Raw genomic sequence first — 68,787 nt, forward strand, 5'->3', positions numbered from 1 at the left:
TAATGATTAACCTGGGGCCAGCAGTCGAAGGTGCTTCACGGTTGTGCTGCCGGAGCCCCACACTCCTGGAGGAGCTGGAGCTGGGGGACCCCCATTGCCCCCATGGGCTGCAGCCACGGTGGGGTATGGTGAGGAGGACGGGGAAAGCCATCAGTGGTCCTGCAGGAGAAAGGAAGGACACAGCCATTCGGAAATGGGCTCAGCATCCCTGGAGAAGAGGAGGTGAGCAGGCAGGAGGACAAGGTGTAGGAGCCAATCCTACACTCTAATTATTGCAAAGGCAATAATTAAATCTCGTATACTGTAGGGAAGGAGGAAAGCTGCAGCCTCCTGACAGAATTCACCCTGGATGCTCAGGCCACAGTGCTGGGCCCAGTGCACCAGGAGCACATCCACAATCCAGACATAGACTCTAATTTTTCTCTTTGTCCTACAATTTTGTCTTTTACCAGGACAAAGATTTACAATTAAACCCAGGAGGAGCTGTGCCCCTCTAGATGTGCATGGGAAGCTCATCTAGATGTGCCTTTCTTCCATGCTGAAGACCCCTCAATTAACCCAGGCAGGGGCTGTGTCACACAGCACTGTTACTGGTGAGCTGATGGCACGTGGCAGAAGGCACACATGACACTGTGATGATGGGGACTGGCAGCATTAGGTCCAAACAGCCCCATCCAGGAGGTCACCAAGACCCCCAGGCCATCAGTGTCAGCAGGAGGTGGAACATGGGCAGATCTACCCCAAAATCACACACAGACACTGAAACCCAGCCCTTCTCCTTTCACTGGGAAAAGCAGCACTCAGGGCTGGGGCAGCACCTTGGAACTCCCTTGGCAATAGACACATCCTCCTTGGACACTGAGTCCACCTGAAACCTGTCCCTGACCTCCTGCACACATGAGGGACAGGTTACACCATCTCTTCCCTTCCTTCAAGTCACCCCAACCCTGCCAGGTACCACAGGGAAGAGCCACCCTGACCCACTAAGGTCCTTGGGGGATCTACAGCCTGGTTTATTCATAAAACCTTTTCTTTTATTCTTCTACTTGTTTTTAACTACTCATTTATTAGGTCAAATTGCTTTAGGAGGACACTGATTTGTGCTGGTTTTGCTGGAATACCTCCATGGCACAAACTGTCCTCGGGGCATGGAGGCTGTTACAGATTCTCTCACATGTATTTATGGGTTATTGGAGTCAAATACAGACAAAGAGAGAACAGATCAATGCACAGGAGCTCCTTCTCTTCCTCCCCACCTCCCGCAGCCTAGACATCCCTCCACCCTGGACATCCCTGAGTGGGGACAGCAGGGCTGGGGCTGCGGGTGGGAGTGGGACAGCTCTGACACTTCAACCAGACACTGTCACACAAACACACGGACTTGTCACACAGTTTGTCACACTGAACAGAAACACATCGGGGGGGGCAGGGCCAGGGTGGTGATGAGGAACCTGGCAGGGTCAGCAGCTCCTGACTACTCCTTGAAAGATCCCCCCAAGCTGTCCTGAAGTGCTGCAGTGCAACCTGTGCAAAATGGGAGGTGAGCTCCCACCCATGGGACCCTGAGTCCCCTCAGATCATGGACTCCTCCTCGTCGTCCTCCTCCATCTCCCGGTCCACCTGGATGGCCGTGTTTTCGTAGCTGGTGATGCCCCCGTATTTCCGCATGTGGACCATCAGGGGTTTGGGGGACTGGCTGCCAGCCAGGCTCGCCACGTACATGCCGGTGCGGTTCTCCTCCAGGGACGGGCCCCAGTCCATGGCCGGCCGGCTGGCTTGCTGGACTCGCTGTGAGGGACAGGCAGAGGGAGCACAAGCACACTGCATCCTCCCCTCCCCGGGCAGCACCCCACCCTGCAGCTCACCCAGTGCCCTACTGGCTCCCAGGAACTGAAGGAACCCCCAGTAAGGATGGGATGGGGTGAAAAGCTGTCTTTGGGAAGGTGGTTATGTCTAAGTGTCTTGCTGTGGGCTGGGGAGGTGTCATGGGTGGTGGGTGCTGGAGGTGAGAGTTTGCAGGAGCAAGGGGGTTTTGTAGGGCTACAGCCCTGTGCTGTGGGGTTAGAGCCACTCAGACAAGGGGTTGGCCTTGGCCAAGGTGGCTCCTGGCCATGCCACATTGCCCATGGCTGTGTCAAGCAGGGGATTGCTTCCTGGGGAGGGCATCAAGCTCTGTTCCTCTGCTTTTAACAGCCTGGCGAGAGCAGTGAAGGAGTGAAGGGCTGGGAAAGCTGTGAGCAGCCAGCAGCTCTGTAACCTGCTCCTGGGAGAAGCCTTTCAGAGCAGGGATCCCATCTGGGCCGCCTGCACAGTCTGGCAGCTGCCTGCCTTGCTGTGTCATTGCTCTTGCCAAGTGGGTACAAAGTCCCAGGTGCCCATGGCCACTCCACGCTGTGCTTCCTCAAAGGGCACAGCAGGCTTGTTTTGGACTTGGAATGCACACTGGGCTGCCCCTTGGGCAGCAGTTTTGCTCAGTACCTGCCTGGCATCATGGGAGGCAGCACTGTTGGAAATGTTTTGGGATGTGCCAACTCTCACACTCCATGGCCGGCAAGGGGGTATGGGGACACACACTTCCAGGAGAGAGGATACAGAAAATTCCAGAGGATACTGATTGGCAGGGGCTTGTGCTCACTGCTGCATATTTCTGGGGTGCTCCCCAGCAATGTCAGGCCCCAGTTCCTCCTACCTCCCACAGCGTCCCTTCTTCCTGGAGCACTGCCACCACCATGCCCATGGGAATCATCAGGCAGGAGAGGACTCCCATGAGGATGCCCAAGACCTCTGCCCAGGTGGGGAAGCGGTAGTTGCCATACTCAGAAGGCTGGTACTTGACAATGTTATACACCAGCAGAGCCTGTGGGATGGGAAGAAAATGAGGTCATCCCAGAGGTGTCATGCTCAAAAAAGGCCTGGAGATGATGGACACCTCCCAGCAGAAGGATGGTCTCCGGGGCAGGAGATGCCAGCAGAGTAACTTATCACACAGGGAACTTATCCCTGGGAGGCCACCCAGGGATACTGGCACCACCATGGTTTTCCAACACCATCCAGTAGCTCAAGCTCAGCAGTTACCATCATTGTTGCAGGAGAAAGGACCATCCAGCAAGCTCTGAAATAGGGCCCAGGTTTGAATCCCAGCATCATGTGGATATCTCGGCAGAACCTCTTCATGCCTGCAGGAAGGAGAGGGACTCAGAAGCTTTGATCTCTCCCCCAGAGCCTTGTGCCTGTAACAGGCTGCCCTGCACTGATCACAAGCAGTGGTTTGTTTCCTCTGCAGCAATCTTCCCCCTCCCATTTGGGAGATGCAGGCATGGGGCCCAGCTGGTGCTGCCTGAAGGACCAGGCTCAGCACCACATGTATCTTTGGAGAGGTGAATCAAGTGATAGCCAAGAAGAAACAAGTGGTGGGAATGGAGTCTCATACTCCACTGTGAGGCTTTTGGTTTCCCTACTGCTCCCTCTAAATCCCTCTTTTCATGCAGACAGCACATGCTTCCCTGTGCCCCTGTGGGGATGGCATCCTTACCATAGACACGTGTCACCACAAGGCAGGTAGTGATCACCACCACCATGAGCCCAAAGCCAGCACTGTAGTCATCCAGTAGGACCAGCCAATACATCCCACCCTGTGGAGACAAAGCACAGAGCCCAGCATCTCCAGGACCATCATCCCAGTAAACATTCACCCACGTCCTCTGGCTGTTGGGGACCTTGGGGAGGACAGCAGTCAGCAGCCTCAAGAGACATCAGTCTCCTTATGGAGCTGGTGTAGGGATGGGAATAACACTGTGTCACTCCCCTTGGCCCTCACTCCTTCCAGAAGCTCAGGCTCGTCTCTCTTTCACCTGGTTATCTGATCATGCATCTGAAAACTTGGCTGCTGCCCTAAGTTCTCCCTAAAATGAGTTCCTAGTTGGTCCCCACAATGGATCCGTCCTCACACCCATACCTCTGTTGTGAGGATGAGCCCCATTAGGAAGAGGGCGATGCAGATGACAGCTGAGAACGAAGCTTTCTTTGGCCGCAGGTAGTAGGGGAATTCATCTGTCACTGCCGTAACAATGGTCTCCATAAATGCAAACTGCAGGCACAGGAGGAGGGAGTCCCTGAGTCCTCAGGCTGCCTGGAGTCCACGGCTGTCTCCGTGGGCTCTGTCCTTACCTGGCTGTCCAGGCCCAAGGTTAACAGCATGAAGAAGAACAGGAATGACCAGAATGGAGAAAGGGGGAGCATTGTCATGGCCTGGGGGTACACCACAAATGCCAGACCAGGACCTAGGGGAGGCAAAGGACAGCAGGGTGAAAAGGTAGTGACAGAGCTGGGCATGGGGGGATGGAGGAGAGGAGAGCTCAGCAGAGCAGCACTGTGACAGAGACTTGCCAGGGCTCTGGCAAGACGGGCAGGAAGGGTCTTATATCAGAGGGTGGAGAAACAGTCTGCTCCTTGCTCAGACCTTCATTAGACATCATTTGTTACTCAATATTTATACCACAAGAACTTGTCTGCCCCCTTCCCTCCCCCTGGCCAGCTGAGCATCCACCTTCACCCCTCATGCTGACACCCTCAGGTGTGTTCTGTCCTGGAAGGAATGCTCCTCAGCACACCCAGGCAGAGCGGGAAGGGGAAAACATCTTTGGCCTCACCTGCTTTTGCTACCTGGTTAACAGGGACCCCAAGTTCCTGGGACATGTATCCCAAAACAGAGAAGATGGCAAACCCTGCCAGGATGCTGGTGATGGCATTGCCCAGGGTCACTATGAAGGTGTCCCTACAGAAAAGGAAGAAGATTCTCTGAACATGTTCACTCCTTCCTGCCCCACACCAGTGCATGGTGGCATTGCTTATCCTCAGCTTTCAGCACCTACAGCCCAAAACTTCTGAGCTGGGTGCTCTGCCTTGGTGCTTAGGAGAATTTTTTTCCCACAGATTCCTCTGTTCCTCTCAGGCCTGTACAAACTGCCAGGTATCCCCTTAGTGCAAGGAGCAGAGCAAGGTGTCTGTGCTGCACCACGTGCCTCTGCTGGCTTTGAACACACCAGCTCAGGCTTTCACGGCTCCCCCTAACCCATAATTTTTACAAGACAGCAGCTGACTCCCACCTGTAGATATTCTGATGGAAGGTGTTGTACGAGGCGAAGGTGAGGAGGCCCCCAAAGCCTACCCCAAGGGAGTAGAAAATCTGTAGGGCTGCCTCGATCCACACCTGGGGGAAGGAAGCAGTTCTGAGGAGAGCAGGAGTTTGGAAACCTCCACATAAGGAAGATGGCATTAGAAATCTGCTTCCCCAGAGCCCTGGCACATCTTTCCCAGCACTCCAAGCATGCACAGCCTTTGGGATATTTGTCTTTCCTTGTTAATACTCACCACTCATAGTGGATCAGCTGGCCAATGGAAGGGCTAATAAGAATGTTTTAGGGCCATCCCAGAGTGGCATTAAATGCCCTTGTAAAACTGGGTGGTCTCTTGATGGCCACAACTGCTGACCTCCACTCCACATGCTGGCATTTCTTGAGAACAACAAACAGTCAAATCCACCAAGGGCACCCATCAGCCCATCACAGGGGCTAGGATGATCCCGCCTATGGTCCTGATACCCAGGGAAGTCTTGGTACCATCCCATCCATGCAGAGCCATGCATGAGGTGGGGACACATGGCAATAGTGGCCCAGGCAAGGTGTGGGACAAAGACTTTTGGTCTTGGAGCAACCAAGCTTTAAGTTAGGATGTGGCCAGAAGACACCTGAGTAAGGGAACTGCCTCTGTTGCATTCAGGAGGTATCAGGAGAAGGGTAATTTTTGTGTCTTAGACAAATTGCACAACATCCTACTCACCTTGGAAGACAGCAAGTGATCAAACTGGGGTGTGAGGTAAAACTGGATCCCTTTCCAGGCCCCCTCCAGGGTCACACCACGAATGAGCAGCATCACCAGGATGAGGTAAGGGAAGGTGGCAGTGAAGTACACGACCTGTGGGAGAGCAGAGCCAGCTGGGAGAGCTGGGAATGGGCGTGAGTGCTGCCCCCATGCCCCGTCCCTAGGGTGGGACACACCACCCTGGGGTCCTTGGGCTTCAGCAAGGCCAGTGTGTCAGCCCTTCTGTGTCTGCATATGCAAGGCATCCCCGAAATATCTTATACCCAGGGGATGCTAGTTGTGGGTCTCACTTTCCCAGAGGTGCAGTTGCACACACTGGTGAGCATTGCTGCAGGACCCCCAGAGGAGCCCAGCCAGCCCTTACCTTGCCAGAGGATTTGACTCCCTTAAGGATGCAGAGATAAACAATAGTCCAAGAAAGGAGCAGACACAGACACAAGTTCCAGCGGATCCTCCCAGGATCCCCAATCCCCGAGCTTCCTTGGATGTGCAGGACATACCGGCTAGGGAGGAAGGAGAGCTGCTAGTGAGCAGCCATGGGCTGCCTTCTTCCAGAGGCCCTCTGACCCTAGAAATGCCTCTGCTGCCAAATAGCCTTGTCAACAATCATAGGCACTGCCAGCTCCTTGCCAAGTAAACAGGAACAGTTGGAGTGATTTCTCCACCATGTATTAGAGCCCAGAAGGGATGCCCGGCATCTTGAGAGCAAATTCCCAGCCATTCCAGACGTGGGATGCTTTTTAGTCTAGCATATCTCCAGGCCAACAAAGCAGCACTAGAACATGGACACCTCCCACATCCCAGGGGCTAAACTGAGTTGTCACCCACAGCTGAGCACACGAGCCCATCGCTCCACCCACACCACCCGCCAAGAGTCAGACCTGCAGCATCTGTGCTGTGAGATGTGCAGATCCTTCATCCCTCATCCCATCCCCATCCTCTCCCTGACGAGACACCAACCACACCCCACACGCGGGTCGGGCTGACCTCGTTACCTCCAGTACTCCTCGCTGGGGCTGACGGTGTTGCTGATATTGACGGGGAGGGAGTTGTTCCCTGCCTTGATGACGTGATGGTCCAGGCACAGCTCGGTGTTCCACCAGTTGCCACAGTGCTGCCAGGGCAAGTCGCTTGTGAGGGATGCAAAGAGGTAGAAGAGAACGTAAGCAATGATCATATTGTAGTAAATGGCCACCAAGGAGACGATGAGGATCGTGCCCATGCCAACGCCTGAAGGAAGGAGAGGGTAAAGAAGGAGTGAGCTGGAGCAGAGCAAAGCACATCCAAAAGCAGGATCAGACACTGCACCTCAGCAGCCAAATGATCAACCAAGTCCAAGGTTCACCTGCTGGGGGAGCCTCTTATTGCCATTATAACATCTGGACATGCCTTCTTTGAATTAATGATCTATTGCCTCATACAAAAAACTTTACACCAGCTTAATGTTGAGAATAAAAGTATTTGATTTGAACTTCTTTTTTTTAATGCTTTATTCTTGCCTTTGTTTTTAACAGGCATTGCTTAGCCTTCATGCTCTATTTTGTACAACAGATGGCTTTATAATCGTCATGCCATTTCTTGAGCTGGTCATGCCATCCAGAGCCCTCAAAGACTGAACAATCCCATGCATATCCTGCAGCTACTAAAACAGCTGTCTCAAAATCCCAGCCCCAGATTCTTTTGATTCTAACAAGAGCTTTGAGGATCATGGGATGCTGCTGCTGGTGCATTTCGTCATCAAAGAGCTCTTGCAGAGATCTCTCAGAGGCTCTGGACTTCACTCACGCACCTTTAAAGAGAGGGCTTATCTTCCAGACTGCAAGTGGCCCTAGGCTGGAGAACTGGCCAAGTGACAGCTCCATGAAGAAGATGGGGATCCCACAGATGGCCAGCATGATGAAGTAGGGAACCAAGAAAGCTCCTGAAAAAAAAAAAAATCCTGAAAGTAATACAGAACAAATAACCAAAACCCAACTGTGACAGGGAATAATGCTCATTCAATATGTATGGCTCTGAGGGATCTACATCAAAATCAGGAAGACAGGGAGGAGGAGCAAGAGCTCACTGTTAGGGCAGGAGAAAGGGGCTGTGATTCATCTGGTGCTGTGCTTCCCCTCTGGTCCCAGTTCTCTTTTCTCTTTGACTCAATCACAACCACCATTACATTCTCTAGTTATTATTATTGCTCTGGGAGGAATTGAACCAACATTTTGCACTGTCACCTGTGGCTCTTGCATTGCAAAAGGTTTACTCCCTCCTTTGATAGCTGGGAAGTGTTTGCTGGCACTTCTGAGTCCTGGAGGACACCAGACCGAGAAGCTACTGCACACCAGGAGAGCTGGTGTTTGGTTCAGCATGGAGACAGGGGTTTGTCCAAGGCCAGGAACACAGAGATGGGCTTGCAATTCCCTTCCACACATGGATACAGGTGGTTAAAGCCCCAAACGAGCATGGGGAGGGCAGGAAGAGGCTGTTCATGTTAGTACACACAACATGTGCTACTTTCCAGCCCCAGGAAGGGGTGTTCAGGGATATTCTACCAGCCCAGATCAGTGAGTGGGAGGCTGACCACTGCAAAGGATGCCCAAGTACCTCCTCCATTGGTGTAAGCCCTGTAGGGAAACCTCCAGACGTTTCCAAGGCCCACGCAGTATCCGATGCAGGAGAGGAGGAAATCCAGGCGCCCTGTCCAGTTCCCTCTGTCTTCTGGGCACTCGGAGCCCAGGTCCCCATCCTGGCTGCTGGGGCTTACCAGGAGATCTGGTGTCACTGGCTGAGTGAGGGACTGGGATATGGGAGAGTGCAGACAGGAGTTCAGCAAGGAATAAAAACAGAGAATGAAGAATGGGAGAGAGGGAAGAAGTGCCAAGAACTCGTGAATGAATTTGTGACCCCAAGCCACAGCATTGACACTTGTCCCCTGGGAACACCCTGTCCCAGCAGCTCTCTGCTCCCCACCTCAGCCAATGCCCTGCTCTGCTACCAAGCAATCAAAAGGGATAAATGTAAGCCCACAGGGCCAGAGCTCCCCTAGGAAAAGTAGGATTGTCCCAGTTCATTCTGGGAAGCTTCACCAGGACCCAACTCACAACCCCAGCTTCCAAAACATCCTTTCAGAGGGCCACAATAAACTTTCTGGATCTCCTGCAGAATATGGGCATGAGGACAGCAAGAGAACCACTGTGGCATGCCAGGGAGCGTGACACCCAGACCCCACGTGTGCTGCCATGCCAGGCACTCAGCTGGCTGCCATTAATTGCTCCGTGCATTTTTCACACTTTCCCAACTGCCAAGAGCCTGCACTGTGGGAATTTTGTGATACTCCCAGTTGTCCCCTGCTGAGAGATCTCCTTCCAGAATTCCTAATGTGCTCTGAATCAATGCAGCACAGGCAGGGCATTAACCCATTCCCTTCCTCTCCACTGACTCCGCTCTGCAAGTGGAAGTGCAAGTCCTGCAATCCACTTGGGTTGGGGTAATGCACCAGGAGGGCACCTCCGTGTTTGTCTGGGTGTACATCAGGTTTGCAGTGAAGGGCTCAGTCTGAATTTCCCCCATTTCCTGACCTCATGAGAGCAGGGAAAGCATCCCCAGTGACTCCAGAGCTGAAAGCTTGAGCCAGCAGCTGCCAGATGAGATCCCATCACAAATACACCCACAGCAAAACCAGGCAGCACAAAGGGGTGGAATGAGGATCCTATGCCACCATATGTTGCTGTGTCCTGGCATGGGAGTTTATCATGCACACATTGAAGCACGGGAGGATTCTGGTGTCCCTGCTGACAAGGTACCAGGAGCAGGCAGGAGGAGCCCATTTGGGAACTCTCTTCTTGGGCTCTCTGAAGAAAAAAAGCAGCCATCTCCCTGTCCTTGCTCATAATCGTAGGGAACAAACCCATGGCATGTGGTTGAGGAAGAGGGACGTGGGTTTGGAGGGATCAGCCAGAAGGAGCTGTGGGTCTCTTGTACCAGTGTGCACTGGTGCTCAGAGCCTGCAGCAGACCCCAGTCCCCAGGAGGCCAGAGCTGGCTGGTGATCAGAGCTCAGTACTGCCTGGTCATGGCCTCAGGGAAGGTGGCAGCCACCTCCTCTCCTCTCCTCCCCCTCCTCCTCTCCAGCTGGACTGGACTGGAGGATGCTCCTGGTGCTGGTTCCCATGGAGACACAGAGCCACGATGCTGAAGGAGAGGGCTGCCAGCTCCCACCCTGCATAGGGTGTACCCCAAACCCCCAGCTGCTGGCACTGTAGACAAGCTGCTTGCAGCCCAAAGGCACCAAAGACAGAGGCAAACTCCTCCCCATCCCCATCTGGGGCACAAACACCTCGAGAGACAGGACAAGGGCAAATTCTTCCCAGAGCCAACCTGAAAGGTACAGCTCCAGCAAAGCTGTTACACCAAAATCCTCTGTGAAAAGCCCATCCCTGCTGGATGCCACCATCACAACGCAAGGGCCAGAAGAAAAAGTTGCAAAAACACAGGCTGAAAAGTCAAAATATGACCAAAATGTAATACTGTTCTATAAAACCATCACCACCTGACAGCCCTCCTGCAACTGTTCGACACAGCTCTGTGGTTTAGCAACACCTCCGAGCCATGGCCATGCCTGCTAATTAGCCCAGCACACACAGTGTGTGACCCACAGCTGTCTGTGCTTGCAGGGGATGGATAGGCTGCTCTGAACTCCTTCCCAAAGATTTCAGCAGCTAAAACCTGTATTCACAAAGATCCCTGTCAGGTAGGGGCCATTACAGTTGGGTTTTCCCACTGCAAAATTATACTTCCCAGTCCACCACACTGGCTGGGGTGCTCTTGTTTTCCAGATTTGAATCGCAGAAAACCAGCAAGCAGGGATGCTGGGAGATCATTAAATCCTGTTGTCTAATTCCTGCATCCGTGTCTGAATCCTAAACACCTGCAGGAGGCACAGGTAGAGCTGCAAGATCTCATTACATGCAGGTGCCTGTCCATGAGATGTTGCACAGAAATCAACACAGAAGCAACAACAGGAAATGAAAGGAACCAATGGGACCTTTTTCAAAATGTAAATAGCCTGCTCCCCACCTCAGTCACCATTTCAAGGGCCATGGGATGTAGTTTGTCACTTGTGTCTCAGTAATGACTGCCTCTCTTGTTAATATCTTTATCTGGAGTTCTACAGGTCAAATTTAGGACCCCAGAGCAGAAAGCAGAGACCACTCAAGTGTCAGATAAACCTGAAGGACAATGACAGTTGTCCCTATTGGGCAAGCTGAGGAGATACAGGTCAGGGATGCTGCTTTAAAACACACACAAAGGCGGCTCCCTGACTGCAATGCTCAAAATTCTCCCAAATCCCAGCCTTTCCATAGAAATCACAGAAAAACTGGCCTATTTGCCTGACTTGAAATGAATTACAAAGCACAATATTTAAGGCTTCCAGCCTATCTTTGTCCCAAATCACAGAGGGAAGCACACCTCCCTTCTTCTGACTGCTGGAGATCTCACACACCAGCTTGACTCTAGAGCTTTTTTTAGGATTAATGCTCTTTTTCAGCCTCTGTCATCACAGAAATTCTCTTTTTCAGCAGCAGCTGAGGTGCTCCAGTGCTACAGTATTGCTCTAGTCCTTTCCACCATCAGCTGCCATCCTTCAAGCCGGGCTCCTGTCTCGCAGTTATAAACAGATGGGGACTAACAGCTCCCTTGGCAACCACGGCCTCTTTGAACACAGCATCACTTTCCATTATTCACCAAAAGATGCTCCCAAAGAAGTCAGCAAAGCAAAGGTCACCGAGAAGAAAAAGCACTTTAGTCTCTGCCAAGATAAGAGCTCAGGTCTGTAAGGAAATGGCTCTGTGGTAATTATTTTCTCTAAACCAATTTACTAAAACCAAAACTCAGCTGTATCTGACTGGAAAAACTCCAGCCAGATCAAAGGTATGTTTTCATCCTATTTTGTCTCCATTCAAGCTGCATTATGGGGTTATTTTGTCAGTGTTTTGTGCGTGGATCACAGCCTTTAAGCAAGAGAAATGCCACCCGGCACCAGATTTCTCCCCTGCGGATCTGAGCACAGTGAGTCTCTACAGTGTGAGTCACTTCAGATTAGTTTGAATTGCTTGTTAATCTCTGAGAGAAAAAATCTTAAAAAGGCATAAAAATTAATTCACATGTAATATCACTTAGAAAGCAAAGTAAACAAAGCACTGCTATGGTGAGGAAGAGCCCCTCAAAGGGCTGAGCTGACCCTGGGTGACCCCAGCCTGGGGTCACAGCTGATGCCATGAGAGGGAGCAAGCGATGGTGGAGCCAGCACAGGGAGGTGGGAGATGGCTGAGGCAAACTCATTACAGCAATGTCCAAAGTGTAGGGAGTATCCACGGATGCAAATGCTTGTGTTTTTTTATCTGAAAACCCTGGGGAAGTTTCAAGACAGTTTGTGGCAGGCAGAGGAGTGCAGTGGCTCAGGTAGGAAGATGCTGCTCAGCAGCCTGGCCAGGTATGGGAAGGGAAAGCAGGAACCATGACTCCCACCACTGGCTCCAGTGGGATTTAGTCCATTTCTACCCAATAAACCCCAAAGAAAATAATCAAATAAATGAAAACAACCACTCAGCTCGTCTGAAAGTACTATTACCCAAAACCCAATCTGAAATCCTTACAGTCTGAAAAATGTCTTCTCTAATCAAAAGGTATTTCCATATGTCTAAAATATGTCTGGTAAGAAGGTTTAAAACTCCAGCTCACCAATGGGAAGTGGATCACAATGAGAGGAAGAAGAGGCTGTCAGGGTCCTGAGTGGGTGCTGCAGTGGGGATGGGCACATCTCTTCACATCTCTTCACCAGCTGCAGGCAAGCCCAATGCCAGCACTGGCACAGTGGTCCCAAGGTGGCTATGAGCACCAGATCCTCCATCTGGAGCTCAGCTATAGTATTTTTGGGTAATGAAGGACAGAGGGCTCTGAGCAGCACTGGGAATGGGGAATATAATGCCAGAGACATTTGCTTTCCATCCCAACTGATCACCATGGGACTAAATGCATTCCTGAATAAATGCTTAAAAGGGTCACCAGCATCAAGTAACTCAGAAAGGCATTGGAAGGGGCAAAGACCACTTTTAATGGATCTTCCAGTCACAAAGCCATCTGGAAAAGCAATTTGTAGGAAAGAGGAAGAAAGAGAAGAGCCAAACAATGCCTCCAAACAAGAGTAGAGAAATAGGCTGTCAGGGCCTGCTGGCTGTCACCAGGATACTGCTGGGTTTTTTACGTCATTTCCCAATATCCTAGGAATTTCCTGGCAGGGATGAAACTCTCCTGGGTTTTCATTCATCTCAACAGAGTCAACCTGCCCTGTGTTCAATGGGTATGGTTTGGCACAGGGTGTAACTGAAAAGGTTCTGGTCACTGCCTGGGATGCTCCAGGAAGGGCTGACCCATTCAGCAGCAGCACATCCCCATCATGGAATTGTGGCTGCCACCATCTCTGTCACTCTGCTCCACCGTGTCCCCAGAGAAAGGACCCAGTCCCCAATCTGCCACTCTGCTCCACCGTGTCCCCAGGGAAAGGACTCAGTCCCCAATCTGCCACTCTGCTCCACCGTGTCCCCAGGGAAAGGACTCAGTCCTCAATGTGGGGGGAAATGGGAACTCAGACTGGAAAGAGCAAATTGGCAATGGAGTGGCGCCTAGGATGGGAAAGCCTGACAATTGGGTTTAAAAAGGGTTTTCGGCAGGATGTAAAAAGGATTTGTAACTCTGCCAGCTCTGCCCTGAACCCAGAGTTCAGCATCCAGCAGACCCCCCATCACCCACACCCCTTTAAATCCTGCGGAGGAGGAAGAGGAGGCAATCCGAGCTGCAGGTGGGAGAGGCTCTGCCAGCCCACTGTGCTCATCCCCGGGAGGGACCCTGAGCCCGGGCAGTCTCCGGAGCAGTGTCCCCGAGCTGCCAGGCTGCGGGGACCCAGCTCTGTCCCCGGTGCCACCCACGGCGCCCGGCCAGACACAACATGAGTCACCCACCGCCGGCAGCATCTGCGGGTAGGGGCGGGCTGGGGAGACACGAAATGCCCCATCCCGCTGCCCACGACCTCGCTTTGGCCCCGCGCAAGGACACTATTCCCTAATATCCCTCTAATCCCTGCCGGCTGCCCACCAAGGCTCCCGAGGACGGGATGCAGGGCGATGGGCATGACTCCCCCGCTCCCAGCCCGGGATATCCTTGCTACCTCTCCCAGCTCTGAGCTACCCTCGCTCCTGGCTGTCACCTGCCAGAGGTACCCCTGGTCCCCTGCTCCTGTCCCTGGGGCATCCCCGCTGCCGGCTCTCACCTTCCGGAGATGCTGCTGCCGAACCTGCTTCATCCCAGACCCTGTTGCTATGCGCTCCCCGCTCCGACACTTTTCTTCTCGCTCTCTCCGGCGCTGGGGAGGGCGAAGGGGGAGCGGGGAGACGATGGCCGGCACGGAGGCGTGGGCACCCACCTGCTGCCGGGGGAGCTGGGGACGCGAGGAGCGAGGCTGAAAGAAAGGTTTGCCTTGAGTGGAGGATGGCTGCGTGCGGAGCAGGAAGAGAGGAGGGAGGTCTGTCTGTCAAAAGCACTCCTGATGGGGAAAGGGGGGCTCCAGGACCTCAGCTCCCCACCCGGGCAGCGAGGGGGAACGGCTGCTGCCTCACTCATACCACAAATGCATCAGGTGTCCCTGGAGAAGGACCTGACTTTGGGGTCACTCTGTCACTGAGCACCCCATGTAGTGAGGCAGCAGATGCCAGAAGCTCACAGCACCTTCCTATTAGGCTCTGAGATGATTTTCCTGTGGCAGGACACAGCTGGAGCTTGAGCAGATCAGAGGTGACTGTTCCCCATACTGCCTGAGCCCAGCCCTCAGTCCAGGGGAGGGGAATGCTCCACAGCCATCAGCCCCTTAGGGCAGGACCAACACATCCCACCACACTGAGGGCAAGAGCAATCCTTGGGCAGTCCCCAGGGTGAGCATCTGAGTCCAGCATATGATGGTCCCAATGCTGGAGCACAGGTCACATCTCCAGGGTCCAGGTTCTCTGTTTGAGTCAGCAGTGGGATACTGGAGCCCCAAATCAAGGGAGATGCCAGCTTTTCACCCTCATACTAAAGTCAAATTCCCAACGAGGTGGCAGAGCCTTCTCCTCCCACTCTCATGGTGCAAATGGGAGAAAGGACAACCCCACATGCTCCAGGGCCAGTGTGGGACCAGGACAGCTCCAGACTCACAGTGGTACCTCTTTCCCATGATAATATCCACTTGTCCATCACTTCATCCCTGCATTGTGCCCAGTGTTCTGACACTGAATGTGTCCCTTATCTTTGCAAGTGCCCTACAGGCTCCAACCAGAGCCAGACCTCTGCTCAGATGCTTTGCTGAGGTTCAAGGTGAGTGGGAAGCACTGGGGATGAGGAGGACAACGACAGGGCTGGAAAAAAGAGAACCCAGCCTGCCTGAGGTAAAAGCAAATCTCCAGGACATCTAATAGCAGTTGTGCTCCTACAGCCCTCTAAGCACTTCTGAAAATTTTCACTCAAAGGAAATGTATCCTCAGCATAAAGTCACATTTCTGTAGGAGTCCAACACGATGAAGTGGCTCAGCATTTGCACAATGGGTCATTCACAGCTAATATTTACCTGGATTTCCCAGGTAAAGGAGGAAAGAGCAAAACTGCATAACCCAACAAACATCTCTTTTCACATACTCACAGCTTCCTCAAAGTATCTTTGGGAATTCACTCAGGCTGGTTTTACCTGCCTTGGATTTGCCCACCACTTCTTCCTCTCCCAGATGCTGGCTGGGAACGATGACCCTGGAGCTGGCCAGGCTGATGGCCAGGGGCTGCATCAAGCACTGTTCCTCCCTCAGCCTTCATGCAGGGCAGGGACGGTTTGTTTGCCTTTCATGCCAGTGCAAACTGAATCAGCCTTTTTAGACTTTTTCCCTTGGGATCCATCTGAAGAGAGATGTCCCATGTCCCCCTCCATGTCATGGGAGGGGAGAGCCTGGTGCCACCTCATTACAACTGTCCCAGCCCCATGTCACCAGCATGGACTGATCACTACACAAACCATTCAGCACTCCTGGGCAGCCTTTATGGCCTCATCTTCTTGTGTCCAGGGCAGTATTTTTCATTAGAGTGCCCTGAAATGTCCATGTTGACACCACTTCCTCTGGGATGCTCTGTACCTGGAACTCACTTTTCTGGTTTGTCTGGTGCTGCTCTGGTAGCACCAGCAGCTCTTCATTGCCTGGGATCACCAGGGAGTAGATGTCCCACCCCAGGCACCTGGGATGATTCAGCTTAGCACTGCAGGGCTGGACCAAGTCTTGCACTGTCCTGGAGCTGGCAAGAAATGCACTCCATGGAACAGCACACACCAGAGGCAGTAATAGCTAGAAAGAGCAGGGCAATCTAGGGACCTCAAAAACACCAGGAGAAGACAGGGATGTGCACAACTGTCCCTGTGCCCTGATCCCCAAGGAGCTGGCACTAGGTAGCACACACAAGCATTTGCAAGCATTTTCTAGCAAGTTTTGTTTTCTCCAACTCCACCTCTCAGCCATCCCATGGGACACCAAGTAAGCCTTTCCCTTCTCACAGGCCAAAGCACAACACACATCTCCAGCCCAGTGCAGCACTGGCAGACACTGGCACTGCCTGCTCTTTCTGACACTGGAGGGCAAGGAGAGGGCAGAACACAGGCTAGGGAAACACCCTTGCCCACCCTGCCTGGGCAGCCCACACACATCCGGGTGGCAGCCGCCTGGGAAGAGGTGAGAAGGTGGCTGGCAGCAGGATGGGACCGTGCCCAGATCTGCGCTGCAGACACGAGGAAGGCGACACGGCAGCGGTGCTCTGGTTAGTCACTGCTGGGAAGTGTGCCATGCTGGAGGCTGCTGGCAGGACATGCTGGGTGTGCTCACCCACCTGCTGTGCGTGGCCTTATTTTGATGATGGTTTCAAGATTTCTTCAAGGAGGGGTAAAGCTGAGCAGCGGGAACTGATGGAAAGTGCAGCGGGAGGAGCAGGGAGGAACTGTGGGATCTTGTAGAGGACAGCCCCCAGGGTCCCCTGGCTATGAGGGCAGGCTGTCCCCACATGGGCCAGGTTCCATGTGGGACATGTGACTCGGGAGGCAGCTGCTGCAGGTGCTAAAACCAGGTGTTCGTCACCTGCCAGGGGTGAAACCGTCAAGGTGACACGTGGCCAGGAGGTTTGAACCAAAGGTTCCAAAGCTGGTGGGGACATGGCATCCACCAGCCCCTTTCCTGGCACAGGGAGGGCCCTGCAGGGTTCACCCGTCCCTGCCCAAACGGCAGATGCAGGGCGCAGGGGAGGACATGGGAGGGGGAACAGAGCAGATGCATTTCGTCACCCGGTCAAGGGGCGTGTGTGTGTGTAGGGGGAAGGGGTGGCTGGGTGTGTGGGTGCATTTATTGCCTCTTCCCGCCAGCACCGGCTCCCTGTGCACACACGGGTGGCAGGGACCCAAGGGCACAGCCCACGGCTCCCTGGACTTTTACCCTGCTGTGCAAACAGGCAGGCGCCAGATTAGGGTATCAGTTGGAATTTCATCCTGTCAACAGCACCCGCAGCCTCTCTGGGCGGGCAGTGGAGCATCTTCCCTCTGTCTCAGCCCCTTGTGTCCCTGCAGGCCATCCAACACTGCAGGTGAATTTGGGAGAAGCACATTTCAACCCCACCAGGACTCTGTTCCCCTCCCTACTGTTGTTTGTGGGCTCCCCACTTGCAGACCACAGTGATGCCCAGTGCTGGGCTGCCATCACCCCATCCCCTGCAGGAGCAGGATCTCGCTGCTGGTCTCCACATAGCAATGGCAAAATTGGACATTCAAGGGAGGCAAAGCCCAGTGAGGGAGGATGAGTGTGGGGGAGCAGTCCCCACCATGGGGACCATGCTGGAGTCTGCACACAGAAGCAGCTCCATTTTCCCCATTTCCAGTGCAGCTCTTCAGGTAGGTGGATTTAGACTGATTCAGTCTCACTCCCTTTCCATCACTGTTTTAGTTCCCGATTCCCCGCGTTTCCTTGCAGGAGTGCATGAGGTGGTTCTCCTGTGCCATGGGCAGCCTGGCACCATGCTGGTGAAAGCAGGGTTACCAGGGTGCAGCAGTAGGTGCAGCAGTAGGTGCAGCCTCTGTTGCAATTACAAGAACACTTTGCTCTGTCCCTCTCTCAGCAATGCCACCTCATCCTGTTCCCACTTCTCTGTCTCCTCCACCCAGGAGGACTTTATCCTGCTTCAGGTGTCCCTCCACAGCCAGCTGCTGCCCTGCCCTGGCAGCTCAACACACCCCATGCAATGCTTGGCATTGGGAAGAGTTTTGGGTTTGGAGGAACCATTTGGGGCAAGGATTCAAGGGCAGCCCCCTGCTCACTGTCCTGTTGGACGAGGGGAGCACTGATGGGATGGAGAGGGGAGAGTGTGAGACACCGATGCCAGCTGTCCCAGGCACTATCTCACATCCTCATTCTCTGTTTATTCATCTTGGACAAGGAGGATATTCAGCCCATCAACAGCCATAAAATGAGATTAGAGACCAGGAGGCACCAATGGGAGGCGGCCACATCCGTGGGCAGCTGGCCTTGTTCTTTGGCCTCTGCCAGCCCAACAATGGCCTCACCCTCTCCCCTCTGTCTCCGGTGCTGGGAGTTTGCAGACATCATGTCACCCAGCACTGCCATCCCTCTTGGTGCCAAAGGAATGAGATGTGGCAGTGCCATGCCATGATACGAGCCATGCCGCTGCCAGCAGTGCCCCTGTGGGACAGGCACACCATGTGCTACAGGGACAAGGCTGCTGCCTCAAGACACCCTTCCCAACCCTGGCTGTGCCCAGGAGCATTGACACCACATCCTCCCCTGCCACAGCACCACGGGCCAGGAATGACAGCAACAAACCTGTGTCACACAGGATCCCTGCTTGTTTTTATTTTCATTGATGCCTAAAAAATAAAAAGGAAAACCAGTTCTGCCTTATATACACAAAAACTGAGCTGAAGTCCTGAGTTGATGCAAACATTTCTCCTCATCACCGAGCGCACCTGGTAACAGTGGCCATGGGAAGTGTCACTGGCAGGAGGGAGACCCAAAGCCTTTGAGGGCTGGAGAGAGCGGTGGACACAGTGGGATAACAGGGACCCACCTGTAAAAGCCACAGCACACCTGGGGACTTTGTGTTCTAGGGGCTGGGAGTGGTGCGGGCTGGCAGTGGACAGTGTGGCCAAGGGATGCTGTTTTGGTTTAGGGTAAATTTGGGTGGAAAATTTTGAACGGAGTTTTTTTAGGAAATAGATTTAACCAGTTCCTCCCCCAGATGGGGAAAATATAGAACTGCAGAACTTAATATTCAACACTAACAGAACAGATTGGGGATAGGAGTATTATAAAGTTACTCTAAGACAAAAAGTAAAAGCAGTGTCAGGTGGGATATGAGGGTTTGATTGGGTGGTCTTCGGGGAGCAGGGACACGTCTGCTGCTCCATCTTCCCAGAGCTTGGAGAGAAAATGCTGAGAAACGTCACACAAGCCACCAGGCAAGGCTCATGCTCCCTCATCCCTGTCTTGGCATTCAGAACTGCAGCTGAGGAGCCGTGGTGCAGCCCTGAGGAGTCACAGACCCTCCTGTGTCCCAGCTGTGCCCCAGCTGTGCCCCACTGGCCTTTGGGGTTGCTGAAACTGGGCTGTACATTAACCTGGGTCTATACAGTGGTCAAGACTCAGCAGGATAAAGGGACTTCTCAGCTGCAGTTCACCAGTAGTAATGGATGGGGTTTAGCTAACTGGCCTAGGGAACACAGTGGGTGAGAGGGAGTGCAGTGCATGGAGGAGCAGGGAGACAGGGAGGACAAAATCTATAGTCCTGCAATCTGTAGTTTTAAAGAAAATAGGAAAAGAAATGCTTCTCTGTCTTTCTGAAAACCACCTCTCCATCACCTAACACCAGGGCGCATGCAAGTCATTTCTTGCATGCCTGAGGAGGCTCCTGCCCACCTGGCAGCAGCTCCTGGTGCTTTGAGTTACTGTGCTCCCTTGGACCATCACCCAAAGCTCTCCCAGTATTGCCCTTCTGGAAAGCCTGGGGCTGGTTCTTGGACCCTGTTCTGACGGCAAACCTTCCATTCTCCTTCCCTTCCCCATGGAAGGGCTCAGCAGGGTGATCTGCCCCAAATGTGCCAGTCAGGCTCCTTTCTACCCTCTCCCCGTGCTCCAGGTGGAGGATGGCTGCAGTGCCACCTTGCCATGGCACAGCCAGGGGAACCAGGACTGCCAGAGATGCCTCCTCTGTGTGGCTGCTGGGGCAGGGCTGGGGATGCAGGTTTGGGCACTGCCAGGGTCACTGGGGGCAAGGGTGGGGATGTTCAGGTACTCTTGTAAAGGATGTGCTCCAGCTCGCCACGATCACCGTGGTTTGAAGGGCTCCCATGTCACGTCCTTCAGCAGAGGGTCTTGCCTGGTTCCCAGAGTCCAACTTCCTCTGCCCTCCTCCCTTCCTGGGAGACCAGCTCAGCAGAAATTAATTTTGCCTTGAGTCCAGCCAGGTCTTTTTTCTATTTCAGTCTTGTTCGAACTGCCAAAAGCACCAGGCAGCTGGATTGCCAGGAACACCAAAGGAAGCACCTGGAGCACCATAGGAAAGCCCTCCTCCACTGTCACCCCCTTCCTTCTGCTGACATCAGGACCTTGCTGTGGGCTACAAAGACCAGAGACCAAACCAGTGTGTGGTTCCTATGGGAGAGCAGTACCTAACCCATGTTTTTTACACAGGGGAGAGACCACCAGTCCCTTGGGAAGGCCCCAGTGGCACCTGGCCCAGCCTCGCTGTCTGCCCTATTGGTTCAGCCAGGGACAGTCATGTCTTTGGGAAGGGGCTGTCACCCTTCAGAGCACATGGGCTGGCAGGGCTCTGCTGCATAGTGCTTTTCTCTTGGGGTCTGTAGCTGGTGAAGAGGGTTAAGGCATGAATTCTTCCTTGATCGTCAGTGGAGATGAGGAGACGAGGTTGGGGGCGTTGCTGCTGCAGAGGCCTCCGATGGGTCCCAGGGTGCTGACAGCTGGTGGGGTCGGCGTGGTGGTGCTGGTGGGCTGGCTCTGCTGCTGCAGCTTCTTCTTGTTCACCTTCCTCTCCTTTGCCCTCCGATTCTGAAACCAGATTTTCACCTGCAGAAAGGAAAAGACGGCAATGAAGAGATGAGGATGGATGCTGGCAAGGACGGCAACCCCCAGTCCCCACGGGGCAGGGAGGGCATCCCAAAGTTTGGAAAGGAAGGGATGTCTGTGGAGCAAGGTGGGGCCTCTCTAACTGCACCATGGCCCTTCCCCATCCCCATCTCCACGCAGGACAGGGTTTTCCCGGGACACTGCAGCACTGACCTGCCGTTCAGTGAGCCCCAGGGCTGCAGCCAGCTCAGCCTTGCGGCGGATGGTGATGTAGCGGCTGTAGTGGAACTCCTTCTCCAGCTCCAGGCGCTGGTGGTCCGTGTATACCACCCGGTACTTGTCTTTTGTCCTGGTCTTGCCTGGCAGAGAGAGCAGAGTGGGGGGTGAGCCTAGAGGGGAAGGAGGGGAGCAGTGGGATGGAAGGAGCATCCCCAAGGGCACGTAGGAGACACACAACCACCTGTGGAGAGCTCAGGAGAAACATGGCAATGCCCTGGGGACCAGTGGGAAAGAGAATGAGGAGGCTCCTACTGGCATTAACATCCTTCCTGTTCTGCACAAGAGTGTTTCTTCTTGTTGGGAAGCACCTAGGCTTTGGTGGAATTGCTTGGTGGAAAGAGCAGGAGGGATTCAGAGGTGCCCCAGGAAGATGGACCATAAATCCCCAGTATCATAACACAGGGTCCCTTAGAAGAACAGAGCTGCAAGTCTTGTGATGGGCTGAGGAGAGGCTGCCTGGCAGGGCTAAGGAAAGCCCAGTTCTTTTTCTAGGAAGCCCCAGATCAAGGTGCCATCACTTGAATGTGCATGGATTAGAAGAGGAGAAGGACAGAAAATCCTGTAATGGCCACATTTCTCTGCCACCTAGAGGGTCACTCTCCTTCTCCCTGTACAGAGCTAAGACAGAGGGCAGTGCTTTAGGTGCAGTCTTTAAAGATGCACTGGAGAAAGCTCACATGATGCCTAAGCACTTCTGGCTCCATGGGCCAGGGGTGTTTGGCCAAAGCCAGCCTGAATCTCTCCTTGGTCCTCCCAGATATGGAGTGAGCTTGAGGCCATCAGGCCCCATCATGTCTGTGCACACAGATGCACATCCCATGGGTCTGCAAACAGCTCCTGCTGCTTTCTTGCAGAAAAATACAGTCAAATGTTGTCTCTTCCTAAGTTCCCTTGTTATTCCACAGACACAGGATGAGCTGTGGAAATCTGCCTGGGCTGTGGGGGGGCAGGTGGCACTCAGAGGGAGGATGCCCATGCCTGGCAGTTTGCTGACAAGTTCCTGGTGTTTTCCTCTGCAGAAGAGCCCATAGGCAGGGAATAAACACAGCTGTGAACATTTGCTTCTCCACCCGAAATTACAAAATCCTGTTCCAGGGAGTCGAGAGGGATGATGCCTGGCCATTTGTTTGTATGGCAGACGTGTTTCCCTATCTTCTCCTGAATTTCTGATGCTGAGAGCAGTGCTGCTATGGGGAGGAGTGGGAGCAAGCTCAGAACAGCTCCATGGATTTCCCTGGGGCTGCCCTGGGTATATCAGCATGGACAAGATACTGCACACCACTGCTGCAGATGTGCAGAAAGGGATTTCTAGTGACCCAGCAACCTACATAACCGTGCTTGCAGCCTGGTTCTGCCAGGAAAGGGGATCTTTGTTCGCCTGCCATCCTGTTCATCAGTTCTCCCTAACGAGTCCTTTGCACATCCAGCTCTTTGGACCAAATCAGTTGGACACTGGGCAGTCTCAGCAATACAATTAAATTCTGACACCATCTGAGTGAAAGCAGGAGTTTAGGTGGTGCAGAGGAAAACTGGGCTCTAGACACTCTAATAAGACATCAGAGAACATCCACAGAGCAAAACCCCAACTTCCAGGCTGTAAATCAGTTTGTCAACCAGCTCAGTTTTATTTTTGCTTTCCCATTGCAAGGAGATGGAGACATTCCTAAGCCACCTCTTATGCTGAAACTTAAATGCAAAAGAGTTCAAGATAGGACAAAACATGGCCACAGAGTAGTGCAGGTGGGAGAGGGGTTCCTTTGCAGCATCACATGGGATGGAAGAAAGCAGCTGGTTTTCTCCTGAATAAGCAGGAGCCACAAGGATCCAGCTCATGGCATTGACCACTGAGCAAACCAAGTGTGGGAGCAGGAGTGGGAGCAAGCAAGACCTGGGATGGGCATGGAAGGCATCTCACCCTGCTGGGACTTGATGCTGGCACTCCCAGGCACACAAGCAGTAGTCACTCAAGTTAGCACTCAGTTTCCATGACTATGCCACTGTCTGTGTCCTCCTGCCATTGCTGCTGGCACAGGCTCAGCACAGTGTGAGCAGACTGATGGCTGAGGGTCTCAGCACAGTGCCCAAGTAGCACTGAAGCTCTCCAGTGATCCATGGAAGAGGGAAGGAGCTCAGCAAGGCTGCAATATGACCAGGAATAGAACCAGAGCTCCAGCACCAGGGCAGGACTTCAGCCACTAACTCATATTTGAGGGATGTGGTGAATTCAGTGAATGTTTCAGAGTGGGGAGCCCAGCTTGTCCCAGGGCTGGTCAGAAGCAAACACCTAATCCATCCTCACCATCATCAGGTCAAACCTGAGCATACCACACAGGATGAAAAAAGGGTAAAAAAGGTTAGTTTGATTGAGCAAGCTGTTTGTGGAATATCTGCAGAGACAGGGCTGAAATGCAGAGATTCTGTGTGCAAGGGGTGTAGGGCAGCTTTGCCTGGCACTTGTCTCCTATCTGGCACACATCAGCTGTGACAGCTCCAAACAAAACTCCCCACGGGGGACTCTGCTGGGATGGAGTGATGCTGGGGACACCCAGCCCACTCAGGATCTGCACCCTGCCCTCACCCTTCCTCAGGGCCCCTGTCTGTCTCTGGGGTCACTGCTGCCTCTCGCCGCCCTGCAGGGGAAGGGTTCACCGGCACCAAAAGAACTTCTGCACCCCAGCCCAGGAGGGACCTGTGCTGAATCTGCAAACACAGCAATTCCCAAGAAGCTACAGAATAAACCAGATGCTCCAGTAGAGATTTATGCGAGGTTTAGCAGCTCCATGAGAAATTGGGCTCCCTCTGGCTGCTCCAGGCTCAGGGGATCCTGCAAGATTTTTTGTTTCTCATAGATTTCTCTCTTTTTATTTTTTTCATTTGAAAGAAAAAGAGTTATTATCTCTAAAGAGATAATAACTTTAAAATAGTCTTACTTGCAATGTTTTTATTTGAATACCAGTGTTTGGACAAAAGGAACACCTGGAAAGTGAAGGAGTTGACAGATAGAGTAAAAAAAATAAAGACAAGAAATAAGGCAGTTTGTGAATATCACATATGCCATGAATTTCAGTAGGAATTATTATTTCCTGCTGCAGCTGTAAATAGATCCATCACAGCCAGTTCTTTGTTATTCCTTTTTCATCCTTCATCCTGGATGGAGGCTGGGCTTTGCCTCTGGGCTGGCATAGCCATCACTGGGTGAGCTGGGCACCAGGCTCAATATCAGTATCAATATCATCACTTGCTGCTCAATATCAGGTATGAAAGACTCAAAACAGGAGGCTGACAACCAAGCCAGAGATGGAAAGTTATTCACCTCCACTAATTGCTGGTTTCGGATGTTTGCTGAATTCAGGGATGTACTGTGGGTGATTCACAAGGAAAAGAAAAGGATTTGCAAGAAATACTATTGACAATGAATAATTCAACTACCTTGAATATGAATGCTGGGTTACACTTAACTCTCTCCTGGAGACTTTTTATGGCTCTGTGAAAAGAAAGAGGAAATTCGGGACAAGCCAATCCGGTTCCTTTATGGGGGACCCCTCGTGCCTATGGCCAAACAGGAATGGAACTGCTCCTGCATTTCCAGCCAAGCCTGGCAAAGCTGAAACAGGCTGTCCCATGGCTGCTGCCCCAGGAGGAAGTGTGGATGTGGTGCAGAGGGGGTGCCAGCACAGCTGTTAGCCCCTTCCAACCCTGCTATGCATTTACAGCCCCTCCCGCTTGTCCCCGAAGGACCAGGCAAAGGACCTGCTTGGACAGGCAAATGCAGCCATCCATGGGGCCAGTGGGAATGGCTTCGGCTTTGGGATCAAGGCAGGGCCAATGACAGCGTGGGGAGAGGGTATCGTTACCACGGTTAATGTATAACCCTAATAGCACTCACCTGAGCCATGATTAGATAAGGGAATAGCTTTAATGTGCTGTGCAAACCCCAAGGGACGCGCTCCCCAGTGTGCACGCACACACACGGGGGGATGGAGTCCTGACCCCAGCCTGGATTCACTCCCCACAGCCCTGCCCCATAACAGGGATACCAGAGCTCCTGCTCTGGGCTGGATCGGGAGCCTGGCAGGGTAAGGGAAAACCAAAGTGGATCCTGTGCCCACCATCCCAAGCTCTCTCCCCTCATAGCCACAGTGGAGGCTGCCAGGAAGGGGGTATTTCACCATCCTTTGGCCTGCCCAAAGGATGGCTTTAAGTAAAAAACTATGCCCTGAAAACCCTAACAGACTGAGAATATGGACATCGTGAGACTGGTGCTGAGCTGCTCTAAGAACAGCTGGGAAGGGGCTGGTTCAAACCAGGGAGGAAAGAGACTGTGGGGTGGCAGTGGCACCCAGGGTGGAGGTGGAGCAAAAGCTGGCATGTTATGGGGGGATCAGCCCAGCTCCAAATGGAGGCTCCCCATCCGTGGGACACATTCCTCCCAGCCACAGCAGGAGCATCACAGCTGCCAGGAGCATAAACTGCAGTGCTTTTCTAAAAGTCTCTTTTTCACAGGTCAAAGCAGCTCAAAATTACCACAACCACAAACTCTGGCTCTGTGAGAAGCTGCTGTGCAGCCATCAGGGCTCTGGCCAGGGAAGCTGGGGTACGGCAGCCCTGACCCACTGGCTGGAGTCACTGACATGAGAGTCCATGGTAGTGACAGCTGTTGCACTCCACAGCAGAGACCCCAAGGCCTGGGACACACTGGATGCTGCTTTGTAGAGGAGGTGCTGGCCGTGGGGATGGAGACATTGCTGCCAGGTTGCCTCAGCAGCTCTCATGCCTTGCTCTGTGCTGGCTCCTTGTGCTCCCAGAGCCATCCTGCCTGATCCCATCTTCCTGGCTGTGCTCTAGCCCCACACTGGCTCCATCTGTACAGCCTTGTCTGCCCATCTGTCTGTACGGGGAGCCTGGTCCCACACTATCTGATGGCATTACAGTATTAAATGCTGAAAAACATCAGGTGTAAAGTCCTGTCACCACAGAGCACCTGGGAAGGAACTGGTCCATACTGGAGGTAAAGTGCAGCAAGACAAGACATAAGGCTGTCCCCTTCATGTGGGTGCTTCATCTCCATAATAAAGCTGCTTCATTCTGAATGAGCAGCATCTACTTGCAAAGAGGACAAAATCCTACCATCCCAGAGGAATCAGTGCTCTATCAGGATCTAGCATTTCTCTGCAGGGAAAGGACCAAGGAAAACTTCCCTCATCCCCAACAGAGCTAAGGCAATGCAATAGCTGGAAAAACTGGGGCATACAGTCCAGAGTCAGAGCCATGAGATTCCCTGGACAGCTTAACCCCCAGTCCTTCTGCAGCTCCATGGGGGTAAATCCCCCTCACAACTCCACAAAACTGAGGACAGCCAGCAGAGAAACGCCCCATGACAGAGACCCCAGCCCCAGGAAAGGTCTGAGGTCGGCTCCTAAAGCTCAGGAACCTCCAGGCTGACTGGAGCCACCCTCATCTGGCAGCCAGATGTGCTCCAGCTGCCTGCGTGCAGAGGGGTCCCTCTGCCGAGCAGCATGGATGGGAGCCGCCCTGCCCAGAACTGATGCTGAGACTCGGGACAGACAGCCCAGCCCATGTCACCATCCCTAAACCGACTGGAAACGGGAACCCCAAAGTCGGCACTGCTGGTGGCAAGGGCTGAGCCTCTGATGCCCTCTCTGTTCAGCCGCTCCCCACACTCATTTTTCCCCCTTCTTTCCCCTCCATCTCCAGCCGCTCCAAAACACCCACGCTTCTCTGTGGCCTGGGGAGGGGGGGATAAACCCGAGCCCCTCACATTCCCTGAGTGCTGGGAACCAGCAGCTCACGGTTTTCACAAGCCTTCCCCTTCCCTGCATACTTCAACATCCTCAGCTATTTTTCCTTTGCCGCAGGAAGCAGAGGAGTGATGGATGGGACGCCCGACACACCGGAGCCATGTGGCTTGTTTCATCACAGCCAGGGAGAAACGACCCCCTCTGTAGGGCAATCCTTAGGAAATCCCTGCCTGACATCATTCCTCTGCCAGAATGCATTGCATTTAGACAACGACTGGGTGTCAAAATCTGGGTGAGAGGAGCCACACATCCTCTCTGCACATATTTAATGTCTCAGTGGTGTGGAAGGAGGGAATGCTGGATGAATCCTCACTGAATGGACTCTGCCAAAGCTCCCCCATCTCTACTCAGCATTGGAAAAATGGGCACTTGAGACATCAGGGTTGAGGCAGGACTCATCTTGGAGTCTGAGGGCCCTGCCAAGAAGGCCAGCAATGTTCCTACATCCAGGGTAGCTCTCTCCATGGTGGTTCACCTCACACAACCTGAATATTTCTTCCTGGTGCCAAAGGCTTCAGAGTAAGCTGCAATTCTCCCACGTGCACCAGGTAGCAATAAAACCTGGTTCAATTTGGTATGGTGAGCACTGGAAGCATTTCATTTGCCAAACTGCACCTCTTGACCCAATGGCTCTCTGGTCTCCTGCTCACTGAGGATCAAGCTCTGTGTTCCCTAAAAACTTTGCTCTAAGTGTGAGTGTGTGGCTGTGGAATGCATGCTTGGGGTTGTGGCCCCAGCAGAGCTCAAGGCAGAGCCCAGGCTTGGTGCACGGCACAGTCAGGCAGGGCAGTCCTGCTGCCAGGAAAAGGCAGAAACACCTGGTCAAAGAGCTGGATTTGGAGAGTGCAGACTGGTGCACAGGAGCACAGGCTGGCCCTGGCTGAGTTTTACACAGCCAGCACAGTGGGACAAGAACAGAGCTGCACCCACATCCACACCCATTGGTGAGGACACCCCTCCTGGTAGCCTCATCCTCCTCCCAGGAGGTGCAGACCCCAAGGGGATGCAGAGCAGATGCCTGGTGCTGCAGCAAGCTGGTGATTCCCCATCCCAACCCCATGTTCTTGGACATGAACAACACAACCAGAGGCCCTTCATCCCCAGGGGCAGTAGCCTGTAGTTGGGTGTTGGGGCAAGTCTTTCCCAGCCCCGCAGTGATTCAATCCTTTATTTTGGCAAATGGCAAATTCCTTCAGTTGTTCCCGTGTTTTATGAGTGCTGAGCTGAGCGCCAGCCTGGCTCCTGTGCTGGGTCAAAGAGCGCAGCAGCGCGGGAGGACGGGGAGCGCCGGGTGACACACGGGCTGCTGCACACGTGGGGAGAACACAGCCCCGTCCAGAACGTCACCTCACTCCCTGATCCAGCCCTGATCCAGCTCATCCCAGCCTGCCATCTGGCTCGATGTGGCTCATCTGCAGCAGGAGGAGGAGGGCAGCAAGGCAGTGGGGGTCCTATATGGACACCAGGGTTCCTCTCCCCCTTTGCAGCCCCATCCTTGCCATGGGGCAGTGTGGGGGAAGGATCTAGCCCCTTATCCAAGCAATCACAGAGCTAACAGGACTGGAGTGAGTGTCCTTGAAAGGTCCCCTATGGGAAACATCTGTCATTGGCCAGAGGTTTAAAGTGTCCCTCTGCTAATCCCGGGGTATTAGCCAGCCAAGCCCATCACGTAGGTACTGCCAGTGCTCCAGGGAAGCCCTTTTTGTTCAAGGAAAGTCAATTCTAGGAAAGTTTGAGAGGCCTGTACCTTGGCCAGCAGGCTAAGCAGTCAACAAACCCAGCTGGGGCCAGGAGCAGGTTGTGGGTTAATAATTCAAAGGAAGAAGACTGATGGGGCCCAACACAACCCTGAGTGTCCCAGTGAGGGAAAGGGGCTCACAGGGAATGAGCACGTCCTAAAGAGAGGCTCCCCATGCAGGGACTAACCAGGGAAATGCACTGTCCTCCAGCCAGCACCATCATCCCAAAACATACCAAGCATGGCATGAATCCCAGCAGTCCAGGGAAAATATTTCTGTCTCATTATTGGGATTTTCCCTCTTTCCCCCAGTGTTCATGGGCCCCACTAGGAAAATAAACAGAGCTGGAGAACTGACCTAGAAAAAATAAAACTGAGATGGAAAACTGCATGCCCAGCCAATCACCACATGCTCAGAGCATCACTGTTTGCTTTCCATCACCCCAAAACCTGTGTGGGCACCACGGGCCTTGGTACCACACGAAGTCCTGAGCACATTTGCCTCTGCAAGGGATGCTCCAATTGCACTTTCACTTGCAATATTTAGCACTGCAGCCCCTGTTCAATTAGTGACCTAAAAGCCAGACCCGAGGCAGTATCTGAGGATTTGCATGACTAACAAGCAGAGGGTGAATTTCAAAGTTCAGCCAGCCCAGCTTCCAGCCACCTTCCTGAGCTTTTTACAAACCTTGGGTGCAATTCACAGGGAAGTTTGCAAATAATTGTGAATAAGGAGGAAGCATGAGGCTCTGACATGCTGCTAGTGAAAATTTTATGAGCAGAAAAGGAGGTGACATTGGAGAGAGAAATGAGGCCTGGGGACATCTTCCAGCTCGGTTCCCTCTAACTCCCAATTCCCAGTGACTGGCATTGCAATCCCTCGTGCTGCTGGGTTACCTCAGCCCAGCCAGGAGAAACACACATGAATGTAGCAACAGGTACAGAAAATCACCCCACTGTAATGCCTGACTCTGCAGTGAGTCACTGGGAGATTTCTCATTGATTTTTCTTAAGCTCTGGATCACATTTTTCAGAAGTGCCCAACACACTCATATTCCCTGCACAACACTTTATTTTACTACCACACAGCTCTTCCCCAAAAGCTTTCAAACTATGGCCAGGAGCTGTTCATATGAGCCAAGACAGAAAGGGAACATTCATTTACAACCCTCTGAAGTATTATGATTTATAGCATTCACAATGAGACTGTTGATATTTATAGCAGAAAACTCCATGTATTCATTTCCTATTCTCACTGCAGTGAGATGAGAGTTTATCAATCCAGACTGATTAAAGTCAAGTTCATTGATTTCAATAAAATGATTCATCTAAGAACTTCACCCTTATCTATGTCAAATCCATCTCTGCCCTACTCTCTTTCAAGCTTAATGAAGACTTTTATTTAAAGGGCAGCCCTGGAAAACACCAACTGCATCTCCCAGCTCATGGTCCCACCATGGCCAAATCCTGTAGTGCCTTGGCAGCAGCACTGGGCTTGGACCCAGCAGAGGTGCAAGGACAGGTCTTTAATCTGTGGGTAACTTAGAAAAGGAGCTTACTGGTCATCCATCCTAAGGAAACCATCCCAAGAAAGGGCCTTTCACCCCTGCATCACTCTGGTGGGGCTGGGACAGCTCCTGTGTGTGAGAGGAACAGGGCTGGTTTATTTGCTCCTTTGTATGTATTTGATCTAAGAGATACAAACTAAGCAACTAATGATATTTTTCCAGAATTCAATCAACTCAATTGTCGTTTAACTCAATCAGAGGCACTTTCAAGCTCCTGTTTTATCTTGGCCTCACTGCTGGGTGTAAACTCATGACCTTGATTCAGAGGAGAGGTGTGCTGATGGCTTTCCTTCCCCATTCATTTTCCCTCCCACCTTTCTTCTCAGAAGAAACCAAGATATTCAGACCTACAAAACCAGCAGAAGTGGAAGGGTCCCCGCTGCAGGGGAGGGCTGCACATCACATTTCCCCTTCGACCCTGGGCAGAGGAAAGCCCTCAGGCCTGGCATGCCTGTGGGTCTCCATCGCTGCATCTGGAGGGAAGCATTTTTCCTAAATAGTTACATTCAGTGCTTAAAACGGGACAGGAAATACCAGCCTGCCTCTCCCTCCTCTTTCCAGTCTGGGGCTGGGTTTTTTTCCATTTATCGGGATGTTCTGCCTGCTTCACTGCAGACACTGGTCCCCATCCCTGTCACACAGATTCTGGGAATACAAGTAGGTATTTTCCGTGCTGGAAGACCCCCGACACCTCTGCAGAAGACCCTTACATGGCTCTTGGCCACTGAGAATAGTTCAGAGCCAAAAACAAGCCAAAAACTGGAGGCACTTTGCAAACAGAGAGCTCAGGCTCTGATTCCAGGTATATAGGGCAGCAGGAACTTAAAGCAAACTCGCCCTAGAGAGATGCCCACAGCCACTCCTGTAGTGAGTTTGGCCCCAGCAGTGCTCTGAGGAGCTCATGGCCAGCATGGAGAGGGAGAAGGGTGGCAGGTTCAGGCAAGCCCCATGGGTCCTGCTGGGAAGGGTCCAGGCTGGGAAGATGAAAGGGTGAGGGTAGGTCAGGACAAAGGGCCCGCACCTCACCTCACTGCCAAAGGAGCCGGCCACCATCTCCATGACAAAGAGAAGTCCTTGTCAATTTGGGCTGGCCCCAAGGGGGATCTGCCCACCGCCTTTGAAGTGGGCAGCAGGGCGGAGAGGGGGCTGGGGTGACCCAGACGCTTCCCCCAGGTCAGGAGTTCAGCGGGGACAGGACCCTGGGGACAGCCTATGACCACTCGGTGCCCAGGCCAGAGGTAATCACAGGAACCAGGGCACCCTTTCCTCCAGAGCCGGGCACGCACTGACCGTGCACCTGCAGCACCCAGAGCCACCCTCCATGTGGCACTGTCCCCAGGGCACACACAGTGCCCCTCACACACACACACCACGCACCACACCGTCCTCCTCACAGCACCCTGCACACACACACCAAGCACATCACCTCCCCAGACACACCTGGTGGCACTGCCTGTACACACACACTCCTCATGGTGCCCTGCACACTCACACGGAGCCTGCAGCACCTCGCTGAATCCACCTTGCCCATGCACACAGCATGGATGTACACAAGCTCCTTCCCTGCACACGCACACATCTTTGGGCACCTTGCACACACACACAGACCATACACAGGCTCTCACACAGCCAGCCCACACTCTCATGTACAGCCACAGCCCCATACTCTCACCCTTGCACTTTTGAGACCCCTCATCCAACACTCCCCCAGTCTTGGGGGTCTCTGGCTCTGTCCATCCTACCCCAGTGACCAGTTGGGGAAAAGGATTTTCCAGCGATACAAGCCCATGTGCCAGTGTGGAAGGACAGCACCCTCCCTGCCCATCCTCAGCCCCTGCCACCTCAGATCTCCCCTGCTCTTTGAGGACTGGGTGTCTTGCCAAGGGCAGGCCAAGCTTGCTGTCCCTCTGGCAGTCCCCACAGAGCAGGATCCGGCCCTGCAGGACTCCAAGGCCAGGGATCCTCTGCTCTGGGGGTTTCCTTACCGTTGTTGCTGGTGCTGGGAATGCTGCGCCTCATCCACTCATACGGGGTGCGTCTCTGGGCATTAGGGGAGAGCTGGGGGACTGAGCTGCTGATGGGTGGAGGCAGGAGTCCAGAGCCCGGAGGCTGAATGGGATTAAAATCTGGGGGGCTGAATCCAAACTGCCCCGGGCTGGCGGTGGAAGGCGTCGCAGCGGTGCCGTAGGAATGCCAGTCCTCCTTGGCAGGGGTGTAGGGAGAGCCCCAGGCGGCTGCCGGCTGTCCGTGGTGCAGGTCGTTGTTGATCCCCGGCACATGGTGGTAGCTGGCGAAGTCCGAGTACTGCGGTGGCCCCGGCACGTAGTTCTGGGGGTTGAGGTTGAGGCTGGGGTGCCGGACCGGGCTGGGATACATGTTGGTGTCCTTATCCACAAGATATCCCACATACATCTTCCCGGGCGGTCCCCGCGCTCATGCTGCGCTGCCGAGCCGCGGCTGCGGCCGCTTGGGTTTGGCGGGGAGGCGGCCGCCCCTCCTTCGCCACCACTCACCTGGGCGCCTTGGGGAGCCTGTCCTGGGGCCAGGCACCTCCCTGCCCACGGGCTTTTATTGGGCCCAACCTCTCGCAGCATTTGCATTGAAAGGCAGGTTTGCATTTCAAAGTGCAGAAACCCCAGCGGGTGAGGGGGACGAGTTCAAACTTCCCACTCCGACTGCAAGGAGGATGGGGTAGGGGGTGACCCCACGGAGCACCGAGGTCCCTCCAGCCCTTCTGTCACTGTCCCACAGCTGTGCCCTTGCCACCGGACCTGGTCCCTCTGTAGCAGCTGGCTTTGGGGACATTAGGGTGCCGCAGGAGTCCCATGAGGATGCCCCAAGGGACCCCACCACCATCCGTACCCCAGGAACAGGGTGCCTTGGGATGAACCTCTGTATTAAAAGCATACAGGGGACAAGCTGGCCTGTGTGTGTCTGTCATCTGCCCCTTCCCCACGTTGGTGGACACCAAACTCTTGCTCTGAATGGCATTTTCCTGTGCCCAGTGCCAGCATCCGTCTCTTTGGAAAAGAGGGGCTGGTGGAGCGTCTTGATCTGCATTTCCTTCATCCCAGGGCAAACCCACCCCTCCAATCCTGACAGCAAAGCTCAGCCCAGCCTCAGAGAGCAGGACAGATGGGCAGACTCCATGTGCAGGGAGAATGCCCCCACCATGGACACTGCTGGGAGTACCTGGGCTCACACATCTTCAAGGGGCTCACGGCCCTGCAGCATGGAGGAGTTTCTCACCCATTTTGTCTCTTAAGAAAGCAAATCCATCCCCATATGTTGGGGATAGGGCAAATCAAGCAGAAAGGGGACACTTGTGAAGCCCTGTCTGCCTGCAAGGTGAGAAGTGCCGCCACAAAGACCTCAGCAGCGATCACCCACTCATCACCTGTCAGGTCAGACACACCTGCACTCCAGACGGGGATGAGGGACTGACACAGCCCAGAAGCCCCCACCACTGGCAGCTGGGAATCTCGGCCCCACTGATGTCCCCCTCCCCGCCAGGGTCACACTCCAGCTGCACTGGCCACCACTGCAGCCACAGTTGTCATTTGCAGACTGGCTTTTTCCCCCTCAATCAGAAGCAGAGCCCACAGATGCCCCAGGAGGGTGTTCTGCCTCTGCCTATGTCCTTTTCTCTGCACCAGCCCCTTCCCCTGCTAGAAATGTGAGCAGGGCAAGGATGATCCTCAAGCTCTTGGGACCAAAACAGCCCGGAATTCCACCATACGAAATAAAAAAAAATAAAAAAAAAAAAAATAAATAAAAAAAAAAAAAAAAAAAAAAAAAAAAAAAAAAAAAAAGAGAGCGAGAGAGAGATTAAGGATAACATTGAGGGGAGAGGATAAAATCTCTGTCATGGAGTCTGGACCCTCAGCGGTCTGTGTCAGTCCCAAGAACCTCATCCCATTGGTCTAGCCCCACTTCTACCTGAAACTGGTTGCACATATTCCCCTGTGCTACATCCACTTCCTGCAAGGAGGTGGGTGCCAGGATGAGATGGAGGGGAGATGAGTGGGAGGTGAGGGATCTGGTTTACGAGGACAGAGAAGGGTAAACCCCCAGCAACGGGAAATCACCCCCAGAGCTGGCATCACTTGCGTTCTGCCTCCCCAGACTTGGCATGGCTGGAGGCACCAGGAGAGGAGAGCACTTTGCAGCATCCCCTCTGGGCCCCCAGGGTCCCCAACCCCTTGCTCAGCCTTGTCCCAGGTCCCTCCCTTGTGACAAAGGTGACTGTCATGACCGTCTCACCCAGTGATGATCCCAGCTCACCACTCAGCTCAGATTGCTTGATGTACCCTATAACCCCATCTATCCTGGATTTTTCCCAAGCTCTCAGTACAGCCATGGCTTTGTGTAAAGTACAGAGTCAAGGCCACCCTACTCCTCCTCTTCCTCTCATCAGCAAAGAGGCTTAGGAAGTGGGGGGAAGAAAAAGAACAGAAAATTCCCCCTGAGCAGATGGTGAGAGGTATAGAGGAACCCAGGTCCCATCCCAGGGGTGGCTGCATTTTATGGACTGTGGCTATTCCTGCCACTGGCTGTTTCTTACAGGCAGTGGCAGGGAGCCCAGGCCCCCTTTACCTTTTCCCAGTCTGTGGAGCCAATGCCAAAGGCTCAGGCATCTACTGGGGTCTGGGGCAGCGACCCCCACCCGCATCCTCCCCAGGGGAGCAGGTGACAGGCTTGGCAGGACACAGCATGGCCAGGTGCCCACTGACAGCTGAGCATGATCTTCCTCAGTGTGGGTGAAGGGGACAGGGGAGGATAATTGAGCCATAAAGATCCACCAGCAGTAAGTCCCCTCCTTTTCTTTGACCCATTTGTTACTGGTGGTTATGCTGAGGAGGAGGCAGATGAAGAGTCCTTCATGAGCTCCCCAAGGAGCATCTCAGCTGCTCAGCTGGGGCTGAAGGGTGCTGACAGGGACCCTTGGTGCCTCAGGATGCCACCTGCACTGGGGTCCCATGGGTGAGCAGATGAGGAACTGACAGAGCCCCTGGGGGTCCCCAGCTGGGTGACAACAGGTGGCAGTACCCCCTCCATCCATCCTAGAGACCCCCAGAAATGCACCCAACCTGGGGACCACCCCTAGTCCCTCAGACCTGGTATTCTTGGTGGAAACCAGCCAGATGCAGTGGAGAGGGAGAGCAGTCATGGCTCCCTCAATGCTCCCTGGGGCTCGGTGCTGCTATCCGTGATCGAGTGATGCCATCTCCTGGAAGGAGGAGGGTTGGAAGGTCCCTAGGGCCAGGCTGCACGCGGTTATCACAGGTGGAGCAGGGACACCATCCCATCAGCTCCTGTTCCCATGGAGGAGGCACTCAATATGGGAAACCATGTCCTGCCTTGTTCCCCAACTTGCTCTGAACCCCACCACGGTTTCTGCAGGAGAGGGAGATGCCCACAGAGAGTCAAGTAGGTGTCTCCCCTTGCTTCCCTTTTCCCCCACAGACTCCTGCCCCACCACCTCCCCACTCCCCACTCCCTCCAGCTCCTATTGCTCTCAAAGGCAAATCTGTGGCTTCAGACCAGCATATCCCAGAGCTGCATGGCCCTACTCACATCCCAGTCCAGCCATTCCCTTTCAGTCATTCCCTAGCTTCTGAATGTCCCATGAGTAACCCCTCCTCTCTAGCAATGTCTCTAGGAGACATCAGTGCAACCCTCTTGCAGAGGAAAACCCCCTGCCTCATCTCCATCAGCCCCACTGCAGACACTGTGTGGCCTTTGGCTCTCCCCAGATGCTTGAACCACCCCTGTGCTGTCACTTATGTCCCCATGCTGAGGAGGGTCTGCAGAGCTGGTCCCTGGACATGGGTGCTGGACTGGGATAGCCTGAATGGATGTGCCACCAGTGCTGCCATACAGCTCCCTGTCCCCACCCAGGGCTCAGTGATCCTCTTTGGGATCTGGATCAGCCTTCCTGGCAAATGCAAATGCCACAGATTTTGTGACTATGCTCAAGAGGGCACTGAGGACAGGGACACATGCTGGCAGCCCTCAGCACTTCCCAGCACGTGTGGGCCCTGCTCTCAGTGGGTTGGGGATGTGATTCTCCCTGCACCGGTGGGGAGCATCCTGGTTTCAGTCCTTCGCTGTGTTTCAGGCATGGTGCAAGCAGAGGGTTAACGATTCCCACATTAAGTGGCTGCAGATGTGTGGGAAAGTCTGGGGCGAGCGGCCGGCATCGTTATTAGTATTCACCCAGGAGCCTGTCGCTGCCTCCCGGGGCTCTGCCGAGCACATTTAATACCAAGGTTCGTGATGGGGGTTAGGAAGAGTGCGTGGGATGGGGTCGGGAAGGCCCCGAGGTGGGGAAAGGCAGTGGGATAACATCGTCCGCTGGCTGCTGCCTCCTCCAAGTGCTCCAGCCCAGGGCCCAGGGAATGGGCCAGCACCTATAAGGACACAGCACTGTAAGTGTGTATGGCCCAGTGCTACTTCCTGGCACTGCTGGCACCCTGTGGTGTCCATGGCCAGGGTTTCCAGTACTGCAGGAGTGTTCCCAGTGCTGGGGAATGCTGCAGGATTCCTCCCCAGGATGCTCCCCTTCATGTTATGGTTGGGCATACACTCACTTTGGAAGAATCCCAGCAATTTCTGCTTCTCCTTCCTCCCTGGGCACTGGTGTCAACCACCCAGTCAAAGTAGGACCACAGAACACACGGGGAACAGGCTCCTCTGGATACCAGGGCAGAGCTTTAGAGATGCTGGATGAAACCTCGGTGCAGCTCCCTGAAGGGCCCAGGAGCTGGATCCAGCCAGGAGCAAGTGCTGGCAGCTGCCACACCAGATGGGCTGCCCAGATGTGGTGCTGTGCTCCCTGGCACCCATCCCTCCTCTCTTGTGGTCTGTGGCTTGACACCACTTCAGAGTGATGCTGAAATTCCTGGGCTGACTCGGAGTTGATAGGGGCTCTGAAAATCTGAAGCTGGAGCAAATCTGTCTCTCATCAAACCTTCAGAGAAGTGGGGTAGGCCAACATCTGCTGCTTCCTTCCTATCTGCATGTCACCTGCTGGCACATGGTACCTGCTGCTGACCCCAGCATGGCTGTTGCCACCATTGTCTTGGGTCATTTAGCTCTGGTCTCTCTCCTCTATGTCAGGCATGGGATGTGGGATTTTCTCTGTGGTCCCAGCTCTTCCTGGGATGGGGCAGGAATTCGGAGACCTGCTTTGATCCACATGTAGCCAGAGCAGACCAAATACCTGGGAATGTCCTGTCTCAGTGGCTGATTTCCCCACCAGAGATGCTGTACTACATGACCCCAAGCCCCATTAGCACTTAACAATGCTTATTGAGGCTGGAAGTCTCAGCTGAGAGGGGGCTGGCATCCCACAGTGCAGCTGTCCCAGCCCCAGGGGGACCACTGGGTCCTGCAGCACCACAAAGTACCAAAAATAGAGGTGAGCAATGAAGGGCTGATGAGGTTGAAGTAGCAGAGCTGCTGCCCTCCACCCACACACTTGCACAGGCGAGTTCCTCTGGCTTTGGTGCTTCCTCTGAGCTGGCCTTTCCCAGGAGCTGCTGTAACCCCGACGTGCTGTTCCTAAACAAAGTGTGCGGCTGTGGATGCTCCCTGGGGATGGACAGAGTGGGCTGACGTGTGCTTGCCGGGCTGCTTTGGGCTCCCCAGGGCTCTCTCAGCATCCCCAAACAATGAATCCTGGCCTTTGCAGACTGGGAGGTTTTGTTTGCCAGATTCTTCCTGGTCCCAGCCTAGAGTGGGTATTGGTGCCATCTGTTTGTAAAGGTCAGAGGGGAAAATATGTCAGGCTTAGGATGCTCTGCCTTCAAGCATGGTCTGTGTCAGCTTTTTCACCCCCTGCTCATCCCAGGTAGCCCATCCCCAGTGCAAGGGGCCCAGCAGGATTGCACCAGCAGGTTTCTCCCTCTCTCACTCTGTCTGGAGCAGTCATGTCCTTGGAGCAGGGACACTGCCAGGAAATAGCTCTGCTGAGCAATTCCCAGCAGCCCTTAGGTCCCCACACATGAACCCACCAGACACATCCCTGTCCCTTGGGAAAAGCATTGGGATGAGCCATGTGCACAGCACATCCCTTCTGCCGCCTGCCCCCCATATGAGCTGCTCTCACGCTCGCTGTCTCCATTTCTGCACAGCAGCCTGTCCCAGCCCAGGGGGTGACAGGGCCCCTGACACAGGGCCACCACCAAGTCTGGAGCTGGGGGATCCATCTGAGCCAGGGCTGCATCCCTCCTGCAGCTGTCCTGGTGCCAGGCTGGCACACCAGCCTGTGCCACGAGTGGCACACAGAGACAACCTGGGTGCTGCAGCCTGCCTCTCCTCACCCTCCACAGCTGCATAAAATAAACACCTCCCCTTGGGTTCTCCACAGATACAAAGAAAACATGGAGATAATGCAAGATAAGCAGCAAATCTCTTGGGCTGGTCCAGCCAGGGAATCATTCCCTGTGGCAATTGTGCAGATATTTACTAGCTTGGCAGGAGGGGATGAGTCTGCCTTGCAGGAAAGGCAGAAACACAGATTTCAGCAGTGTTGTCATTATGGGGAGGGCTTTTTAATGCTTAGAAAGGAAAATTATACAAAGATAGATAGGTATATTTTCAGGATAGCCAAGTGCAGTTTAGCACTTTTTCTTGTTTGGATCAGAAAGAAACACAGAATGGTTAAAGTTAAAAAAGACCTCTAAGATCATTGAGTCCAACTCATCACTGCCATCTTCACCACTAACCATGTCCCCAAGTGCCAGATCTAGACATTTTTTAATATTTCCAGGGATGGTGATTCCACCACTTCCCTTCACAGCCTGTTCCAATGCCTGACCACCCTTAAGCATCCCCAAGATGAAAACGGTGATGAGAACTGATGGGTCAAAAGGCAGTTTTCATCCAAAGGTGGCCTGTCCCTTGTTACAGTGCTTAAACAGATTGAAAAAAAAATGCCCTTCTGAACACATGATAATGTTCTGCCTACTGAAAGCTTCTCAGAAATTTAATTTGAACTCATTAAGATGGTGGGAGGATTTAAAGCTGGTTCATCACCTAGATTCCATTCCCCCAGGACAATAGGGGTGTAAGACATCTGAGATGATGGCTGAGGTGATCACTCCTGCCACCTCTGCAGCTCTGTGCCCCCGGCAGCCCCAACAGCCCCAAATACCCAGCTAAACCCACCCTCCGCTGCAGCATCCCAGTTGCAGAAGACCTTTTATCCCCCTTTCTGAAAAAGAAGAGATGCAAGGGTGTGTTGGTGGTCCCCAAGGAGCAGTGGCCAGTCGGGGGTCAGGGGAGCTGCGGTGCCAGCACAGCACAGGGAGGCATCTGGGGGAATACACGGAGTCAGTTCAGCACAGGCCTTCTTTAATAAAAACATGAGTCAGCTGCTGGCGTGGGCAGTGGATTTTCTAAACATCCCCTCATATCCTGAGAAAGGGGAAAAAAAAAAGAAAACGGGAAGGGGGGCTTGAGGGGAAAAAAGAGAAAGAAAATAAAAGAAAAAGAAAACAGGGGGAAAGGCCAGAATTGAAAGCAGACACAGGGAGAGAGCAGCTCCTTCCCTCCGGTTTAAGGAGGCGATAGCCGGGCTGGTCCGGGCTCCTTTTGTTCCCTGTTAGCCGGGCCCATCGCAGCCCCATCGCAGCCCGCAGCAGAACGCCCCTCTCCTTGCAGCCGCTTTGGCTTCTCCTCCTTTTAAATTTTTTTTTTTTTCACCCATCACACTCGTCCGCCGGGCGTTAATCGCAAGTTCAGCTCCGCGAAGGGTCCCCACAGAGGGTGGAGGGAGGAAGTCGGAGGAGCTCCGCTCCTCATTGGCGAAGCAGCCTCCCCCCTTCTCCTCCTCCCGGGGTCTCTTTTATTTATACACGCACGCACACACGCGTGCACATCCCTCGGCCCCGGGATTTGCTGCACACTCGGGTCCGAGGAGGCTGAACCCCCTTCCCAGCTGGGCTGGGGGCTGCGCAGGGCACTGTGAGATGCACTAGAGGAGCAGAGCAGGGGCTTGGCTGCAGCCCAGCCCTGGCACAGCCCTGCCTCTCCTTTTGATTTTATTTTATTTTTTTTTCCCCTCCTCCCGTCCATTTCTTTCTTTCCCTCTCTTTCGCCTTTAAGTGGAGCAGCCTTGCCAGCTGGGGAAGGCTGGGAGGGCAGGGAGAGCCTCAGCAGGCAGCAGATAGAGTGCGGAGGAGGAGAGGAAGGAATTTCGGGGCCCTCGCCGGTGGGACGTGCGGCGCAGGCACTCGGCTGGTGGGACCCTGCCCAAGGTAAGCTCTCCTGTCGCCCACCCGGGGGCTGACTCGCCCTCCTGCTCAGCTCTGGCTCTCCAGATGAGAAACGTTGGATTGGAGCTGGTACAGTCCCTAAGGACCCTGTCCCTGAGCCAGCCCGGTTGCTCTGGAAGGGGCATTGCTCCCCTCCAAAGGGTTGGCAGCCTGAAATGCCCCACCAGGCTCTGGGGAGATGGTGTTTGGTGCAATTCATGGGGAAAGCCATGCCATCAGCTCTACCAGGTCCTGGACTGGCATGGCTGAGAGGAGCCAAGGGGATGCTGCAGCTGTAGGACAGGAGTGAGGGACCCCACTGCAGCAGGAATAGGGCCCAGGTGATCTCTGCTTCTCCCTGGATCAGGAGCTTGCCCTTGCTCTGGAGGCTGGTAGCTGTGGGACGCTGGAGTGTGCATGGGGAAGAGGCGGCTCACCATGCCCAGCAAGACATCCTTTAGGTGTGTGTGCCCCACTGCAGAGCAGTGTCACCCCACTATCAGCCTGTCCAAGCACATCCATGGCCATTCCTGAATGCAGGTTGCTCCAAGGACCTTGTCACCTCTGTCTGTGGCCATGGCAGGGCTCCTGGGCCTGTGGGCCATGGAGAGGGACATCTGCAAGCCCTGCCCAGGGTCTGTTCCATAGTCTGAGTACAGGAGAGGGCAGGGTCTGGGTACTGGAGAGGGCAGAGCTTGGTAAAACTCTTCTAGGCATGGATGTTGGCAGCTACTCCACTATCCTGAAAGCACTAGAGCTAAGGGCTTCAAACAGGGCAGAGCTGGTCTGGAGTGAAGCTCTGACAGCCCAGGGGTTAGCATGACCTGCAGGGCTTTGGTGCTCACACTGGGCTCAGAGTATCCAGCTCCTGCACTCACCTGCCAGCTGGGACTCATTCAAAGCAGGATTTGTGGTGCAAAGGGATGTTGTGCTCCTCCATCCTTGCCCCAGAGCAAGTGGGGTTTATGCTAAAGCATGGGGCAAATAGCTTAAAGTAGTTGGTCTGGTGTGCAAGCCCTGTGTTGGCAGAGGCTTGGTATTCCCAAATCTTTTCAGAGGGTCTCCCACTGATGATGAGGATTAGCAGTGTTGAGACCCAGTGCTTCCTAGGGGCCATTGAGGGGTGGATGCGAGGGTCATTTCCCCCTCAGCACCCTGCAAGATGAGGTTCCTGTTCCTCCGGTGCTCGGGAAAGAAGTGAGTTTCATGTGGTCACCGTGAGCTGGTGTCAAGACACAGCTCTGCCTGGCAGAGGACACAGGCCAGGCTGGTTTGGAGGGGGAGCTGCCAGGCAGCTGCCCTGGTTGGCAGCCTTGGCCAGGGTCTGACATGAGGCTTGGAGCCACTCCTTGACAGGGATGTCACCCAGGCTTGGGTGTGCTCTGGCTGTTGTGGCAGCCACCAACCCTGGGTAATGTCCCTGAGCCCAGGAAACACCCTTAAATCAGTCAATGCATCAGGAGGGATTGGTGTTTTGGACAAACACCAAGCCACAGCAATCCAATTGCAGCATGCACAGGACTTTTCTCTCTGCCTAAAGCTGGCTGTCCCTTCCTCCAGCTCGAGAGCATGGGGGGTACTCACAGAAGGAGCAGGTGACGAGACAACAGCCTCTCAATTCCCAGTCTCTGGATTACCTCCTACATCCCTGCACAGGACTGGGAGTGTGGGGTGCACATGGTCAGTGTAAACACAAGCATGACCAGCTGCAGTACTACAGTCAGGGGGAAGTTAGCCATGGCTTATTGTCCACAGTCCTACCTTGTGGTGTGCTGCAGGGCTCTGGCCTGGGCTTGGTCCTCTGCAATCCCTACGTGAACCATCTGGGAGGTGGCTGAGCACACATCCTACACCCGGGGATGGCACCAAGCTGGGTGGGTACCCAGTGTGCATGGGAGTGTGGGAGGATCCCAAGAGCTCCAACAGAGTCCAGAATCAGAGTGGCTAGAGTGGACACAAACCAGATTGCAGCATGGTGCCAGGAAATCCAAACTCTTCCTGAGGGATGTGCTGAAAGATGCATGGCTGGAGGCAGCTCAGAGGCAGGGTGGAGGGAATGGGTCCTTCCCAGCAAGTGACACCGAGTGCTTCAGCAGGGATAGACTTGGAGTGGAGAGGCTCAGGGACAGCAGTGAGGATGATGATAAGTGCAGAAGAAGGTGCAAAGGACTGGGAGAGGAGTTGATGTGGCTCGTTGGTCACTGGGTGTTGTGGGAAGGTGACATGCAGTCTTCATGAGCAGAAAAAGTCACAGAGAGAACAGAGCTTTTAGGGGAAATATATGTAGGCTTAAAGACAGAAGGCTGAGTTCCTTCAGCCTCACAAGTCTCAAAGCACTTGTCAGGGAAGACATGGGCAAGCTACAGGACAATGACACCATGATCTCTTTCAGCCTCATTTTTGGTGTGTCTGTGACACGATTTCCAAGGCATTCCGAACAACACTGTCAGGGAGAGGAGAGCGCTGAGCCTGTCTGCAGGAGTACAGCAAGACAGAATTGTCTCAGTGAACACCAGAGGAAAGCTGAGATTAAGAAATGCTCTCTAGCTGTGGGAGTGATGCCATGCAAAAAGAGACCATGTTGGCTGGATGTGGCTTTGGCCGAATGTCCAGCTGCTGCCAGAGGCTCCAGGCAGGGACTTCTCTGCCTGGTCCTCAAGGTTCCTTTGGCCTTAGTGTTTGATGGGAAGTGGGATGGGATTGCTATGCTGTCCATAGTGTCAGGCTCCAGCAAAGCATCTTCCTGGGATGGAGTGGCAAAGGGCAGGGAGCAGAGGGGCCGTGTGGTGGCTGAGTCCCGTGGGAGCACAGCCGCCAGCACTGGCAACTGGGGCTGCCTTTGACCCAGAGCTGGAAGGAGCTGGGGACCATGTGGGCTTGGGGTTGGCTGGATGTATCCTATCCCTGCAAGGGAGGATTGGAGCTGAACACTTCGTGGAGTTTGTTTGTTTGTACTTTAACCAAGGGAAAGAAATCCCCCGGAGAGGAGCTGCAGGGGGAGGGTATAGACTGGGTATTGTTTCCTGAGGGGCTGGAGCAGCTCCAGGAGGCTCCTTCCGCTCCGCCAGGCAAATTGGACATAACGAGGCTTGTTTTAGGGGTGGTTGTTCCCCCTCCTCCTCTCCCCCATTGCCTAATTAGGGTTCCCAAGCTAAGCTCACCTCTGTCCTGTTCTGCTGCCACTGAGACACCTCCTGGAAAGGCAACATGTTCCAGCACCATGGGGAACACAGAGCTGACCCAGCTGTGACAGGGACACACGCTGGGGATGCACAGAGGGGTGCTGGGATGGGTCATGCGGGTCCAGTGTCCCCCAGTCTGGTAACAGGAGCTGTACAGTGATGTACTGTCCCTCACATCCTGCTTTTCCAGTATCCCTGGGTGTGCACCAGGCTGTTGCACACCATGGTGTGTGGAGACCATGCAGGGAGCAGGGAGCTCACAAAACCCCCACAGAAAGGCTGGTGCCAGGAGAGCCAGGGTGGTGTAGTGTGTGGTGTTTGTCCTGCACCCATGGATGGACTCATCCTCTCCAGGCCATGCCTGCAGGGGCACCTGCTTATCCATCCAGGAGCTCACTAACACCCATCCTACACTCTTCCTGGGGCTCAGTAAGAGCCAGTGTGTGATGGAGCTGGGGGGAAGCTGTGGGGTGCAGGAGCTGGAGCAGGGAAGGATTGGAGAATGCAGGGCACTGCACTGATTGCTAAACTCTGGAAATGCACCAGGAAACAGATGGAGCACCTTCTCCCTGCTGTGGAAGGGGACTGGTTGGCAGGTGCCCATGGGCAGCACAGGGTGATGCTCCTGAAGCAGCAGGAGATGGGCAATCCTGCTCCTCAGCCCCATCCTGCCAGGCCCTCTGCCTTCCCTCTTCCGGCCCAGCTACCATGCGAAAGAGTCTGTGACTGAAATCTTAATGCTACCAAGACCCAGCAATTGGCACCAATTAAATTGCTACATTCATGTTTGAATTGCTTTAACTGGCGAGACACACTGTCTTATTTATACAAAAAAATATGTTTGCTTGTGGGTTTGTCTGAACCGGTGCCAGCAGAAAATACACCATTTCAAGTCCTGTGCTCTGCAAGCTCATTCTCCTCTTCCAAACTGGAAGTCACCTTGGTTTCAGCCTTTGCCAAGCAATGGTGGCAGAACAGAAACACTGCTTTCCTTGGGGCCAGGCGCTGCAGGCACCACGAGAGGGGTCCCCTCCTCTCTCCCCATAGGCAGCTGCCAAGTTTCCTTCTCCAGCCTGGGAGCTGTTTGGGAGAATATGGTCTGATTCAGGAACAGGACTCTGTGCCCATTTAAAAGCTGCACTCGGGGAGGGCAGGGGGTGCTGGCAGCTGCTGGGGCCAAGTCCTGCCTCAGCTTCTCCTCTGGAGGTTCTGTCAGATTTTGGGGGTAGGGGCTGTTTGCAGAGCATAGGTGCAGAAGGAAGCCGATTTCTGATTTGTGACTAAGAGGAGAAGTTATAAAGAGCCCTGAATGCAGGTTGGCAAGAATGGCTTATGCTGCCTGGGCAGAGCATGCAGGAGGAGATTATCCATCTCTCCAGTCCTGGTGCCAAGTGCCACCATCCTGGCCTTCCTGCCCTATACATAAGCCTATGCAGGAGGGGGCAGAAGCAGCTCACAGCACCAAGAGCTGCACCAGAAGTTGTATTTTGCTCCCTCTCAGAAATCCAGAAGTAACAGGGCCGAACAAAAAACGCCTCTGAAAGCAGCCTCTGACCTTTGCACCCACCACTGGCTGGCTCCATCTTTTCCCACCCTTGCCACAATGCCAGGTTCCTCTGCAGTTCCTGCAGAGAGGGTGCCCTGACCACAGAGATGGTGAGTGCCTAATCCCAGCCACGAGAGCCTAAAACCCCAGAACAAAGCAATTAAGCTTGGGTCCCTCAGAGACAGCTGAGAGGAGCTGATGCATCCACGGAGATTATCTCCTCCTCCACAGATCTCAGGGAAATGCTCACAAGCGGATCAGGTTGCTCAGTCTTTGCTGGGATGTTGGACTGGTAAAACCACAACACTCTGCCTACTCCTGGGGCTTTGCAAAGCCCCGACATCCTACTGGGACTTAGGATGGTTCTTTTTCTCATTCTGCCTCCCTTGCCCTCCCCTCTAATTAAGTGGCTAATTAGAGCCAGCTGGGACCTTTGGCTCCAGCCCTGGCCCCACCAGTGCAGCCACCCTGGATCAGTGGCTGTGAGCAGGTGATGGAGGTGCTGATTTGCTGGGGACTTTTCTCCCTGTGCAGACATCAGCAGAGAGCTTCCCTTGAATCAGCACGGGAAGGCAGACGTGGCTTTCTGGCAGCCATGGAACAAGGGAGAAGAATGCCCTGCAGATGCCAGGACAAGGGATGAGAAGCCAAGATAGTCCCTGATCTTGGTTCCATGTCCCCTGCTTCCCTCACTCTCTGCTCTGGTGGGGAGAAGCAGCAGGAAAGCAGATGGACTCTGCTCAAGACAGGCAATCCCCATCCAGTCTGATATGCCCAGGAGCTGGGACCCCTAAATATGCCAGTTTGGGGTGGAGGGATAGGAGACCTCAGTCACTCAGCCAGCCCCAAGGCTTTCCTACCCAGTGGGATGCAGGGATATGTGTGGGTCCTAGTTTGAGTCCCTGCAGCCATGTTCATAATTGACATTGTTCACATGCTTGTGAAATAGTGTGGTATGTTCTCCCAAAAATGTCTTTGTTGTCAAGGGTTATGGAGAAATTAAGGGATAGTGATGGACGGCCCTGGCTGGGCTGTGTTGGATATTTTAGAGCATCCTATAGGAAAGGATCAGTGGGAAGAGCTGAAATGCTCCCAAGGGGCACATTTGTACCTCCTTGAGGGGGTCATTGCTCTACAAGGGGTGAGCCCTGAGTCCGCCCAGGGCTGCTCCCCACACCCGGTGAGAGCATCCCTAGACACACACAGTGCCAGACTTAGGGCTGTGCTCCAAAATGCTGGCCAGCCTCCAGCACCACTCCAAACCAGTCTCAGCACCACCATGGCCCTGGCACACATCGTCCACCCCAGGAGGCCAAGGTGGGCAGGATTTGACCATGGCAGGAAGCGGGAGCTGCAGCAAGGACAGCAGGGCATTGCCCGGCACGTGGCAGCCGTTCCTCCCAACACCCCCTGCCTCCTTCCCCAGGCCCAGGTGAGCCCTGGTGCTCACCCAGGGTTTTCCCACAGTCCAGGCCAAGCTTGCAGGCTCTGGGGAGCAGCCCACGGGGTCTGGCCTTTCCTCCAAAAGCGGAAGCAGGAGAGCATGCGCAGCTGAAAGGGCCATGAATACCATCACTAGGGCTGGGGGATTATTTATAACACTGGCACCTCTCCAAACAGATGTTTCTTTTTATTCTGAACTTGCACTAAATGGGTCACTCGTTTCTTCCGTCTCCCATGGGTTTAAAACAGAGGGGGAAAGAGGAGGGGATATGGGTGAGAGTGCAGGGCTTGCCCTGGTCCCACGTCCCTCTGTGCTGGCTCCTCACAGCGACGTGTTGTGGAGAGCCCATGGCTGGAGATCTGCTGGATTCTGTGTGTGGGCATCGTGGTCCCCCCTTGCTCGGAGAGGGAGGATGGCCGTGGTCAGACAGGGATGCGCCTCCCCGCCCCATTCCTCACGTGGCTGACCCCAGGGCAGCTGAATCACGCCTCTGGGGCTCAGTGTGGACTTGTCATCCCCCCGGCAGTCTCCCTCCCCTGCATCAGGGCCACTGTCTTCATTTTCAGCTTTCTGTTGGACCCTGTCAAAGCCTGTAGGAAGCTGGGTGTGCCACCTGGTGTGCTGACATCTACTCCAGGACCCTCATGACCACACAACCCATTGTCCAGGTGCTGCTGAGGTTGAAGACCAGAGTCTGGGGTGCTGGGCAAGGGCTGTGGCCATGTCAGATCTGCTCCCTGATGCAAAGGTCACACGGGAGCCATCCCCTCCTGTGGGCACAGTGTCCCTGGGCTCGTCCCTCAGCTCATCCTCAGAGGTGGCATCTGCCCATGCTTTTCACGTCTCCTAGACAGCTCAGTCCTCACCAAGGCTGTGGTTTTAGTCACATCTTCACAGCCAAGGAGCTCTCACAAAACCACACAGAGGGGTTTGGCATTAATGACGCTGCCTGTGCTTGCAAAACTTCACCTCTCCCAGATGAAACACTCCCAGATCCAGCACATTGCCAACAGGTACCCAGGCTCTCAGCATCCCCCCAGGCTCACAGTGTCTGGGTGAAGCTTTGAGGCCCCCTTGGCATTGGCAGGTGGCCAGGTGAGGAGGGTTATGCCCCCAGGTGTTCATCCCGGGGCACAGATGGCCTGCGGGACGCAGGGACTGCCCAGCCCTGCTGTTCCCCAGCCTGGTTTCAGATTTCCTACCTCTGTGTTTTATCAGCAGCCGTTTATGGGCCTTGGGATGACAAGCTCCCCATGAGTGTGCCCTGCCTAATTCAAGCCTTTTGCTGGGAAAAAGAAAAAGGGCTCTGTGATGATAATCTGGCCTGTGAGTAAACACAGTGTCATGGGAGCCAAGGGACCCCAGAGGAGAGATGTTGCAACTCTGGACAATTCCAGCCAAGGGAAAAAAAAAACCAAAAAAAAACAACCACTCAGTTTTATTTAGATTAAAGGGTGGGAAAGAAGCAGTTGCAGAGGCCAGAGGGAGGGTGGCAGAGGAAAACAGGACAAGCCAAGGAGTTTCACTGCCGGACAAGCAAGGTTTGGGTTTCAGGGGTCACCAGCCTTTGCTCGGGGAGCCTTTTGCTTTCAAAAGCAGGGGATGGTGTCCCCCTCCCCCTGCCAGGAATGCCTTTGCTCCCTGGCTGTGAGCAGTATTGATCATGAGATCCATACAGGGAATTTTTTGTTGCATATGGGCACCCATGATCTCACTTAATGACTCAGATGCACTTAGACAAAGAAGAAATAAAGTATATTTGACTTCCCGCTAATTTGCACCAGATGTCCCTTGCCTGCTTGGCAGGGCGGCGGGGCCGTCAAGCGTTGTGGGAGTGCCTGGAAGCACAGCCCTGCTAGAAAAGGGGCTAGAAATAGAAATCCAGAGGAAGGGAAAGGATTGGCAGCTGTGTGAGAGCTCCTTCTTGGTCAGACGAGATGCCTTCATGGGCAGGGGCAGCATCCAGCACCTCTGCCCAACACCACAGGAGCAGCGATGAGGGCAAGGAGAGCATGGCCAGAGAGAAGAACAATGTGGGCAATGGATGCAGGAGTTGCCCCTGGAAATACAAAACAGAATTTGCTGAGAGGGGGCTGTGCACCCTGATTTCCAGCAAACAGTGCATTCCCTTACTCGTGACTGATGGTCTGTAGGGACCCGAGCTCCTGCCGAGGTGGCTGTCAGGGCAGCTGTGGCTGCTCTCCCACTCCCCAGCATGCTGAGCCATCCCCTTCCCTCTGCACCAGCTCTGCAGGCTGGTTCTCAGCTCCCAAACCCTGGGGGTGCTTGTGGGACACACTGGTTCTGCACAGGCACTGGTTGTGGAGAGCCAAGAAACACAGTCTAGGCAGGCTGGGAGGAGTGCAGTGGAATGGGAGGGTGTCCTTGGTGTTCCTAACCCGTCCTCTCCCATGGTTTATGATGTTTGCAGGGCTGGAAGTGGCCCTGTCCCCCGTGATGCATACTTAGGGATGGGCAGTGCCATGCAATGTCTGTGCCAGCAGTGGCTGCCATGTGTGTTCTGCTGGGATGCTGGGAGACATGCAGGGAGAAAGTGCAGAGGGAAGGGGACTCAGAGTATGGCAGGGCACACAGAGCAAAGTCAGAGGAAATTCTTGCCTTGTTACCCAAGAATAGTGAAGACTGAACCCACACAGCATATTTTGGGCATTAGCAAAGGCATTTTAGGCTTACTAGCATTCTTAAGCAAGAGAGAGGTCTGGAGTGGGGGAGCATTAATTAATCAGTAAGGTTTGGTGATGCTTGAGCTGCTTAGCAAGGCACTCTGAGGTGCAAGGAGTAGTAGAGGTTGCTCCCTAAATTAAGGTGGTGCCATCCCCAGCAGAGGCTGGATACAGCTCCTCCTTCTATCCAAACTCTTGGGCGTTGCCCTGCTCCTGCTGCAGAAACTCGTGTCCAAATTCATCAGCCGCAGAGGCATCAGCCCCCGGCCGCTGCAGCGAGGGAGTGGGAGAGGAGGCGGAGGAGAAAGCTCAGCTGTCATCAGATTTGGGATGCAGGAGAAATGGGAGCGGGCTGCTCTGGAAAAGCTGTGTAGTCATGAGATGGGGAATCATGAGACTTGAATGCTGGTGCTGGCGCAGCCGTGGCCCTGGCCGTGCTGTTTGACCTCTGCTCTGGCCCTCTCTGTGTCCTGTCTGTGGGGTCACCGGCCATCACAGCCCTGTGCTCAATGGTGTGGCTGCTCTGGGATGTTGGCGTGACCCCTTTTATTCCATCCCCCAGAAACCTCCTGCAAGAGCACAAGGCTAGAGATGCTCAAACAGGATTCCAGCAGTGCCTGACCTCAGCCAGCCCTGGGACACTTTCCTTTGCCAGCTGGGAAAGCCAGCAGCCCCAGGGTTGGCTCAGCTCTCCTCATCTCTGCTGCAGACTGCACTCTCTGCTCTGCCAGGCTGGTGTGATTACAGAGGGGAGATAAGGACAGGCAGTGTCTATGTCACCAGTCAGGGACATTTGCCTGTATCTCTGTCTTGTTTGGACTCCAGATCCTCCCAAACACTCTCAGTCCAGCAGTGCCTGGCTCTGGCCTCGCTGGGCGTAGCGTGGGGGCGAGCAGGGACGTGCCAGCTGTCAGGGATATCAGCCCCCCCCCGGCACTTGGCCAAGCCCCAGCGTGGCCCCCGGGACCTGAGCCCTCCTGGGACCTGAGCCCCTGGGGAGCACAGCCACCCCACAGACATGTGGGGCAGAATGTGCTGTGGGGCTGTGTCACCCAGCCAGCGCGGCTGCCCTGCGAGCCAGCCGACCTCCTGTCTCCTCTCCCAGCCAAATTCCTCCTTTAGAATAATAAACAGTGTGGCTCAAGAGAAAAGCTCCTTTCCCTGCCTGGCTAGGACTGGTTTGCCTTCATATGGAGGAGCTGGAGAGGGACAGAGGGAAGGTTTGTACCAGTGCTGGTGGGGATAAAAGGATGGTGAGAGATGTAACATGGGTATGGGGAGTTGGGATAGCATCTGCAGGGTGGGGGGCTGCCATGGGGCTGCCATGGGGCTGCAAGGCAGAGTGAAGGGTGCTGGACGTGGCATTGCTGCAGGAGCTCCGTGGCCTCCATGATTGTGCCTGGATGGGTGAAGGCAAAGGGTCCCATGGCTTGAAAATACCCAGGTCTTGGCTTGTGGGAAGGATGTAGGAGTCTGAGGGGTCTGTGGCACCCTGCTAACCCATAGGGGTGAGAGAAGATCATCCAAGGCAGCTGAGATTCGTGTAGGTGCCTGGTGTTTGTAGGTATTTGGGTCCCTGGGTGGATAACGTCTGGGTGCCTGCTTTTGTATCACTGAGTGGGATTGCTCCTCCTCGTCTGGCACTCTCCGTGGCACTCACAGTTCCTGCTAAGAACAAAAGCTGGGATTGAGGAGAGAAACAAGTACTCTCAAGGCTGGCAGTGAGTTGGGTGCATTTGCATCCCTTGTGGAATGCCTGTGCGCACCCACATGTGCAAGCACACGTGTCCCCGAGACAGGGAGGGAAAGGCTGGTCCCTCTGGTCCCTCTGGTCCCTCTGCCTCCCGCAGGACGGGCAGAGCTCAGCCAGCATCTCCGAGCATGCCTCTCGCCCCGGCCGGAGCAGACAAACAAGGGAGAGGTCACCAGTCTCTGCGAGACGTTGCCACCCTCCCACTCCGCTTGAGAAGCATCTCCAAGAGAAATGCCTTTCTGCAAAGCCAGCAGCTTTATTGAAAGCAGCTATGAACACAGCGCAGGCAGCCGGAGGCGGCAGGCGGAGGCTGTGGGGCTCTCGCTGGAGCTACACCCCTGCTAGCCCAGCACCAGCACACAGCTCCCTGATCCGGCAGGGCAGGGCTCTGCACATCAGTGACCCTGCAGACATCAGGGAGCTGTCTGCGTGGAACAGGAAGCCAAAATCTCGCCTGCAGCAGGACAGTGACAGCCATGGAGCTGGACAGGCAGATAAAAGCTGGGCATGAGCTCGGGAAGATCTCAGCCCCTTACAGGCAGGTATCTGCGGGCTGGGGTGGTGAATACAACCTGGCTTGTGCATGCAGGTAGGGAGGGGTGGAAGGAGAGGAACTCAGTTGTCCTTACAACCTTGAACATTGAATAATGGATGAATCACACACCTCTGTAAAGGAGAATGGGGAATCTAAGGTAATTGTTCTCATGGCAGTCCCTTGGGGGGCAGAGATTAGATTGTTCATCCTTCTCTCTGCTGCAGCTTGGTGCTCTGAGGGTGGGTGCAGGGAGGTCACATTCATTTACAGCCTGAGTTTCACCTCGGCCCTTTCATCCTACCCACCCCCATCTCTTGCCGTAAGTGCTCTTATCCCCTCTGGCAAACGAAGAGAGAGAAAGAGTTATAAGAGGTTCTTTTCGGGAGGAGGGAGACAGAGGCTGCTGAATAAGCTGGAGACCTGGAAGGATTTGTGGTAGATCAGACTTGTGTTGAGCCAAAGCAAGAGAATAATAAAAACATCTGACAAGCGCACGTCATTTAAAAACCATTTCCTCCTTAACATCAAGCAGACCAGGAGGCCGCTCCAGGGCAGGAGGCAGCGGGAAGCTCAGTAAGAGACGGGACCTGGGACCGGGTCAGCAAGCCCAGATTGTCACTAGCCCTCCTTGAGGCTGGCAGGAGCTCCCCGGAGCACTGCCAGCATCTCAGGGGTGATGCTCGGGGTCCGCCTTGGGAGGTGGCCCAGTGGCAGGGCAGGAGCTCAGCCCTGGGCTGTAGCGTGGCTGAGCTGTGAGGTTCAGCTCCATGCAGGAGCATCCCCAAGTCCCCAGTGAACTCATTTCCCCCAGGCTTTGCCCAGGCACAGAGAAAGCAGTTTCCCTTACTCTTCCTCCTGTCAGTGTGTTCATTTTGCTTTTTAGAAATACTCGTTCCCACCCCTACAGGCACCGTGGGGAGGGGTACCTGTCACCCCAATACACAGGAGACAGATCTCTGCTCTCAGGGGTCTCTGGCCTTGTCTCCTTTGGCTCCAGGTTTGCACCAGGGAGGGCTGAAAAAGCTCTGTGGGAAAGATTTCCTGAGAAATGTTGACTAGAAGGATTTAAAACTAAAAAACCTCTTAGATGTTATCTTAAATTTATGTGTTTAAAAGTTAAATACAAGAAACTCATTTTTTGGTGGAGTTTCTTCTGGCTTGTTGTGGTTTAACCCCAGCCAGGAACCAAGTGCCATGACAAGGCTTCTTTTATTTCATTGGAAGGAGCAAACAATGTGGGAGGGTTGGAGGGGCATCTGTTTTCTAGCAAGTTTTATCTCACTGTGACTGAGGGAAGAAAAACTAAGGAAAAAAGGCAAGTGGTAAAGCAGAGGGAGGGAGGGAGGGAGGGAGGGAGGGAGGGAGGAAGGCAGGGCTCTGCCAAGGGGGGAGAGGCATTTCCAGCTGAGATGAGCAAAAGTTGACAAAACTGCTGCGGCCTCCAGCAAAATCCCTGTTTACCATTGAGAGAAGCCTTAGAAACTGCAGACCCAGTGTGAGGGAGAAGCACCACTCCCCCAGGAGGGAAAGGCTGAAAACTGGAGAGCTGGAAGGTTTCTGAGGTGGAGAAATGAGGCCAGGACTTGGGTGGGGGCTCAGGGACCCCTGCCCAGCACAGCCAAGGGATGCCTCCTCTGCTGAGGGCTGTGCTCATGTCACTTTGCTCTTGACAGGACTCAGACACCAAGCCCAAAGCCCAGCATGCTGTGCCCTGCTCTCAAGATGTGTCTCTGGCTCCTCATCCTCACTGGTGAGTGCTGTGGCTGGGCAGGGCTATGTGATCCCTGGGGGGCTCCCCTCGGGGTGAGGGGGAGGAAAGGGGCAGTGCCATGGGGAAGCCCTGGGGTGCACAGCATGCTCCAGGCACATCTGTCCCTGCTAATGCCTCAGACCCATGGGCTGACCCAGTCCTGTGGATGTAAAGTCCCCACCTGCCTCATGGTGATGCACAGCATGGTGGGAGAAGGAGATTCTTCCATAGGCAGCAGTGCCAGGTGTGCTCAGACCTTCCTTAGCAGTCACCTGAGAACCCACATTATCTAGACACCCCACAGCAGGAGGGATTTGGTCAGATCCCATATATCCAACAACCCCCCCACAGCAATGCACCAGGGCTCCTGGCTGCACCTGGGCTGTTCACAGCATTGCTGCAAGTCCCTGCAGCTGTCCTGTCCACCTGTGGGGACACCAGAGGGGAGCATGTCACAGCCCCGTTGGGACATCGGGCAAATGGTGAAGCAAGGAAGCTGGGAGAGACATGGGGAGCCATTCAGGAAGACTCGCCTGCTCTATTGCTTCCAAAGGATTTCCTGCAAGGTTTTCCTTTCACTCCTTTTTCACTTTCTTGTAAACTGACATTGTTTCAGCCTTGTCTGTGTCCTGTCTGACACTGTCCATGTGGACAGGCCGCCAGAAGAGCAGGGAATTGCCTCCTATCCTTGAGGATTCTCCACCCAGTATTGCCACAGACAACATGGGCCGTATTAAACACTGCTAAATCCTGTGATGTCTGATTTGCTGTCCAGTAAGGGTTGCAGGAGGTACAGGAAATGAAGGGAGACCCACCAAGATCTGGACTGGGAGGATATTTTTGAGGGTTTGTCAGTGATTACACTAGGGAAGGCAAACTCAGGAAAGTTATTTTTCAGCGTAAAGGCTGACACTAGAAAGGAAACACATTGCCATGAGGTATGTTTCTCTGTGGATTTCACAGGAATTCAATTTGGTCTCGTGTCACTCCTCTCTCAGGTCTGCTGGAGGTAACTTTTGGGGACAGCAGGCTGCACATCGAACCCAGAGACACTGAACTTGTCCTCAACCTCCACAGCACCTTCTCCCTCCTGTGCTACGGGGACAGAGAGCTGGTCTGGGAACGGGAGGGGCAGCCCCTCACTGCCTCGCTGGAGCACAGGGATGGTGTCTTTGTCAGCAATCTCACCCTCAGGAACGTGACAGGCCATCACACCGGGGAGTACACATGCACCTACAGCCCTGAGCAGGCTCCAGAGCCAGCGGAGAGGAGAGCCCTGTACATCTATGTTCCAGGTAGGGGACAGCATGTCCTTGCCTGTGGGTTTCCATGGGGTTTAGCAACTAGGAAAAAGAGGGCCTTGACTTACTGTTCTGTCTTCCAAGCACCTAGCCTCCCCAAATCTCTTCTCCAGTAGCAAGAGAGCCCTCATGGTAGGTCTCTCTGGCTGTGTCATGTCTGTGGTGTGCCAGCTCATGGACAATGTGGTATGCTGGGACAAGTGGTGGGGGAGCTGGGTGGTGCTGGGTCTCTCTCACCCTCCCAGGAGACATTTGACAAGCACACAACATACAGCTTTACTTTCCCAAGGAAAGTATGGCAAGAAGCATCCCACCAGCATAGAGTCAGGGCCCTGTGGTGGAGTAGTCCTGGAGGAGCACAAAACAGCCCTGGTAAAGTTTCCAAGCAGCTTTCTCTAACCAATGTTCCCTCTCTCCCACAGATCCCTCCCTGGTTTTCCTCCCTGCAGTCACCTCTGAAGAGGTCTTCATCTTCATCACAGGCTACACAGAGGCTGTCATCCCATGCCGTGTGACCAACCCACAGATGCAGGTCACCCTCTATGAGAAGAAGGTGGAGAACCCCATCCCAGCTACATATGATCCACAACAGGGATTTAAAGGCTTCTTTGAGGATAAGACCTATTTCTGCCGGACATTTGTGGATGACCAGGAGGTGGATTCTGACACTTTCTACGTTTACAGGATCCAGGGTGAGCTGACATTGTCTTAGCACACCTGTGCACCTGCTGTGGCTGTTTCTTCAGGCCAGTGGCAGGAGACACCAAAGCTCTCCCCCTGTCTCCTCGGTGATGATCAATTTGGAGGCTGGATTTAGTCCTTTTTCCATTAGAGAATGGGCTTTGCCTACAAGTCAGCTCCAGCCCTCAGGGAACACAGTTCCACCCAGGGTAAATGGACTGGATGCTCACTCATCCCTTCATAATTCATTCCTCTCTTTCACCTTTCCCGCAGTGTCATCTGTGAATGTGTCCATCAGCGCAGTGCAGACCATGGTGCGCCAGGGAGAAAACGTCACCGTGATGTGCACAGTGAGCGGCAACGAGCTCGTCAACTTCAACTGGGATTATCCCCGCAAGCAAGTGAGTGCTCCACACCCACTGGCTCTGGGCAGCCTTTGCCCAGATGTGCCATGGCAATCACTCATCAGTATCCCATGGCAGAAGTTGTGGGATGCTGCTGCTGCCACACAGGGAGGTTTGATGGGGATATGCTTGGATTAAGTCTGTCTGTCCCAGGGGTCTCTGATGGGTACGTGTTCCCTGTCCTGTGGCAGCCAGATTGGGGTCCTCTATCACTTTCTCCCTCCTCCCTGTAAGTCCAATGGCAGAACATGTTTTTGGCTCCTCAGACCATGTCTCCTGTCCCCATTTTGCAGGCAGGGAAGGCTGTGGAGCCAGTGACTGATTTCCTGCCTGGATCCACTCATGAGATCCGCTCCATCCTCATCATCCAGAATGCAGAGCTGGAGGACAGTGGGACCTATGTCTGCAATGTCTCTGAGGGCTACCATGAGAAAACAGACCGGAAAGACATCACTGTTCAAGTGATCGGTGCGTTGCTGCCCACACGCCCAAAGCCAGCAAACCGTGTGGGCGACCAGGCAGGATGTCCCAGAGTGACCCCTCTCCTGTCTCACAGCCTCCAGCTTTCTCCCCTCCTCACTTCTGCTCTAAGTAACCATGACGACAAGCCAAACCTCACCCCATGTCACCCCTGCCCACTTCTTGGCTTCAAAATATCCCAAACTTCCCTTTGTGGCTTTTATGACCCATTAAGACCCTTATTGGTGTTGGTAAGAGCTCCTCTGCTCTATACAGTGCAAGTGCAAGTGATGTGAAGACATGTTGTCTTCCATATGCATCTGACCCTCTTTCATGTAATTTGAGGGAAACTGCCCCATCTCCATTATCTCCACAAGATAACAGCCACGTGCTTCTGCCCTGTAAGCGCCTCTGCTCCAGTATGGCTCTGCATCCACACTCCCCTCAGACACAAGTCTGAGGTCTTGAGGGATGGATCTGGAGCTGCCCCACCACTTCTGGGTGTTCAGAGAGTTTTGTTCCAGACCTGTGTTTATCCAAAGGGCTAGGGAGGGGGTTATTCCCCTCTCTGACCCCTCTCTTCCTCTTGCCTCAGAGCGTGGCTTTGTGCACTTCCATACCCACCTGCCCAGCACGGTGTATGCTGAGGTCCACAAGAGCCACACTATCCAGGTGGAACTGGAGGCTTATCCCCAACCCAGCATTGTGTGGCTGAAGAACAACAAGACATTGACCATGGAGAGCAGCAGCGAGTTCACTATTACGAGCAGGAACCTGTCAGAAACCAGGTATGGGCCCATCATTCCTCACCAAGGTGTAGAGAGAGCGTAATTCACAAAGGAATCTCCAAATTTCTGGCTGGACACAGTTGGTGATTGAATAGTTTTCTGTGGGTGGATTTTGAGCACTCCTCAGGTGGGTGGGAGCTGGTTGCCTCCAAGCATTATCAGTCCTCAGGTACCTTCCCACAGCCATCACTCTGGGACTGTGTCTCCCCCAGGTACCAGACAGCTCTGGTGCTGGTGCGGGTGAAGCAGGAAGAAGGAGGATTTTACACCATTCGGGCTTCCAATGAGGATGATGAACAGGAGCTCTCCTTCCATCTGCAGATAAATGGTGAGGATGGGCAGCACACACATGGCTGAGGAGAGCAGGAGCAGCCTCCAGGGATGGCACCATCCTTTGCTGCAGAACTCTCAGAATGAAGCCATTACTCCTATGGCCTCAGCTCCAGACTGGTCTTGCTTAAAGAAAGAGCATTCAAGCAAGAAACACACTTGGATAAAATATCTCACACTTGGCCTCAGAGCAAGGGGGACAGGGAGGCAGCACAGACACCATCAACTTGGCCCATGGTAGTAAATGTAGAGATGATTGTACAGCTGTGATGTCCAGGACTTTCCCCCGTGCTCATCCTGTCTCCGGTCAAGCTACATGGAGGCAGATCTCCCCCATAACCCCCTCAAACCTTACTCTTTTTGCTGTTCGCTTTCAAAAATAAAACATAATGGACGTGATGAGTCCTACCTCATCCCTAGACTGTGGTAGGGATACAGTAGACTCACATTCCCCAGAGGAATCATGTTCCCCTTCCATCCTGCAGTCAGAAAGGAAGATGAATTCCCGTCACTGTCTTTTGGTTTCAGTGCCAGCTAAAGTCGTGGATCTCAAGGAGAACAGCAGTGCCAGCAGTGGGGAGCAGACTGTAACATGCTCTGCTGAAGGCATGCCCCAGCCAGAGATCAGCTGGTCCACCTGCAGCGACATCAAATGGTGAGTGGAGGGATGGAGGCCACGAGAACTGATAGACTTTATCTATTAGAATAATAGGCTATTATTGAATTGTGCTCTGCTGGCACACACGCCTGGCCATCCCATGGTGGTGCATGGTCCCTGCTGCCTCTCAGGTGCCTTTCTCCTGTCTGGACCAGGTGCAGCACCAAGGGCCAGCCCACGCGGCTGCTGGGGAACGAGTCGGCCGAGATGGGCGTGCAGACCAACGCCTCGTACCTCGCGGAGCGGCGGCTCTACCGCGTCAACAGCACCCTGCAGCTGCACAGGGTGCACGAGCCCCTGCTCCTCAGGTGCACTGTGCAGAACTTCCTGGGCACCAACTCCCAGGACATCACTCTGGTCCCACACGGTGAGGGCTGAGACAAGCTTTGAGCCAGTAGCAGGGAGATAAACCTTTCTGTATCCCCAGCCTGGAAACCTGGGTGCTTCTGCCCCAAATGAAGCTTCCTGTAGGTTGAACAGAAAAGATTGTTCCGGTTGGAGTGTGGAACCCTTATGCCCAATGACCATGGGTATGCTCTTCCCACTACTGCCAGGGTCATCTCTCCAGGGAGGCAAGACAAGAATGCCTGAGCAGGTCCCCAGTGTCTTGTTAGCCCACGGGTCACTAGATGGTGCCACGGGCTTGAACATTCACGTGTTGAACATCCCAAATATGAGGAAGGATGGTCTAAGCCCAGGCCGAGGGCTGCCAGCTCTCCCCCAAGCAAAACAGCCCCTCTAGATCTTTTCACCCTCCCATGGCCAAACCTCTCCTGAGGCAGAAGCCAGTAACAGCCCATCATCCCTGGGGGGCTGGCTCTGTAAGTTCTGGGAAATCTGCCCAGGAGGAGACTGTCCCTACCCAGAGAACAGCTCAGGGTCAGTGTCTGGGGGTGGAATGTGCGGGAACCTCTATGCACTGCTTTCACCTCCTTTCCCTGGGTGCTCAGGCCATGCAGGGGTGGAGGAGTCTGACTGCTGTCCCTGTTATATTTGTAGCCTTGCCGTTCAAGGTGGTCATCATTTCTGTCATCCTGGCCTTGCTGGTCCTCACTGTGATCTCCCTGATCATCCTGATCGTGCTGTGGCAGAAGGTAAAAGAGGAGAGTGTTCCCAAGCTGGTACCTTGGTACTCCAGGGTTAAGTGTCTGATGATGTCCCAGATGCATCAGGATCTCCATCAGTTCCTGTGTGCCCTTGGCATCTCTGGGGTCGATGGGGAATGAGACAATGGCTGTAGAGACCAAAGGCTCCCTAACAAAATCCAGATACATCCCCCACGCCCTCTCTGACTCCCAGGGTCTCAGATGTATCTTTTCCCTCTGCTCCCTTTTCCAGAAACCTCGTTATGAAATCCGCTGGAAGGTGATTGAATCAGTCAGCTCTGATGGGCACGAGTACATCTATGTGGATCCCATGCAGCTCCCTTATGACTCCACCTGGGAGGTGCCCAGGGACAAGCTGGTGTTAGGTAAACGCTCTGCAGGTCCCACTGGTGGATTCCTGAGGTCCTGGCTGTCTGGGGGTGATAAGTTTTGGGTTGAGATCTCCAAAAGAGACAACTCAGAACAGACACAGAGATCCCTGGAGATATGATGTGATCCTGGAACAGGGGGATCATCTAGGACTGTGATGGGAGGCCAGCTGCCCCCTTTGGCGTTAAGTACCATGTTATTCCTGGCTATCCTACCTTGTAGCTGACAGTTCTGGAAACCAGCCCCAAGCCCAAACACAATAGCTCATGGCCATGTCCATGCCCACCAGAATGACTGCAGCAAGGCTGGTGTGATTTCAGAAAAACAACTTGTATTTTTCAGTCTCCTCTCCTCACCTCTCCTCTAGAGCATTGCCAACTTTGCCTCCTGGCTGTTTCTTTGCAGGACGCACTCTCGGCTCCGGGGCCTTTGGTCGTGTGGTGGAGGCAACAGCCCATGGCCTGAGCCATTCTCGGTCCACCATGAAAGTGGCAGTCAAAATGCTCAAATGTGAGTTCTCCCTCTTTCCCCACCCTAAAGCCACAAGACCAGTCAGTGCCACACTGTCCCCTCCTTGCCCTGCTGCTCACACTGGCTCTCCCCAACAGCCACAGCCCGCAGTAGTGAGAAGCAAGCCCTCATGTCTGAGCTGAAGATCATGAGCCACCTGGGACCTCACCTCAACATCGTCAACTTGCTGGGGGCCTGCACCAAAGGAGGTAGATGAGCCCTGAGCACCCCGTTTCCTCTCTCTGCTTCCCTGGGCTGTGCTTAGGCAGACAATTGTTCTTAGATAGAATAATTCCTGTTTTCTGGTTCTGAATGATTCAGCCTTCTCCTAAGAGAGCCTTGTGGGACTCTAAACGCCTTTGTTCCAGCCTGATTGAAACTGGGAAGGCACGTGTCTGTTAACCCCCACCGCCCTCCACAAACACAAACTCCAAATGCCAAAAATACTCAGTTACCAGAAAAGTGGCTTTTCCCTTTGGCCCCGCCTAGACATCCTGTAGTCTGGTAATATCCTTGTGCAATGAAATTCCCGGCCAAGGCAGGGCTGATGCAGGTGTTCTGTCCCACCAGGACCCATCTACATCATCACCGAGTACTGCCGCTACGGGGACCTGGTGGATTACCTGCACCGCAACAAGCACACCTTCCTGCAGTCCTACGGGGACAAGGCACGGCGGGAGGCGGAGCTCTACGGCAACACCCCCAGCGAGGACCATGTGCACAGGTACCAGGAAAGCGGCTCTCTCCTCCTCCCTGGTGCCTGCCCCATCCTAGCCCCGTCAGGGAGGGAGGCTGGTACTCCCAGGAAGGATCCTGCATTTCTCCAGAGCAGTGAAATAAACACTGGGCCAGCACTGGGACACAGCTGGCTGCTCTGTCACCTTGTTAGACCAGCCCATGTGCCAAACAGTGACCTCCAATCAGCTCCTGACAGCGAGGGGTTAGCAAACTGTGTTCTGGAGCCTGAGTTTGCTAGCACACATGCCAGTTGCTCCATGCCAGTTGGGAATATTTCCTGGCATTGTTAACTTTATTTGCTTAACCATAGCCACGCACTGAGTACAGAGACACAGGGTTTTCCAGCATGTCTTAACCACTGGAGATCTCAGCTCTGCATTTTCAGGGCAGGTTGAGTTGATACCAAACCTAAGGGAGAAGTGCTACAAGGAGGGCAATTGCACAAGAGGTGCCACAAGGAAAGGGAAATGGTCCCTTATCTGGTTGCCAGCTGCCAGGGATGCAGGCACAGCAGCACAGGGAAATGGTCCCCTGGGAAGTTAGAAAGCAGCATTTCCTTCCAACACACCAAAACAATAGTAAAATAGAGCAGTGTAACAGCTCCCCCCTGCCCTTTCTGCCTGAAGGCAGCTGAGATCTTCCTAAGCACTATGCCATTTGCACACCATCCATGATGCAGGGCTTCTTTCCTGGCTGTGTGGGACATTTCAGTGCTGGGGGTGAGGGTTTGGGAATTTCAGGCTCACAAATCATTGTCCCCAGCCCTCATGTCTCCTCCTCTCCTCTGGATCTGAGCAGCCACCTCTCCATGTCTGTCGAGAGTGACGGGGGCTACATGGACATGAGCAAGGACGACTCCCTGGACTATGTGCCCATGTCTGACATGAAGGGTGAAGTCAAGTACGCTGACATCGAGTCCTCTAACTATGGCACCCCCTACGAGCTGGACAGTTACTCCCCCTCAGGTAACAGCTTGGCCACAGCAGGAGGGAGAGGTGCTTATATTTTGGGTGCTGGATGCCTTTGCTTGCAAAGGTCACTTTTGGGACTGGCCCAGCAGCAGTGGTAGATGTCCTCACAGTGAGAGCTCCAGGCTCTGTCCCTTTGTTGCTGGAGGCAGAGCATTCCCCTTCCCCTAGTGGGAGGCTCACAGTGTGCTGGGTGACACCGACATCCATCTCTGCTTTCCTTTCAGCTCCTGAAAGGACAGACCGGGTGACACTGATAAATGAGTCTCCACTCCTCAGCTACATGGACTTGGTGGGCTTCAGCTTCCAGGTGGCCAATGGGATGGAGTTCCTGGCTTCCAAAAATGTACGTATGCGGCTGCTCTGCCGAGTCCGTAGTGCTGGTGGCCAGCAGTGAGTTTTCTGCCATGTCCTGTGGTCTGCTTCCTCCCACTGTCCCTCTGTCTGTGCCAAACTCCTTGTGGGATAAGTGGCTGTGCAATTGAAGAGCTGCTGACCACTTCCCTTTGGAAACACATACTGGAGATCAGCATGACTGTATTTTCATGTGACAGCTAGCCCTGGCTCACACTAAGCTTCAAACCTCAAATTCCCTCCTGTGCTCCTCCTGAGCTGTGTTCAGCACAGCTGTGGCATTATATCATCCCTATTTACTGGGATGACCAAACAGTGTACAAGGAGCTAAAGCACAAGGCACTCTGCAGCAGAACAACTACTCTTCCTAGACACCCTTATTGCACTGCATGCTCTGAGCACCCTAGGACTCATCAGAAATGCTTGTTCACTGGAAATTAAGCCACTGTGGAGAACTAGACTCTGGGATTTCCTAAGGCCTGGCTTAGCCCAGGGCAGTCAGTGGATAGCTGGATTTTGTGAAACATCACACAGGGCAGGGCTAACAGAAGACGTCAATGGCATCAATGCAAAGAGAAATTCCTGGCTCTCTGCCCCCAGCCAGGCAGTCTGATCCCTAAAAGTGCATGGTCAGTGCTCCTGCAGCAAATGTCAGGGAACAAATGTCAGACAGAAATGTCTGTTCATACGGAAAATATCCAACATGCTGGCAAACTAGGAGATACAAGCCAGGCTGGTGTAACTCAGATGTCTTCAGGCTGCTGGGTTGGATTGTCCAAACAGAGATGGAGACACGCCCTCCTTCCAGCCCACCAAGTGCCCTCACTTGTTCTGGCCCTGGCAATCCCCTCTCTGCTGGGTTGTTCCAATTCCCCCTGCTGGATCCATATGGCTCTTGCTGTCATGGAGGAAGCAGTTCAGGCAAACAGCAAAACTGTGTTAGCTCTGCTAGTGATTAAGCCATGATTGTCCCTAGATGTGAAGGAGACTCCTGAAATGATGTGAGGTGGCTCCTGTCCCTGCAGCCCCAGGAATGGGCTAGTGCTGGAGCTGGGTGTGTTCTCAGGCTGTGTGAAAGCTCCTCACAGTGACAGTGCTCTGTGTCCCCCCCCTACAGTGTGTGCACCGTGACCTGGCTGCCAGGAATGTCCTCATCTGTGAGGGGAAGCTGGTGAAGATCTGTGACTTTGGCCTGGCGAGGGACATCATGAGGGATTCCAACTATATCTCCAAGGGCAGTGTGAGTACTAGGAGCCTTGCAAGCTCCTTTTTCCCTGGGCTCTGGGCCTGGCACCCCCTGTATAGTCCCTCTGTGAGCCACCTGTCCATCAGCGTGCCCAGAGGTGGTGACAGGGTTGGATTCCCAGGAGATGATGTCAACAGCCAGCCATCCCTCACTTTGTTTGCTCTGCACGCTGTGAAGTAGCAGAATTGCATGCCCACATCTCCTGGCTCTTTGCAGAAGAACCTGAGCAGTAGCAAAACTCAGGATTGTCCCCTGTAGACTGTCCTGATCACGGCAGCAGTGCTGTATCCTGCCAGCACTGAGTGTGGTTCTGAGCTTCAGGCAGGATGAGGACAAAGCTAGGCAGCTTGGTAGGGCTGTAGTGACTCACTGACCACTGTGGGAAGAGATTCATAGGATTCTGCTCTAACCACTAGACCACAAGTTAAGAAGAAGTGTCTTCTTGCTAGCAGCTACTTTCCAGAGAATTGTCTCCAGTCTTTTGAGGCAGGAGAGGGTAAGGCTGTAATTGAGTTTTGCCAGAAACCATTTCCCTGTGATTTCAACAGCAACCTATTCACTCTAGCCCTGAGGCATTTGTGAATCTCCAACCTAAGCAAAACAGGCCATGTAATTCCCACAGAAACTGAGGCTGGGGGAGCTGAAAATAGAGACAGGTGCCTTAAACCCTAATCTTTATCTAATCTAAAAACTACTTAACTTCTCTCATAAGTTCTCTCATGTGCTGTCAAACAGGTACTCAGAGCCTGGTCAGGGGGACCCTCCCCCAGAGGGGTTGGGGTTTTCAGTGCAGCCTTGACATAGCTGGTTTCCTGTCCAAAATGGGAAATGAAACTGAGCCCCTTTGCAATCCTTCCTGGAGATTATTTTGGTATTCATTGTGCAAGCAAATCCCAGGAGCAGCACAGGCAGTGCTGCCTAAAAGCTGGTCAAGTGAGGCTTTCTTTTTTATTACTCTTTGTGAGTAAGAACAGAAAAGAAGCTGGATGTATCATTTGGCTCTTTTCTGGTCATCCCTTAGCCCCCTCCAGCCTGGTCTCAGGTTTCCAAAGTCAAATAGGCCTGGACTTTCTTCAGGAGTCTTTGGTCAGGTTGTGCAAGTCAGTGGCCTCCTCAAGAGCAAGGGAACAGAGAACACACACTGTGACGTGTGTGCATTCATCATGGCAGGCTGTGATGGAAATGGATACAGCATAGCCATTCCTTCCTCCTGCCTGCTGGGTCTGTTCTGCACAAAGAAAGAGGCAACTGGTCCCGTCCAGAACAGACTGACAGCAGACGTCAACAGATGTGTTGGTCTCACAGGCAGATCTGAAGGATCTTCTTTGCTTGTAAATTGAGTGTCAGGCTCTTACCTGTTGAAACAAGTGCTATGGGTATAGCTGACTCTCGTCTCATTTTTGATTCTCTCTTAGACCTTCTTGCCCCTTAAGTGGATGGCTCCAGAGAGCATCTTCAACAACCTCTACACCACCCTGAGTGATGTGTGGTCTTTTGGGATTCTTCTTTGGGAGATATTCACTCTAGGTAAGTGCCCTGGAGGGCATGGTGGTATCTATAGTTCTGATAACATGTTAGCAGGATCCCTTCAAAAACAATAAAAATGCATTTCTAACCCCCAAGTCCCTACTTTATCTGTCAGAGTAGCACTTCATTCCCTGTCTCCTTCTTCCCCATGCTCTCGTTGCATTTGGAAGTGAAATGAAACAGGAAAGGTAAAGAAGTAAGAAAACCTTGGTGTGAAATGTGTGTTGGCTGAAGGGTGACAGGCAATCCTCCAACCTAATTCCTGCTCTCCCTTTACCCCCAGGAGGGACTCCATACCCTGAGCTGCCTATGAATGAACAGTTCTACAATGCCATCAAACGTGGCTATCGGATGTCCAAACCCACCCATGCCTCTGATGAAATGTAAGTGCTGTCAACATGTGTTTGCCCTGGATGTGTTCTACACACTACAGAACCATTTCTACCTGTTTTCCTCACCTGCTGACTCAGTACTCTCTCTTCCCTATTGGCAGCTACAACATCATGCAGAAGTGCTGGGAGGAGAAGTTTGAGATCAGGCCATCCTTCTCACAGCTGGTGGTGCTTATGGGAAACCTCCTGGTGGATTGCTACAGAAAGGTATGTCCAAAGGATCCTGTGCTGGAGGGACAGAAGAGGATCAGTGCCTTGGTGAGGGCCCTCAGTCAGGGTTTGGAGACCAGTGTTTAGTGCTGCAGTGCCAGAGGATTTTGCTGTGACCAAGGCTGAATTAGTTGGAGCAGCCAGTGAAGGTGGTTTGGGCATCCCAGGAACATTGCTGAGACAACTGCATCACCAGATAGGCAGCTGTGGAAATCACAACTGGCAGGAGATCAAAATCCTGCCTCCAACTGTTTGATATTTTGGAGCTGTGAAGTTGTGCCACTGATCTCTCCCTTAGGAAAGGTTCATGGCCTATCTTTGTTAGAGTAAGGGCAGCTGAACCCAGCTAGAAGATGCCAGCCCCTCTAGGAAAACCCTGGCAGGCAGGAAAAGGAAACACAACACAAATTCATTCTCCCCACTCACAAGAGGTTTCCCTTTCTTTGGTAACCTGCCCTGTGAGAGCAGAGGTACCAGCAGGTGGATGAAGAGTTCATGAAGAGTGACCACCCCGCTGTTGTCCGCACAAGACCCACAATTCCTGTGCTGAACAACGCCCGCCTCGCTGCCAGCTCCCCCTCCAGCAGCATCCTCTACACATCTGTGCACCAGAACGGGGGAGAGAATGATTATATCATCCCTCTTCCCGACCCCAAACCTGAGGCAAGCTGTGACCTCCCTCAGGAGGCCTCCATCAGCAGGGCCAGGTAAAAACATTGCTTCTGAGTGTTGTCCTTTCCCCCAGCTGTCCAAATCTGAAACAGGGCCCTCAGGAGAAAATGAGGATGCTCTGTTGGGGCACAGAGTAGGGGTGGATATACTGGGAGAGAAGGAGGGCAGTGTCACTCCATCTGAGGTGCTGTGACCTGCATGAGCCCACAGGGATGGAGATGAACCTGAGGAGCTGAGACATGAGCTGAGACAGGGCACAGTGTCACATCCCTGCACATCAGCCAGCACAGCTGAAGACAAGCAACCCCACTCACAGGGAGGAGAGCACGCAGGGAACCACGTTCTGTAGAACCCAGCCAGCCACGTGTTGTGTTTGAAAGCTGAACAGACCCATCTGGTATGGTCTGTTCCACTGGGGGAAGCTACTCAGATACAGTGGGGCTGCTGGGAACTCAACACACATCTCAGTTTCTGGAAATCCTCTCCCACCACCTGGGACACCACACTCAAGACAAGACACTAATTTCTCTCTCCCTCTTGTCTCCCTTCAGCTCTATGCTGAACGAGGCCAACACATCATCTACAATATCCTGTGACAGCCCTCTGGGCCTCCGGCAGGACGAGGAGCAGGAATCCGACCCACAGCCAGGCTGCCAGGAGCCAACCACAGGACACCAAGAGGTGGAGGAGAGTTTCCTGTAGTCAGAGCTGGGCTGACTTTGCATCTCCTTATGGAGAGGCCAGCTGAGGGGCTGACCCAGATGTCACAGAGAGCCATGCTTGTGCTTGAACATCAGGACATCCCCTCCTGTCCCAGCATTCCTCCTTCCCTCCTGTCTCCCAGTGCTGGGTGGGGATTTAAAGACTTCTCCACTGCCATCCCCTTGCCCCTTAAAAAGAGGTGGCTCAGTGCCAGAAACCCTCTAGATCACTGCCACATCCTCCTCAGTGATCAAACCACTGCAGGAGGGAGACATCTCACAGACCAGCATCTTTTCAAGTGGAAGACATGGGTTAGATCTCCATGAGATGCCACTTTCTGCATTGCCAAGATGATACTCCAGCCTCTTCCTCCTCCATGGCAAGGAGTTTCATCTCCTCTGCACCAGCACTTCTCTGATGGTCTCAGCACCAGCCACACCATGGTTGTGTGAAATGCCACTGGGACAGATAATCCATCTGGAGCCCATTGCTTGGGTGTAGAGAACCTGCAACACCAACCTTCAGCTGCTGGAGCTCAGAAGTACATTGGATTCTCCTCCAAGCACAGTCAAGTCCTGAAGAGGCCAGCCAATGTCTGGGAGGTGTGGAATTACCATTTTCCTCTCTTGACAGTGCTTCTATGGTGGATAGAGCACCACAAGCACTACAGGTATTCACAGCTCTGGGGCACAGCTCTGCATCCACTCAGAGGCTGTCACACCCTTTTGTGCCCAGCATGGCACCAGGAGCCCCAGGAGCATGCCAGGATCTCTAAATGCCCTCACAATGACTTGGTTATAGAAGCAATGAGGGCAGTCACTGTTGATTGTGTTGTCTGTGTGGACACTAAGCTAATTATTCTCCATTGAAGATTTAAAGGGAACAAATATATTAATCCACTAGCCAGGGCCAGTATAAGGAAGCAATATGGTTATTCATTAATCTACTGCCACTACACCCAGCTCATCTGCTGGGAAATCATATAACCACGCCAGCTGCAGAACCCTCGTGCCTTATCTTTCGGAAGCAAAGGCTCACCTTTGATAAACTGTTCACCCAAACACCCCTTCTCAGGATGGGAGGGCTCACTGTTCCCTCCTGAGTCACAGCAAGACTATGGGCAGAAATAAGAATGCCAGAACACCAACGCAGGGATAGCTCCAAAGAAAGAGAGGGAGAGAGGCTGGGAAGCTCCTTGGTCACAGCTGAACTGTATCTCACACCCTGCCGCCCTCTGGGGCCAGGCAGAGCCACTTGCTGCCTGCCAGGGCTGTGAAATGTCACAGGGAGCCAAGCAGGGCAAGAGGAATCGGGGAGGATTCCTCTCTCTCAGACTGTTTTGAAAACTAAACGGGCCCAGACCTTCCCCCTGCTTCTCACCTCCTTCCCCACTTCTCACAGATGGGTCAGGGGCTTCTTGTGCTCTCAGCTGGCACTTGAACAAGCAGGCTCAAAGCAGGAGGAATACTAAGCCTTGGAAATCAGTTGTGAACCCCACCTCTGCAGAGATGAAAGCTGGACCCCCAAAACCACAGGTCTGACACCACAGAAGACTGCAGGTTTTTCTCTGAAATGAGTTTTACTTCACACAGAGCTCTGTTCACTGCATGTCCCCTGCTCCCATTAACTCTTCATTGTCCTACTCATGCACATCTCTCTGTGCATCCTACAGGACCTGCACAGGAAGGTTTACAAAATCAGAAATTCAATCAGCATATTGCTGGGCTTCTGCCACCTCAGAG

At 53.7% G+C, this 68,787-nt stretch overlaps 3 protein-coding genes across 6 annotated transcripts in view; 1 reads left to right on the plus strand and 2 right to left on the minus strand.

Moving 5' to 3' along the window:
- Positions 1-1,046: 1,046 nt before the first annotated feature.
- Positions 1,047-14,554, minus strand: SLC6A7 (solute carrier family 6 member 7). The gene is made up of 14 exons (XM_088173600.1): positions 14,194-14,554; positions 8,473-8,665; positions 7,670-7,801; positions 6,876-7,110; positions 6,245-6,383; positions 5,839-5,973; positions 5,106-5,209; positions 4,650-4,774; positions 4,168-4,280; positions 3,956-4,087; positions 3,533-3,632; positions 3,076-3,176; positions 2,690-2,857; positions 1,047-1,788 (listed from the first exon to the last, which is right to left on the minus strand). The coding sequence occupies exons 1-14, from the start codon at positions 14,224-14,226 to the stop codon at positions 1,573-1,575; spliced, it is 1,926 nt and encodes a 641-aa protein (XP_088029726.1). The 5' UTR covers positions 14,227-14,554; the 3' UTR covers positions 1,047-1,572.
- A 6,309-nt stretch (positions 14,555-20,863) lies between these two features.
- Positions 20,864-32,886, minus strand: CDX1 (caudal type homeobox 1). Its single transcript, XM_014886942.2, has 3 exons — positions 32,460-32,886; positions 21,284-21,429; positions 20,864-21,070 (listed from the first exon to the last, which is right to left on the minus strand). The coding sequence occupies exons 1-3, from the start codon at positions 32,884-32,886 to the stop codon at positions 20,864-20,866; spliced, it is 780 nt and encodes a 259-aa protein (XP_014742428.1).
- Positions 32,887-40,356: 7,470 nt separating this feature from the next.
- PDGFRB (platelet derived growth factor receptor beta) overlaps positions 40,357-68,787 on the plus strand; it is a 31,683-nt gene continuing 3,252 nt past the window's right edge. Inside the window, exons 1-23 of one of the 4 annotated variants that reach the window (XM_014886941.2) lie at positions 40,357-40,739; positions 53,554-53,630; positions 54,629-54,925; positions 55,354-55,623; positions 55,886-56,013; positions 56,310-56,484; positions 57,071-57,263; positions 57,476-57,591; positions 58,122-58,248; positions 58,407-58,618; positions 59,251-59,345; positions 59,590-59,722; positions 60,132-60,236; positions 60,335-60,445; positions 60,807-60,960; positions 61,773-61,939; positions 62,170-62,288; positions 63,414-63,536; positions 64,958-65,069; positions 65,353-65,452; positions 65,563-65,668; positions 66,140-66,378; positions 66,895-68,787. The exon at positions 66,895-68,787 is cut by the window's right edge and continues 3,252 nt beyond it. In XM_014886941.2, the coding sequence (XP_014742427.2) occupies positions 53,582-53,630; positions 54,629-54,925; positions 55,354-55,623; positions 55,886-56,013; positions 56,310-56,484; positions 57,071-57,263; positions 57,476-57,591; positions 58,122-58,248; positions 58,407-58,618; positions 59,251-59,345; positions 59,590-59,722; positions 60,132-60,236; positions 60,335-60,445; positions 60,807-60,960; positions 61,773-61,939; positions 62,170-62,288; positions 63,414-63,536; positions 64,958-65,069; positions 65,353-65,452; positions 65,563-65,668; positions 66,140-66,378; positions 66,895-67,045 (3,282 nt within the window). In that variant the 5' untranslated portion in view covers positions 40,357-40,739; positions 53,554-53,581 and the 3' untranslated portion in view covers positions 67,046-68,787. Of the gene's footprint in view, positions 40,740-50,755; positions 50,813-51,689; positions 51,888-53,553; positions 53,631-54,628; positions 54,926-54,991; positions 55,304-55,353; positions 55,624-55,885; positions 56,014-56,309; positions 56,485-57,070; positions 57,264-57,475; positions 57,592-58,121; positions 58,249-58,406; positions 58,619-59,250; positions 59,346-59,589; positions 59,723-60,131; positions 60,237-60,334; positions 60,446-60,806; positions 60,961-61,772; positions 61,940-62,169; positions 62,289-63,413; positions 63,537-64,957; positions 65,070-65,352; positions 65,453-65,562; positions 65,669-66,139; positions 66,379-66,894 lie in introns of those variants that run through there. The other 3 variants (XM_088173602.1, XM_088173601.1, XM_088173603.1) reach the window with 3 other exon arrangements.

This window comes from Sturnus vulgaris, chromosome 15 (assembly GCF_052056855.1).
Source record: "Sturnus vulgaris isolate bStuVul1 chromosome 15, bStuVul1.hap1, whole genome shotgun sequence".
In the NCBI taxonomy this organism is placed as follows: domain Eukaryota; kingdom Metazoa; phylum Chordata; class Aves; order Passeriformes; family Sturnidae; genus Sturnus; species Sturnus vulgaris.

Excerpts from the sequence above, each read along its gene's own strand:
- SLC6A7 (XM_088173600.1), bottom strand. The coding sequence starts at position 14,226 with ATGAAGCAGGTTCGGCAGCAGCATCTCCGGAAG. Across the intron at positions 2,858-3,075 it reads TTTCTCCTGCAACAATGATG|GCTCTGCTGGTGTATAACAT; the intron begins GTAACTGCTGAG and ends CCCATCCCACAG. Across the intron at positions 1,789-2,689 it reads AAGAAGGGACGCTGTGGGAG|CGAGTCCAGCAAGCCAGCCG; the intron begins GTAGGAGGAACT and ends TGTCCCTCACAG.
- CDX1 (XM_014886942.2), bottom strand. The coding sequence starts at position 32,886 with ATGTATGTGGGATATCTTGTGGATAAGGACACCAACATGTATCCCAGC. Across the intron at positions 21,430-32,459 it reads TCCCAGCACCAGCAACAACG|GCAAGACCAGGACAAAAGAC; the intron begins GTAAGGAAACCC and ends TCTCTCTGCCAG. Across the intron at positions 21,071-21,283 it reads TGGGGCTCACTGAACGGCAG|GTGAAAATCTGGTTTCAGAA; the intron begins GTCAGTGCTGCA and ends TCCTTTCTGCAG.